This window comes from Labrus bergylta, chromosome 23 (genome assembly GCF_963930695.1).
Source record: "Labrus bergylta chromosome 23, fLabBer1.1, whole genome shotgun sequence".
Classification (NCBI taxonomy): Eukaryota; Metazoa; Chordata; class Actinopteri; order Labriformes; family Labridae; genus Labrus; species Labrus bergylta.
Genome location: NC_089217.1, coordinates 15,550,269 through 15,611,216, shown reverse-complemented (window position 1 = coordinate 15,611,216; position 60,948 = coordinate 15,550,269). Strand labels below are relative to the sequence as shown.

The 60,948-nt window shown below is 40.1% G+C and overlaps 4 protein-coding genes across 4 annotated transcripts in view; 1 reads left to right on the top strand and 3 right to left on the bottom strand.

Annotated features, from left to right (window-relative positions):
* Positions 1 to 1,063: 1,063 nt before the first annotated feature.
* Positions 1,064 to 3,413, top strand: coa6 (cytochrome c oxidase assembly factor 6). The gene is made up of 3 exons (XM_020652512.3): positions 1,064 to 1,224; positions 1,837 to 1,992; positions 2,225 to 3,413. Exons 2-3 carry the CDS (start codon positions 1,849 to 1,851, stop codon positions 2,321 to 2,323), a joined length of 243 nt encoding a protein of 80 aa, XP_020508168.1. The 5' UTR covers positions 1,064 to 1,224; positions 1,837 to 1,848; the 3' UTR covers positions 2,324 to 3,413.
* Positions 3,414 to 3,464: 51 nt separating this feature from the next.
* On the bottom strand, positions 3,465 to 33,154 carry slc13a4 (solute carrier family 13 member 4). Its single transcript, XM_020652511.2, has 16 exons — positions 32,687 to 33,154; positions 22,190 to 22,318; positions 18,716 to 18,852; positions 18,394 to 18,569; positions 18,088 to 18,151; positions 17,606 to 17,645; positions 17,409 to 17,495; positions 17,009 to 17,193; positions 12,055 to 12,174; positions 11,762 to 11,863; positions 10,499 to 10,600; positions 10,207 to 10,313; positions 8,826 to 8,938; positions 8,180 to 8,341; positions 6,023 to 6,160; positions 3,465 to 5,800 (listed from the first exon to the last, which is right to left on the bottom strand). The coding sequence occupies exons 1-16, from the start codon at positions 32,807 to 32,809 to the stop codon at positions 5,663 to 5,665; spliced, it is 1,923 nt and encodes a 640-aa protein (XP_020508167.1). The 5' UTR covers positions 32,810 to 33,154; the 3' UTR covers positions 3,465 to 5,662.
* A 1,116-nt stretch (positions 33,155 to 34,270) lies between these two features.
* On the bottom strand, positions 34,271 to 47,968 carry LOC109997868 (voltage-dependent T-type calcium channel subunit alpha-1I-like). The gene is made up of 30 exons (XM_020652506.3): positions 47,900 to 47,968; positions 47,576 to 47,700; positions 47,148 to 47,236; positions 46,811 to 46,970; positions 46,141 to 46,435; positions 45,910 to 46,002; positions 45,598 to 45,764; positions 44,888 to 44,927; positions 44,680 to 44,805; positions 44,346 to 44,494; positions 43,246 to 43,431; positions 42,981 to 43,098; positions 42,686 to 42,904; positions 42,520 to 42,609; positions 42,195 to 42,280; positions 41,776 to 41,899; positions 41,320 to 41,388; positions 40,133 to 40,317; positions 39,901 to 40,027; positions 39,653 to 39,778; positions 39,423 to 39,512; positions 38,627 to 38,798; positions 37,194 to 37,345; positions 36,923 to 37,032; positions 36,705 to 36,838; positions 36,454 to 36,512; positions 35,989 to 36,067; positions 35,603 to 35,724; positions 35,123 to 35,281; positions 34,271 to 34,879 (listed from the first exon to the last, which is right to left on the bottom strand). The coding sequence occupies exons 1-30, from the start codon at positions 47,966 to 47,968 to the stop codon at positions 34,703 to 34,705; spliced, it is 3,897 nt and encodes a 1,298-aa protein (XP_020508162.2). The 3' UTR covers positions 34,271 to 34,702.
* A 4,324-nt stretch (positions 47,969 to 52,292) lies between these two features.
* fbxo18 (F-box DNA helicase 1) overlaps positions 52,293 to 60,948 on the bottom strand; it is a 15,818-nt gene continuing 7,162 nt past the window's right edge. Inside the window, exons 10-21 of the mRNA XM_020652516.3 lie at positions 59,861 to 60,074; positions 59,661 to 59,748; positions 59,465 to 59,560; positions 59,220 to 59,356; positions 58,775 to 58,871; positions 58,482 to 58,648; positions 57,784 to 57,880; positions 57,505 to 57,699; positions 56,846 to 56,971; positions 56,497 to 56,603; positions 53,770 to 53,904; positions 52,293 to 52,819 (exon numbers count right to left, since the gene is read on the bottom strand). Of these exons, the coding sequence (XP_020508172.2) occupies positions 52,658 to 52,819; positions 53,770 to 53,904; positions 56,497 to 56,603; positions 56,846 to 56,971; positions 57,505 to 57,699; positions 57,784 to 57,880; positions 58,482 to 58,648; positions 58,775 to 58,871; positions 59,220 to 59,356; positions 59,465 to 59,560; positions 59,661 to 59,748; positions 59,861 to 60,074 (1,621 nt within the window). The 3' untranslated portion in view covers positions 52,293 to 52,657. The remainder of the gene's footprint in view (positions 52,820 to 53,769; positions 53,905 to 56,496; positions 56,604 to 56,845; positions 56,972 to 57,504; positions 57,700 to 57,783; positions 57,881 to 58,481; positions 58,649 to 58,774; positions 58,872 to 59,219; positions 59,357 to 59,464; positions 59,561 to 59,660; positions 59,749 to 59,860; positions 60,075 to 60,948) is intronic.

Sequence of the window (60,948 nt, the reverse complement as noted above, 5' to 3'; positions counted from 1 at the left end):
ATCACGCACACACACGCACAGGGGGTATAAAACACTTACTTTACTAAGAAGAGGGTGAGCACCTCACCCTGGCATCGGAGCACTTGTTTTTTTGTACTTTCATTCAGTACGCACAAGCGTACGAACTGAGCTGGATTGCTGCTGGGGACCATGGCAACCAGTGGGGCTATTCTCTGTCACTGAGACAGAGGGAGGGAGAAAAAGTGAGAGGGAGTTAATCAACAACACACATTTTCATTCTGCCTTTACACACTGCCGAGCTGTGCACACACATTAACTTCATTGTACGTCCATGTATCTCAGTGACAAACACTTGCTGTACAGTGGAGAGGAAGGGAGGAAGGAAGTTTTTTTTCCTTAATTTCAATTAATCATGAATGTACAATAAATGATACCGAGCTAACATTTAGCCTCTAGTAAAACCAGTTTAACTTGACTGAACAAATGATTCTCAAACAAATTAGCAAAAACAAAAAATTGTATCAGGCTATTTGTCAAAAACACAAGACATTATGTTTCATTGAGGATGGCAGTTAGGTTACTCATGCTATTGGCATGGCAACAAGCGTAACCCCCACTTTGTGAGTACCGGTATTATTATTATTAATTACAACTTAGACTTGTTTTTATAATCAAACGACACTCAGTAGTTTTATCCTTCTTAATTATTTCTTAAATCTGTGAAACAAAAAAAATACATGTAGTGGACTACATTTTAAACAGAATTATAAGCTATTTCCCACAGTAGTATAGCTGCCACATGTGAGGCAGCGTAATAATACGCTGCCTCACCTGTTGTCTCAGTCGAGTTACCATGGAAACATGATAATATAGTTTACCATGAGTCGAACTCGTTCCTTTAGACGAACACTTGTGTTTATAGGCGCCTTCTGGATAAATTGTGATTACTTTAACTGAACTTATTTCACTTTTTAATTCTCAGAACCACGTTAAACTTTCCAAACGTGTCACTTCACTCACATTGATGAGGAGACGGCGCCATCAGCCGGTACAAGTGGTCAATCACGTACGCCTGACGTGCTACGTCATCACGAAGCGACACCGGAAAGCGCTGCGTCCTTCAGTGAACTCAGGTGCTGTGGCGCCCAAACACGTTTTATAAGTCGTATATTTTGAATTGTGCGTTCTGTTGAGTGACAGAAAATACGTAGCAGTGGTGCACGGGAAGAATAATTCATTTGGGAGCTTTAGGAGCTTCATTCGGTGAGTTTCAGCTGAATGTTTTTAAAGAAACCTCGACGACTTCCAGCTTCACCGTGTGTGTTCAGTCATAGTTGGATAAGATAGTGTGATGTAATACAGTATAAAAGGTCTATTGAGACTGAAAGGAAGTACATTTACAGCCAACATACATAACAGCCACAAGGGTCAGACTAAGACACATGATATAATATGGATTAAGAGTGTATACATAATAACACAGCATCACAGTTACAACTGTGTTGTGACAGCTGTGAGAAATGTCTCATTAAAGGCTTATATTGTGTTTCTCTGTTTAGAAAAGGTGCTCACTATGAAGCTTTAAAGTTAAGATGAAAAAATAAATGAGTTTAAATTTAATTTTAGATCCACAGCTCAATTTTTGATTCAAAAAATATCACAAAAAAAGTGAGAACAACATTGTTTCACATAAATGAGACAGTATGGACACTGCATACCACAGCATGGGCTCTAGCTTCACCCTCTACTATGAGAAACCTTGTACCGGTGGCATCACTGCCTCAAACTGAAAAAGATACAGCTTTTTTAGTTCCCAGAGTTTTAGGCAGTTATGTAATTCTTGATATCTCAACCTTTTTTTAAAACATCTCCCAGGTGTCAGCAGGGATGTCGGCTCCAAACTCTGCAGAACGGAAGTCATGCTGGGACGCCAGGGATTTGCTGTGGAAGTGTATGGACGACAATAACGACAAAGCTGAATCCTGCCAGAGGTTCCAGAGCGAGTTTGAAGCAAAATGCCCCGCTCAGTGGGTAAGTGTCTTTTTTTTTTATCCTTTATGCTTTGATTCTATGTTATGAACAGTCTGTGATGTCAGAAAGCATGAACTGTGAGCCGGTTTGCAAAATCAAAAACATTTTTAAAGAGTTAATCGCCCCCGCTGTTAAATATTATATTTAAAATCGCAATAGGTTTCATATTTCACCTTTTATCTTAAATACAATACTGAAATACTGATATGGTATTTTCCATTTTCTTTGATAGGTAAAATATTTTTCCAAGAGGAGAGACTTCCTGAAGTACAAGGAGAAGATGCAGACGGAGGGATTCACACCTGCTGAAGGTCCCAGCCAGCCATCCTAACCAATGAACCATTGGACAGCAGACCATTCTAAATCTGCAGAGAAACTGACTTTGAGCCCTAATCAGACCAGGGCCAGAAGTGCACAACCTGGAGATGAGTTTTCTATCTTTATTGAGGATTTGAACTTCCCAATGTCATAATTTATTTTCACAGATAGAAAAGTTGCAAAAAGGAAAATATACATATTATCAGCTCAGAGTGGCAGTATGGGGAGTTGTTTGAATGAAGCATCAGCTCATTTCAGCTACAGGTGTCAGATGTTTGATGTGGATGTAAATCTCAGTTGAAGTTCACCTGGGTGTAAAATGTAATGTTGTCATTGTAGTTTGCAACTGTGTAGTTCAAAACACAGTTGGAATGCTTAAAGGTCACATTTTATCCTCCTCTTCAACTAGTTTAAATAAGTCTCAGATCATCATGTCTGTAAAGTTTCTTGATAACAATTTCTATTTGATCCTGTATTTGATCATGTCTATAAACCCCTCTATTTCAGCCCTGCTCAGAACAGGCTGTTTCTGTGTCTGTACCTTTAAATATGTAAATGAGCTGTGTCTGACCACGCCCCCTCTCTGGAAGGACTTGAGTGGCTTAGGCCTTCTCGCTCCATGTCCTATTGTTTATGGTGAGAAGGCAGACTCAGAGGGCAGAACAAACACCTAGCTGTGGGAGTGTCATCCACCTGGGGGAGGGGTTACTGCCCTTTGTGATGTCATGAAGGGAAAATCTCCAAACGGCCTGTTTGAGCACAAATTTTTTGAAAAGTGGAGCAGGCGAAAGATGGAGAGGATGGACTTTTCTCATAATTGGGGGGTTTGTGGACAGAATAGTGACACATATTAGTGTATTTTGCTTAATATGTGACCTTTATTCACTTTAGCTCTAAAAATATTAGCAAAAAAATGTAAAGTGGGCCTGTTTCTGTGTCAGCATTATTTAAGATAAACTTTTCTCTCCATCTCTGTTTTCAGCCTTTAATCCAGAGTGCACCTCTGATAAACGTTTGTGTTTAATGAATATTTCTTGCACTGATACCAGTCATGAGTAGTGATCATTTCAATCATTGTGTGACATAAAGACAAATGAATACAATCTGTTCTGATTCAGTGTGTCTTCTTAAAAAAAAAAAAAAAACACACAATGAGTGGTTTAAGTGGTTTTATTCTTGTGCATGTATAAGATTGTATCATTGTAACTCTAGGTTTTGAGTTGAATATGAATGAAACATCAAAGTACAACAGATAATTTAGAAATATTACAGCTCATCTGAAACCAGGCAAAAAGGCACGTTATCTTTATATTAAAAATCTGTATGTATTTACAAAGGAGTGTGTGGCCCTTGGGTCAAGGTCACTGCTGTAACTCCACCGAGATGTATGAAACCAAAGTCCTAAACTTAAAATGCAGTAATATATATATATAAAAAATGCACAAATTACATTAAAAATTTGTGTAAAAATATAAAGCATATATTTTAGATTTCTGCACAGTACACTGAAAGTTGTGTGCAAACCTTTTCACCACCAGACAACAGTTGACGTGATTTGTCAGTTGATTGAACACGCTATGACACCATACAACCCTCGCTCTGTCGCTCTTCTTTTAAGGCTTTGGATGCTGCGTATAACAGGAACTCCAGATTCCTGGTAGGGGACTCTGATGACCCCCAAAACTCTGCTCTCACATGTCAGGAGAAAAGTCTCACCTTCAAGATGAAGACAAATGAAGACCAAAGTCGGTCCTCCTGTTGCTTAACATGCTACTGTTACGAATGTAATAAAAAAAATCTACATGTTTATTGTAACCCACTGCAGTGTTTTCCACCTCTTGACAGAGATGGAAAGAATCTGTCATGGTTAAAGATCATTATAACAGCATCATACAGGACCTCTTCTAGAAAGGTTTTACTTCTTCATCATGAAATCCTGAAGTTTTCAGGTCGATTCAATACAACAAAAAAGAAACATCCGATCAACAATCTGAAGACAAATAAGTTATCAAAGTAAGCACAACTAGGGGAAGAGTGTTTTTGGAATCAAAAGCTCCGCATGTGTGTATATGTATGCACATAATACAGGCAAGAATGTGTCTACATTCAGAAAAAAAGTTTGCCCACATTACACATAGACGTGATTTGTCAACCAACGATGGACTCTCTCTACCTTAAACAGTACATTCTTTATATATGTAATAGCATCAAGTACAAGAACATGAGCTCATCAAAATGTGATTCTGCTGCTGTTCCATTTACAAAGGACAGTGTTGAATATAGTTCCCGCAGGGCTCTGAGCATGCAGCGGGGCAGGCTTAGAAACCTGCTTAAAGTGTCGCACGACAGGCAAAAACCATGTGGAAGGCACTCGTGGTATTTGCTGGAAATGTAGGATCAGATTTAGAGACTTTGGTACATTAATGCACAAATTTCCCCAATAAAGTTTATCTTTATCTTTATCTTTAAAGAGATTTGAAAGGCAATGCAAGTAGAAGCAAGGAGGCATGTATGAAAAGTGAACATGCTTTTCAATTATTTTGCATGCTTTGAAACATTTCATAAAGATATGAGGTGCTCCTGAAAGTGGTTCTACGTATACAGTACAATCACAGCAATATGTGAAGCCTCCTTCCACACATGCTCTAGCTTTAGTACGGCTAGAGAGAGCCAGCGTAAGAACATCAACACTCCCATTTTCAAAATTCTCCCAGAAAAACCTGTCACCAGCCCACTTGTGTTGCCATGTATGTAATGTGGGTGCAAAGCAGCTCTTTTTAAGTGCAGCAGAAGTTGAGCAAGCATGCAGAAAAAAAACAAAAAAACAGGCTTATGCACAATGACCGTTCAACTTTTTACTATGTACTGTAAATGTCAGCTAGTGTGGCTCAGAGGCCGAGCAGCAGCTTAACTTATCATTCCTTCTACAAAATCAATCAACGAAATATTAGATATCAATCACCAACAATTCATTTGTGTCTTTTAGCAAATTACCTTCAGGGATTTCTTTACAACAGAATCTCCATTTAACAGCGTCAATGGAGGTAAATAAAAAGGGCTTTCGCAGGAGGTCAGGGCTTTACACGGTTGGAGGTCACTCCTCATAACACCCCTCAGAAAATATAATTCAAACTATTATATCGAAGCAACATGTAATGGTTTTTGCTCTCCTTTTCATCTCATAGGTCCCCCCCAAGAGCAAGAAAAGGGCTCCTTAACTCCGAGCTGTCCTCTTGACAGGCCAAACGCCATCTTCTTGTGTTATTTCCTCACACAAACATTGCCCCGCCTCTTTCTCTCTTTCAGTCTTCCGAGTGGTTTACGGTTCAACACCTTTTCTTCCCAGCGGTGGTTATAAGATCCCGGTGATGTTCCTGCCAACTGCCCAGACCGGGAACTCGGTCAGGTTGAAGAGGGGAACCCCCCACGTGCTGATGGCTAACATCACCACTGCCACACCGATCAGATTCACTCCGAAACCTGCTTTCACCTGGAAATGGAAGGAAGGCAAAGGAAAACTGTTGGAATAACTGAGTTGGAGGATTTCTTGTCCCAAGTGTTTTTGGTTTGCAAAGGGTTAAGAGAGAAACTTTTTTTTTTATCCTTCTGATTATGTAAATCAACTTTGACACATTGTCCTCTGCAGCCTCTTGATGCTGCAGGTGCACAAGGAGCATGTGGCTTTGTGCATTTGTTTGCGTGCGTGTCGTACCATGTCACTTATCTGCACGTGGCCGTAACTGAAGACGATGGCGTTAGGGGGGTTCCCCACTGGAAGCATGACCCCGAATGACACGCACATGGTGGACGGGATCAAAGTGTGGAGGGGGTTGATTTGCAGAGTCTCCGACTGGATGGGTGAGAAGGAGTAAAGGACAGAAAGAAGCAGCAGAGTGAAAGGAGAAAACAATAAAGGTGGAGAGTGTGAGGATGAAGTTGGGGAAGAAAGAAAATAAATGCAAGACAAGGTACATTTTGAGGGGTTTAGGGAAGGGGAGAAGGAGGGATGAATGAAAAAGAGGAGAGGGGAGAAGCGTAAGGTCAAATGAGTTTTAAACACTGTGAGAGGCTTTCACACTAACACAAGAGAGCATGGTATCAATACTCTCTCCTTACACATAAGGGTGTCAACATTTCAGATAATCCTATTTTTTCAATACTAATATGAGATACAGACTTCATTGTTTTTAATTATCAGATTTGGAAAGAATTGAAGTCTTAAAAACAAAACTACAGAACTTAAGACGGATGATTTACCCAGAGCTGTGAAAGTGAGCTCAAGAAAAAGAACAGCGGAAGTCAATTGACTCGATTCAGATTCATAGGTCGGCAAATACCGATGTTTTTCAAGAACTATTGGCGTTTTTGTCTCTTGCAAATGGAGAGCAGAGGGGGTGACACTGTCTAAAATGCACAAAGACGTGATACATCACCATTGTGTTTGTGAAGTTTAGACAGTGTACAGGAGTTTGCTTTGGTAGTTTATAAACAACAAAATGACCCAATGTTGGGTGATTAGGACTTGTGTTCTTGATGCTGTGATTTTGAAACAGGTGTCAATATGTTTTATTTTCACTAGTAATGTATCAAAGATAAAGAAATGAATAACATTGTCGGGAAAACCTGACTAGAAACATGTACATTAAAGTAGCTTTCCTTATGAATATCAGGGCAAAGGAATATTTTTTTCCACAAGGGGGCAGCAGAGTCAACACAATGCTGTTTTATTTTAAAACAGCCACTTGTAAAGAAAGTATCCTTTGACAGGATAACTCTTCAAATGTAACAAACAGAGACACATTCAGAAAAATTGAAAAGGTTCTGTTGTTCTTTTTTAAGTAGTAGAATATGGTATGAAGATGAAACCTGCAGTTTGTTGTTCTAATAGATTTGTATAAAGACTTGAAATAGGGCGGTAGAGCTAGCCTGGCGTCGTGTAAAGGTACATTATGCTAAGCTAATCGGTGCTACTGGTAGCATTGATCTTTTCGGCAAACTCTCTCAAGTAAAATGTTTTTAGGTGTGCTTTTTTTAAATGTCAGACTAATCCTTAGACTAAAAGGGCTACATGATGGATTAAATATGCTTGGCGTTGCGCTTGCTCAGGAATAAAAATCATTTTTTGATGTAATTTATTCAGTTGGTGTGATGGCTCTTTCATCATGTTACAAATATTTGACGATCAGCTCTAAAAAATAAAATAAATGACCACTGTGATGGAATTTTTGTATCTCATTCGAGGTCTGTGTCTTGATAAAACATCTCACTCAGAGAAGTGTCGTCTGGTATGAGATGACACTGTCCTGGTGTAATCTTATGCTCGGTCAGGTTTAGGGTCAAAGGCCTTTCTGAGAGCAGAGTAACCTCTGATTCGTCCGTCTGTAATTCACTCACTACTCTTGACCAAGACAAAAATATATATTTCTCTGGGTCTACAATTTACAGGTTAGTGTATGAGTTAAATTAACATTTTTGTCTTATTGAATACAACGTTTCTCCCAACTTCAAAATTAAATCTTCTCATTTAGGTTTTTTTCTTTTTTTAGAACTTAAATTATGCAGCAAAAGCCTCATCAGGGACAGGGGTTGCAAATTAGCCCCGGCTAGAAACCTGCATGCATGGCATCTCTACTTTGTATTTTACATATGAAGCAAAGTTCATTACATGTGTCCCTGTTAAAATATGTTCTGGAATAACCCTGATGTGTTGCATGTGAGAGGTGTTGATTAAAGGATCGTCTGGAGTGATCTTTTCCAGCATTTTATTTTTTTACAAAAGTTGTAGCCTACACTCCCTCTCTCTCAGCTTTATCAGATATTTTCACATGATCCACTACTGTAAGTGTGTGAGGGAGAGTTTCTGTCGTACCAGCGCTGACAGGATGGGCAGGAAGACGGTGAGAGTTGCCGGGTTGGAGGCGAACTCGGTGACCGCTGACACCAACAGGCAGGCCAGCAGGGTGACGGCCCAGGGAGGAAGGCCACTCATGGGCTCCAGCTGTCTGCCGATCCACACCGACAGGCCTGACACCTGCGCGCACGCACACACACACACACACACACACACACACACACACACACATACACACGGATGTGAGCAGCTTCCTCAAAGGGGAAAGATAAGAGCTGAAGCTAGCTGTGGTCACAACTAAACTTTAATTTCTACATTGCTTAATATGTCATCCACAATAACCCCTGTTATAATGATTCACTCTTTTAAAGATGGCTGCGATAGAAAGAGAGCATGACAAACAGAAATTATACACTTTTTACCACTTAAACAATGACTGCGGCCTCTGGTCAACACTTAAACAAATCCATAAATTACATCATCTGGACATACAAAAATCAGATCATCCAAATCTCCGTTCAGAAGCTTCCCTGACTTTTATTAGATAACCTGACGTGAATCTAGAAGATGACGATGGCTCCACCACACCCTTAATTTACCCCTGAATTAAAACCCCTGGTGATGTACTGTGATGAAAAAACACACTTCCACACGTGTATATTACCTTGCACCCTGCAGCCAGTGCATAGCCGCCTCCCACCAGGATGACGATCTCCCACGGCATCAGTCTCTGGAAGTCCTTCCAGGTGATCATGGGAGCCAGGGGGTCATCATCACCTGAAGGTTTATTGACATAGAAAAGAGGTCAATACTCCTGGAGTGCTATCTGTAGCTGTAATCAAAGGAATCTAAGGAAGTTTCTTAAGAACACTAAGGTGATTATACTTTAAGGAAATTTGGATTTTGTTGTTGAAAGAGAAGCTTCATTTAAAGCCAAATCAAATTTTTCATACTTGAAATCTTTTTGTCTCTTATTATGCTGAAAAGGATGTTTTTAAATGCTTTTTTCTCAACTGGTTCTCAACTGGTCTAGCCCCAGAAGCCACCACTAACTCCTTCATGAAAAATCGCGACCAAACATTTAGATATTTCTCTACAAATCAGATGAATTTAATTTAAAAATTGTGCAGTTTTGGGACAAAAAAAATGTTCAAAAAGCACTTTATACACTTTTTAACACTTTTTTCCCTCAGGAACACATTTACAACCCACATGGTTGGGACCACTTTTGGGTCCAAACCCACCAGTTGAGAACCACTGCTTTAGACTTTCCAAGTTGAGTGAAATCTGTAACATCAACAATAACCTGTATAAGAACAAAATAATGCTCATCAAATGAATACGTTCCTTTTTCAGATGCAGTTAGTGCTGAAATATTTTTCTCTTAGCTGTTCTGTCTGTTTCTTAAACATCCTGACTTGTGAAGATAAATGGCTTGCAGTTGTTTACATGCTTCAACTACATCTGTGTCTTATAGGTTCTGGTGTTAAAGAGGTTAGTGGACTGACAAAGGTCAACAGTAACACACAATAAATATCAGACTTTTCCAGTCTTTTAAAAACAACAGGGAAAACACCAGTGAACTATTTTTTCTTCACACAGAGGTTTCTCGGACTTGATGAACCTGCAGCATTCAGGCAATAAATCAACCTGTAGAGGCTGTAAAGGCTCCGCCCCCTGCTTTAAGGCCTTTGTTTAAAACAGGTACACTGGAGGAGGCCGTGCATGGTTGTCCAATTTTGCCAGAAATTTGGGGATTTTAAGAATATTAAAAAAAAAGTTTTGGATAAATATAAACATATATTCAAATGTAAAAAAAAATGGTTTCAATATGTCTAAGCCTTCCAAGCTTACTCATTCATTTCCATTGTTTATAACTGTTAGCTTCATTCACTTCAGATGAAACAAAAGGCCACAACAACCTTTGTTTGAGGTTTGAAATGTGAAAGTTAGATACAGAATGAAATGCACCTCATTGTTGGACATGTTGAACCCCCTCTCCCTGGTGCCCTGAGGTGAAAAGGCTACAAGTATGTGGTTATCACCTGAGTATTTATAGCTGGAAGAGGATGAGAAGGGTCGCCTGGCAGGGATGAGGAAGAGCAGGAAGCCCAGAAGGACTGAGACTGTCGCATCAGTCCTGTAACCTTTCCTGAGAGGGAAAACACACACAGAAAGGAAAAACGCTTTAAGAATGGATGTACTCGTCATACTTGGTGACAGTGTGTGTTTATTTAACAGTACTAAACACCATAAGCCACTCACACCTGTCTGATCACTAATTAAGTGAGAATGACACCACCTGCGGTGCTGTGGCTCAACATGACGGCTACTCACTTCTCGAAGAGAGACGTCCAGCCGGGCACAAAACCAGGCTCTCTGGTGAACCACAGCAGAGTCATCAGGATGAAGAAAACACCTGTCACCACCTCTGGGTAACTAGGACACACACACACACACACACACACACATACACACACACAGAAATGAAATGAGCATGGTGAGTCACACTTGCACTCGTGATAAGATGATCATGTCAGGGTGTCATGTCTGGGTCTGTAAGTAAGATCCACTCACGTATATTCATGTCTCAGATTGTTTATTCAAACACCAAAGCCTTAAAATTCTTCTCTCACGTTGGAAAAGTGAATCTAATTACAGTGTGATCTTGATCACAATTTTTTAAAACATAATACTTTGTTGCAAGGAGCATTTCTTCCCTGGTGCATTAAAGATCTTCTAGGTTTGATTTCAGCTGCTGGAAAAAATTCTCAATGTAAGTGTTTCAACTTGGAAAGGTGCAGATTTCTTTCTATTGTCGTAGATTATAAACACACTATCAGAAGTTCCTGCACATGTAGTCAGGATAACTAAGATACAGGAAGATGTGACACAATATGATACTAAAACAACACAACAGGATACGACAGGATTCAATATGATACCACACAGTAAGGTGAGATACCGTACAGTGCTGCACAATCCCATGCAGCGTGATGCAATGTGATACTGTACCATACAATATGCTAGGTAGCAGTATGATACTGTACAGCACGGTATTGTATGATTTTATACAATGCAATACGATATGATACCACGATACCAGACGATACGGTATGATATGTTACCATGTAATACGATATCATCCGTTTCTATGGGAACGGCACCAAAACAACATATCACAATACAATTCAGAGTGGCACAATGTGATGGATTACAACGCAGTATGATACAGTACAGTATGGTCCAGCAGGGTGCAATGTGATATGATGCATACTAATTAAAAATAATTGATCGTTTACATTGCAAGATGATGCAATATAATTGAACACTACTTGATGTAATACAACGCAATATGATGTGATTAAATGAAATAGATACAATGCATAGCAATACGATGTGATACAAAATGTTATACTTCATGGTCTTGCATGCCACACAGATAAAGCTAACAAAATTAATTTCAAGTTTGTACACAAACCAGTCAATAATTATCCCCATCATCATATGTGGCACACACTGCACATATTCCAAACATTAGACAAAGAAACAACAAAGAGAACACACACACACACACACGGTAAAGCATAGAGTACACACCTGATGGGTCCTAGTTTCTCGTACTCCTCATGGATCCTCTTCTCTGACATCATCTCCCTCCTGGTCTTGCGTTTCTTGCTCAGCGAGCATGTTTCCCTGAAGCTGAACACAAACAACAACATTTACAATGCTGTGACTCACTGAGAATGTTCAACCTGCAATCAGGACATATAAGGCACACACTGAGGGATCATCATGACTCTTTGATGACAAGCTGCATTACTCCTTCCCTGCAGGTAAGGCATGAACGATACACATGATGGTACAGCGCAGGATGACACAAACACACTCACTTGCAGCCGAGGAAGAGGCAGTGCAGCCACAGCCAGGTGAGGACAAGCATGATGATGGCTATGGGGAAGCTGAAGATGAACCACGTGCCGAAGTTTATCACCTTTGCGTCTGGGTAACGTCTGGCGGGACAAAGACAGAACGAACAGAGAGTCACTTCAAGAGCTCTACCCGTGTCCAGGTGCTGGTCGTGGTTTTATCTTATTCAGTAATTACATTAAATGACTCTGCAGCAGGACAAGAGAGCTGATTGGAAATGTAGCTTCATTTTGATGCAGTAGCACTGACATTGCCAAAGAACCAGAAATCACTTTCAACAAGGTTTACCATTTCATCAAAATCATACTGATGTGATATTTTCATCTGTGCTACATTGCTGTATAAACATACAGCGCGTGTACTTGCAAATATAGGACCTCACCAGAGTTAAAAATAATTGTTTCTCCGCCCCATTAACCATCTAACTTGACCCTGCCCTGGCCTCATGTGTTCTGCTGTAACGGACAGCAGCTGTTGTCCCTTCAGCTTATCTGCACAGCTGACTCTCTGTCTGCACTGATAAAAGGTGAGTCTGTTGCAGCATTGAAAGGTGGAACTCCCCACGCTCTTTCATTCATATGTGAGAATCACTGCTGCATGCACAGTGCCAGTAAAACCAGCAGTATGACATCGTTTATTAGACCCAATAGCAGGTAAGCTAAATTCTCTTGTGGAGCCTCTCTGGAGTCGATGATGTCAACCGTAGTTTCAACTATTGTTTTGTTTTAAAAAGAAATCACAATATGAGCTTCAGTGTGACCGTAGTCCTTTGCTTTGCTTTCTGCATTTCTACTGCTGAGTTACAGTGCGGCATGAATTTGTAAAAAAAAAATATCCTAGCTAATGTTTAGGAGCCTCCCGTAGTGATTTCTCTTTTAAACACTTCAGTCCATCACGGATATTCTCCCAAGGGGCTGTTGACATCTGTACTTCTGGAAAACAGCTGCAGAGCATCTGTACAAAACATCACGTGATCAGCTAATGCATTTAAAGTATAATGAATGGAAATGAATTTTTAAAATAGTACGCCTTACTATCAGTTAAAACAGGCAGATGACTCCCTTAGTTTAGTACATGGCTATTAACACCCTGATTTTTGATTTTGAAATACTTTATTAATCCCTGAGGGGAGATTCTGGTTTTACACTTTATTTAGAGACATGCTTCTCACACACCCGGCCCGAATCACACACACACACACACACACACACACACACACACACACACACACATATACACGAACAGAACCTGTGGACATGCATTAGTGGAGAGATGTCAGAGTGAGGCTGCTACACAGGGAGCGCACCAGGGTGGTCGGAGGTTCAGTGCCTTGCTCAAGAGAACCTCGGCAGTACACAGGAAGTTCCCTGGAACCTCTCCAGCTACCAGAAGAACTTTTGTATTTTGGTCTGCACCGGGACTTGACCTGGCGACCCTACGATGATGCCCCCCTGATACAATATAGCTGGATTTTTTGATTTTGTTGTTGAATGCATTCTGGGTATTTATCCACCGAAAAGAGTGAGCATGCACTCTAGACATTTGTCTCTTAAAAGCTAAAAGAGTGTTTCATTTAGGATGAAAAAATGTGAATCAACCAAGCTTGAATCCATACATTAAACCTTTGGAAAAACATACATACATTAATAAAGGAAGTAAATTAAACTAAACTAAACGTTGGTGATAATCAGCTAAATTAGGGAATGTGGCGTCAGGGCAACTCGGATAGGAGTATAAATAAGTAAAGAAGTCCACAAGGAGGAGGAGCAGGACACCTTTGTTATAAAAAGTTTCAGTTAAAGTGAGCTTATGGAAAAGAGAACATGGTTCAACTTTAACTTCATGCAATGTGGAGCCCAGAGACGATCAGTGTCAAAACAAGAGAATATCCTCATCGTGTGCGAAGGTTTTTTCCATCATGGTTGAACATGCGACTGTGATTGAACGCTACCAGCACCACCTATGGTTTGTTTTAAATCCTGGAAAGCTTCCACAACTTTACAGCAGAGGTCACAAGGGTCGCCGCCGTCTGGACACAAACCCTCAGAGTCAGTGTCAGTGTGAGACGCGGTGTGAAATGTTTGCACAGATGAACATCGTGCGACGCTGTACAAAGGTTCAAGTCGTCCCACATCCTCAGTGCACTTTGAGCTCTAACCGCGCTCTCCTCAGTCTCCCCGCTGTGGTGTCATTCGAAGCTGCGTAGGTGATGAAGTGTGTTTGCTCAGTCGTGCTTCGATGAGCACTGTGCTGTATGGACAGTAATGAGGTTAAAGGTGAGAGAGGATGATCATGTGTGGGTTGAAGGCAAAACGTAGTCCTACCTCTAAAAGTTCTCTGTGATCCATAACTATTACGTTGTTTCAGATAGATGGGGAGAAAGTCAAAGATGAAAAAACAGAAATGTCCCTCTAGATTTAAGAAAAGGGGAAATTAAACTTTGGACTATCAACAAACTTAGTTCAAGCAGGAATACTGGTGACATTTTCATACACATTCATTCAATTCACATTATCCACTCCCTCTCTACCACTTCCACCCTCTCCCTTGCTCTGGTGATCAGCTGATTTTGGGCATTTACTCTCAAAGCAATAATCCAACCACACTCTGCCACAACCTCTCTCAACCAATCTCAGTCATATTTTAAAAATCCGTTCTCTCTCCTCCACAGTCAGTTTGTCATTTCAGTGCGTTCACCTCCATCCCAGCTCAGCAGAGTTCAGATCCAGCCTCAGAAACCCACTCCTCATCACATCCTGCATTCTTCTATCACCACCCCCAGTGACTCCATAGGGCGGTATCCTATCCTGCTGTCGGCCTCATTACCCCTCTGAGTACATCAAGATGGAGTCTAATCGTCAAAGAGTTTTTGCACATTTATCTTTTCCTTAACTGTTAAATAAATTACTTTAGTCTCTCCTGATTGAACTAGTATCATCCACAGAGTGCAAGACCGGAAGCACATCACCAATCATTAACTTTAGACACGTACAATCTTTCAAATCTATAATTCATATTGCAGATTTTACACATTACTCAATAACTACATTATACTAAAAATGTCCTTATAATATTGTACAGGTATGTATAGTGAATATTTTAAACAAAACTCATTCAGGAATCCACTGCTACATACGACTTAAATGCAACCAGAAACAAATAAAATAATAATAATTAAGTTTCACCTAAGTTGCAATGTCCTTGCCTTCTTCTACTAGCATGGACTGACTGACCTGGACACACACACACACACACACACACACACACACACACACACACACACACACACACACACACACACACACACACACACACACACACACACACACACACACACACACACACACACACACACACACACACACACACCATGTCTCAGACGTTGACCTCAAGCTACATGACAGACATTCAAGATTCAAACTTGAAGGTATAATTTGGGGGATTTTCATAATCACTGCTTGGGACTACAAGACGTACTGTGCACACAAACCCACACAGAATCAACACCTGACCTTTGTACAACCAGCTGCGACATGAAGGAGGCCATTCTGCACGGCTTAGTGCTGCGGCTGGAGGAAATCGGCTCTGTCAGGACTGTAGAGGCTGATTAGTTTGATCTCAGACCCCAGTGCCCCCCAGACACTGAGTTAACATTTCGGTTCGGCTGGACAAGCGCAGCCGCCAAGAAATCAATCAAGCTGTAAATGTGCAAGACGTTGAAATTGTGTCTAAAGGGCGTCCTGAGCTAATGCCCAATCAAAATATGTTTCTAATAATAATTGTTAAAGCTGCATACACATTTACTTTTCATAGTTAATTTTGAAAAAATACACAGAAACGCAGAGCCTGTTTTTCATTTTCATAGGCTTTTTCTCAAAAGATGGAGCGGAAATAAATTACATTATCCTCATAGGAAACTGGCCTTGATTTGCTCTAGTTCCAGTTGATGAAAATTCCTGACAGATGCCCAAATTGATGAATTAGAAGTCAGAAGGGAAAGGAGAAAGTGATGCTTTCAGACTGACAGACTGACAATATATATTTAACGATATCATCTGCAGACAGTGAAATGTGATAATGATATCCAGATCCAGATGTGTAGATGGGAGATATTTGAGGGGGCAGTTTCTGCAAAGAAGATCGTTTTTACGGGTCCCTTAGTAAAAAATAGCATATATAGAGTGCATAGTATGGAATAATAAAAATATCTTCACTTAATATAAACAATATAAAATATTTGTCGTAAAGCCATTTCAGTCAGGTGAAGAACTGAACATTAGCGTTCTTTAAGTCCCACATTTTTCCAAGCATTCAGTTTTTTTATTTTTTCATTTAACCTTTATTTAACCAGGTAATTAACCAATTGAGACCATGATCTCTTTCACCAGGGGTGACCTGGCCGAGAGGGCAGCAGCACACGTCATATTAGAAATAGTTTAAATTGACAACAACTTGATTGGGCATGTGATGAAATGGCATGAGTCGAGGCTTGGTTTTGAAATTGGTAAGAGGTTGGCATTATAGAACCTGCATCCCTGAAGTTGGCCAAAAACCTGTAAAATCAGAGATGAGCCTTGGATATGTCCCAGTTTTCAGGTTTTTTCTTTGCTTGTTTTTTGTCTAAGGAGAGCTTCAGCTTCAGACAGGATACTCAACATGCCTATACTCCTGCCTCTGCCCTGCTCCTTGATATCTTTAAGAGACAGATGTTGTTTTTTTTAATTGAAGCAAAAGTAAGATCCTTACAGACCAACATAAGCTGCCTGAAATGCAATAGTGCGTTGCTAGGACATCCTCTGAGGTAACTGGTATCAGTGAGCTAGCAGCATTACAGGATTACATTTCCGTTATTCCACAACAGACCAGAAACCATCGGAGGGATTTTGGACTCAGGTGAGTGTGTGCATGAGTACTCACGTGTTAAACTGCTCGGCAAAGATGAGGTTGGTTGACGTGCCGGTGATGGTGATGAGGCCACCGATCGTCGCTGCGTAGGTGATGCTGAGCGAGAGGCATTTACAGATCATGTGGTCCCTTTTGGTGGGATACTGGGAGTCCCTCCTGGCCTTCACTCGCTTAACGTTCGGGATTTCGATTGCAATCTGGAGGAGTGAAGGGAATATTAAGGAGAGTTGGATTAGCATGCAGTAATTGAACAAAAAAAATAATAATTTGACATGAGAAAAATTAACTAATTCTCCTCCCAGCATTTCTTGTCTCTCATCGGCTGTCCTATCCAATAGGGGCAAAAATGGCCCAAAAAATATCTTTAAAAAAACATCTAAGCCAATACCAACAGTTCCTCCTTGTACCTTACCTGAGGCAGGTGTCCATTTGTGTGTTTAACGATGTCCTGGTTGGAGTTTGACATTAAACCTAAACCGTTTGCCGCCCCAGTTTGTTCCTGAGAGGGGAAAAAAGCAAAAAGATTTCACTTGCAGTTTGTACATTCTTACTGTGCTGGCTCTAATGTGACTTCTGTCCACTTGGCCAAAAAGCCTCTTTAGCTCTTACCTCACTGAGCATGGAAAGCTCCTGTCTAGTGCAGTCGTTACTGGAGGGAGAAGAAACAAGACAACTTAGAAAATAAATTCACTTTTCATTTAATAGCATTCATTTAATTCATCTATTCTGCAGGATCCTGCTGAATCTGTAGGTAGCATAGAGCTGCTGTATATAGTAGTATTGCAGTAACTTCACTGTAATCCTTACAAAAACTTGTCTTCCCAATTTTTGCAAACTTCAATGATCGAGACGATTTGCAGAATTACTGCTTGATTCAATCCTTTCTGTTTTAATTTCATTTCCAGGTTCTATAAAGCAGAGTGTGCACATCTATGAAGTTCAATGCCATCTCCACTGACACAGATAAATAGATGAGGTTGGAATTAATGATGAAGACTGTAGAAATCAGTGGTCGTTGCAATTAGGAATAAAGAAAAAAAAGGATACGTAGGAAAAGCTTTGAAAGAGCTCAAACAAACACCCATACTTACATGTCATTGCGATAAAGCAGCTCTAACTGATTTTTGTCCAGGTTCCCTTCTTTTTCTGAAAGAGCTGCAGACAACAACAAAATGAGTAAATGGAGAAGAGCTGATGGAAGTTTTCGTCAGTTGAAAAACTAAATTATTCTGGTATAGTAGGAAGCAAAACAAGAAGTGCTTCATTACTTAGTGTTCACTTAACTATCTTTCTATACAGTTTTCAGGGAATGCTTGTGCAAACATTGTTATCAAAAACCTGTCTCATATCATGGTTCTGTTTTCATAGGAGCTCATAAAGTGACAGAACCAACGTACATGCATCATCCTCATGGGCCTCTGCGGTTTCGGAGTCCTCGTGGCTGTCGGCCAGGCCTGTGCAGATCAGCTGCTGCAGGACGGCCTCGGCTATGGGCATCACCATGGCTGTGGTGGACGTGTTGCTGAGCCACATGGACAAAAAGACTGTGCAGCACATGAAGCCCAGCACCAACCTGGACAAGTGAGAGGGACATCAGAGGAGATTTTGGACAGTCCTTACTCTCAGCTTTATCAAAAAGACTCAGAATGTTTTTCATGCTTTTGAACGTGGGTCTTTATATTGCATGTGACAAAATGTCAGTGTGTGTGTATTGCTCACATGCCAGGCTTGGCCCCCGCGATCATCACCATGCGCAGAGCGATGCGTTTATGCAGGTTCCACTTCTCTATGGAGGCGGCCAGGCAGATGACTCCCATCAGCAGCAGGGTGGTGTCTTTACAGTACTCTGCTGCCACCTGAACACACAATCAGCATGTCAAATAGAAATGTCGATCATTCAAAACAATCAGGGAGACGGACAGGAGTGACAAGGTCTTTCCATTTTTCCTCCTTCCACTGCTTCCCTACTCACCCTTGTTTTTGAATAAGAAAACACAGATTGTTCTTTTTAAGCAGCTTTATTTCCAGCACAGAGGGTTCACAGCCACACAGGGTGTCTCCTCACCTCTCACCTAAAACCTGCTCTACTTGCTCTTTTGGAACACTTTTTGAACACACGGCTCCTTCACGCTTTTTATATTCAGTCATGGAAATGTCCTCCTGCCTACACTTTAGAATGAAATGAATTTACTCACGGCTGTTAATTGCTTGATTCTCATTGGCCAATGCCACAGAACTGGTCTGCTATAATATCAAATTGTATCAGACTGTTGTTATGAAGAACAAACCATGACTATAAAGGGATGGATGTTGCTAGGTAATCACATCAATCAGTGGAAAGACAATTACAGTGGAGATGAGAGGTTCAAAAAGACAAAAACTGCAGGCTTTGACAGAGCAATCTAAAAAAACTGAACGTGGTATGGGATACAGAGGTGTTTAACGGCCGGTAAACAGAAAAGACAACGTCGACAGACTTTTGACTGATTCATGCAAACTTTTTCATCAGTGAACATTTTCAGTTTAATATGAGTAATGAAAGCATTGTTGTTGTTGTTCTTTTAGATTTATTTTGGTTTGGCCTTTTTTTTGTAGATATGACAGTGGATAGAAGAGACATTTGGGATAGAGGCGCAGAGGTCGGATCAGGGTCAACTGCTTGGAGTACCTCCGTACATGGGGGGCGCGCGCACTAACCACGAGGCTACGGGCTCCCCATTAAAGCTAGTTTAATTCTAAGACTACAGCTTTGGGCCCAGCTTCAACTGTAGATTCCAACATAATATAAGTTGAAGAAGAAGAAAAGGAAAAAAACATGAAACTGTCATGTATGAATCAAGTAATCAGCTGTCTAATAAACGGATGACTGAGGAAATCAAACTAGACCACATTTGGGATGCCAGTGGCGTAGTTGTTAGAGAGCCCGCCCCCCATGTATGAAGGCTGTGGTCCTCTAGGCAGTCGGCCCGGGTTTGGGTTCAACTTGCATGCCATTCCCCACTGCCTCATTCTCTGATTTCCAACTCTGTCCACTCTCCTGTCTCTACAATAAAGGTACAAAAAATTATAATATTAAAAAATAGGCTACATTTGCACTTCTGAATAGCTGGTGCAACCCAGTGCCAGAAACTGCAAAGAGAAATGTGGGAAACTTGAGACTCTTTTGGAAATGCCCATATTTAATCTTAAACCTGATTAATTAAGGGCCAAAATTAGCTCTGAGGCAGCACTGGTGAAGTGAAGGAACACGTGCTGTGATGTAAGGTTACTTTCCTCATTACCAGCATTAAAACAGCCACAAAGACAACAGCTAACCCATTGAAAAGTCATTCTTATCTAGTTAAGGTTACACTTGTTTTTTCACTTCCTCGTGGGTTCTTTGGGAGAGAGGTGTTGTTAGGGGAGACTGGGAGCACCATAATAGACTGAAAATGTTGCATAAAGCTCTGCTGGCATATTTACCACCACAAGAGGCTTACAGCAGTGTTCACAGGCAGCTTTGTCAATGTTTGTCAATGCGATTTAGTCACACGGGGCATAAAGCTCACTTTTTATGTAATGCTGGTAAGAAAGGTGAAGATGGCGGGGTGTGGGATGGGGAGTTGGGGGGTGGTGAAATTAATGGAGCAGAAAATCATGTTACAACTTACAAAACTTACAGAACCAAACAAAGACGGCCGTCATTATCGGTCAAACCAATCGAATCTCCACAGGGCGGAGCGGCTAACCTGATCACCAGCTACGGTGATGAGGGGAGTGTGTGATTGGTTGGGTGTGGGTCAGTCTGAATGCATGTACTTAGAGAGGAAAGAACACAGATGATGGTGATGAGCACCAGCTCAATGGGGTTGCCCACATGACGGCTGATCAAACCTTTATAGTTGAGTGACGACGCCTCTTGTTTACCCTGACACATAAGTAACACCACATCGTAAAACCCTGATGAAATATTAAATGCATCTTAAGAAACCCTCCCACTTGCTTTAATCACACATGAAAGAGCACAGAAAGGCCTTTAACCCATTTCCCCCCTGATCTGGACTTACTGTATATCCGCATATACAGCAATCTGATCAGCTGACGCTACAGTAAGACGCCAAATATCCCCGCATTTACAGTAGTCCCTCTAGTTAAGCTCTACAGCTTTACCTAATTGATCAGGGTTTTTCTCAGTCTTCCCAACCGAGAGTGAGAAAAAGTTTGACACACTGTCAAAGCGCCCTTGTTTCCAATTTACAGACACATCCGTCAGAAACCAAAAATCTAGATTGATTAATACATTTTTAATTCTTGTGACCGATAGTTTGCAGATAATTGGTATCCTCAATTGTCTTTGTACTCTAACATGTGAATAACAGTGGAATAGTGGTTTCCATATTCAAACTATGCCAAGCTATGCTAGTGCTATTTGATGGTTTGAAGCTATTCAAACCATCAAATGAAACTAAAGCAGTTTCACATTATTCACAATGTTTCATTATGTGCACGGAGACTGCACCAATAGAAAGTCGTTTGCGCGCTAGCAGCAGGAAATAAATATCGTCACCAATTAGCTAAAATAGAGTTTGTGAAAGAACATATATATATATATATAAAAACATATCTTTAAGGAAGATAGAAGTTAGCAGCTAACAAATTACAGTTAAAACAACAGTCAATGTTTGGCCATTTGTCAGCTCATAGGAAACACAACCTACTGCTAGTGTTGCTAAGTGTGAGTTGAAATGTGTAAATAGTACTGGCACATCAATGAAATGTGTATCAAAAGGATTTAGTAGTTCATTTGTCTATAAAGAATTTAAATATAACTGAAACAAATAGCTGATTTGAACTTGTGGGCACAAAAGAAACTAAGACAAATTATCGCTCATAGCATGCTAACACCTCTAGCATTTACTGTATAGACCAGACCAATGCCATCATCAAAAGGCCAAAAAATGACAAAGGAATAGACAAAGACTAATTAACTCTTTTCCCAGAAGACTGTGCAAACTTTAGTTAGCAGTAGCGTATTTATTTAAAGCTTCCTGCCCTTAACATCTGTCTGAGATTCATGTAAAAGTCTTCATTAGTGATTCATTAAATCAGCCCTCTGACCTCCTCAACTCAAAGAGAACTGGGCAGCTAATTTCAGCTGCTCAGAAGTTTTTGCAAGGCCTAAGAGAGACAGACAGCAAACAACACATAACTCACCTCACTGGACTTGAGTACTCCAAAGAGTGGATAGAGGAAAGCCGGCACCAGAGCAGCAGCACCCAAGGGAACAGCTTCAGACACCCAATAGACTGCCGTCACCATCAGCACGTAAGCGCAGCATGCCTCCTGTAAGCAGGAAACACAATTGTCACCGACCAGATAAGACACAACTTTAAAAACCTGTCTTATAAACAATGGAAAACATGTTTAGGTAGCCTACGTTTTTCAAATCTGAAAACATTGAGAACTAAAATACGAGTCGTTTTTTTTACCGTTATGCTATGGCAGACAATTTGCTAGCTTGATATGTCCGTTTGCAGGTTGTTAAAAGCTCATATGACTGCCAACCATAACTTCTAAAGCTTGCTAATTGACATTATGTTTAGTGTTTTAGCTTTGGTTTAAACATTGGGCAGTAAACTGGTTTTGTTAACTCTGGTAGCTAATAACAGTTTAAAAAGCTACTACGCTACGTTAACTGTCTCCTCGCTAAAGCTGAATGCTATCTGAATACTTTTAGGGCGTTATAAATCTACTCGTCTTACTTATTCAAGATTTTTAAGTGATATCAGGGACATTATAGTCTTGTGTCAGTATTTACACACCTAGATAGTAGATGCACTTCAACATAATCTGGGCCACGTTTTGGACTTGAAGCTCAGAAGACGTACTCGCAGACCTGAATTGGGTTACAGTTTGATTTGTTTGGGCCGGACACGGTCCAAATGTCAAGAACTGGGCCTGGCTTGGATTATGGCCATGGTTGTGGGGGTCAGACTTGGCATGACCGTCAGGATCCAGGCCCAACTTTGATCTTTTCTGAGCCCATGTGGAGCCGGGCTGATTTAAGGGTAAGAACTACAAGTAAAGCACTTTTAGCCGTGTATAAGCCACATGCTAATTCAAGATAGCCTACAATGCTAACCATAACAGCTTCAATTCATTAGTAGATTATCAATCTAAGATTTTTGTCATATTTATGTGTTGCAGGGTGTCAAATGGTGTTATCTTGTCAGAAGGTGGTTTATAATGAGTCTATAAATGGGCTGCACACACATTTTCTACCTTTTTTCTAAACTTTTTGTGGCATTTGAGCAAGTGTACGAGCATATCTTCTTCCTCCTTTATTTCCCACACACACTAAAACACACAACACAAACATTGATGTTGCATTAATCTGGTTATGGTTATATAATATCGACATACCAGCGACTCGCACTGCTCTGTTGCAACCCCAGAAGGCTTAGTGACAACAGGCTCTCCAATCTTAAAAACTAAAGAGGAATCTTGTGACATTTTTAAGACCTTATTAAAATTAAGACGTTCATGAACCATAGGCCCATTTTAAACCCCAAATGCATAGATATGTCTTTACAGTTGATGTTCTATTTGCAGAAAACACCATATCCAAGATTACCTACCAAGCCTTTTAGAAATGCTTTCACTCCTAATAATCCTAACCATGTTTAATGTAATATGCAGAAAGTGTTTCTTTAACTAAATAGTTCTACACATACGCAGTTTTCTGCTCCTGCCGCATGCTGTGTGAGCTTGTAGTTCTTTTACATAAGAGGAACATTCAGCGTAACATCTTGCCAGTAACGGGTCAGTTAATCTCAAATTAATAAACCCAGACCGGGAGAATTAGCAGCAGGGCTCCAGGATGAAGCATGTCCAGACCTGTTCAGACGTCACAGACGCTCAAACCATGGAGTTCAGAGAAATATTTTAAATATGATAAATCAGCTGTTTGAACAACTGAATACAAATGGGGCCCTTTTTAAGCTTTCCTCTGTCTACTGTTAAAGCAACATTACACTTTCATGTGAAGTGATGGTGAATGAAGTGGTACATATTATTATACAAATGTTCATTTTAAAGTGACATTTTTATCAGTAAAACCTGGTGACATTTTCATAAAAAAGCATATTTGTCCATAGGAAACAGAAGCCTTGTTCTGAGTGCAACGGCGATGGAATGAGGCTCCACTGTAACTATGTCGTTTTATATTCATATTGACTTTTTAAGGCATAAAATTTCACGTCCCAGTCTGTGAAATCACATTGCATTTTGGCGTTGTGAAAGCACGACAGGTGGAGAAACAGTGGATGCTCCACATACACACACACAGCGCTGCTCTCCCTCACTGGCTGTAACTATTACCAACTCTGATTGCAGTTTGTTAGCCCCTATTATGCCTCTGTGAAATTCATATTGAAGGAGAGAGGTCACATAGGGGGGTAAATCGCTGTGATGGGGGTTAGTGATGAAGTATATGTAAACTATCGATACAGTTCGTCTGACTGATGATCGTCAGATAAAGCAGATCCATTGCTATGCTAACACATCTGTGTAAACGATTACAGCATTGCATTGAGCTTAATGCTTGAATCAGCATTTTAGGAAGTGAAATTTGTCAAGTAAAATAGTCAGAAAAATATAATATTTATAATTCTGAAGTTGGACAATATTATTTTGTGTCAGTCAGCAAGACCACATGACATGTGGTAGCATTAATTACTTGCATGGCAGTCTTCTAGGCTGGGGAAAGGGATAGTTTTAAATGTTGTGTAAAACCATCACTCACCAAAACAACACCATTAGGTTTAAAATAAAGATTAGGTTTGGTTACAAAATGTGACACTAAAGAAGCTTTTACGGAAGAAAGTTAAGTGATGTAACATATGTGACAGAAAATGAGTCAGCTGAAGTGATTCCAACTTGGTGTTCTGTTTAAAAAATGTCTTGAACTCTGGTTACCTTCACACTGTGCAGACCTTTTTCACTGAGCTATCAGAGAGTCCACAAATGTATTTATCATCATCGCCTGGGAATTATACAGATAGGTTATAGGTTTTTATTTTATTTTATTTAACCAGGAAAAACTTCAGATTGAATATCTCTCTTTTAAGGGTGTCTTGGTCAAGACAGACAGCAGCACAATTAACAGTTGTTGACTCACACAGAGCAGCTATACATATACAAATAAAAACATTGTATGTACTGTATGCTTTCATGTCAATTCATGATAATGAATTAGACAAGATCTTACCGTCCCTAAAGCATTGCTGCTTGAAAAAAACCTTAATGAATTGCTTACTTTCAAATCTTCTTTGGCTATAGGGCACTGAATAAATGCTTGTCACAACCCTAAGAATTGTCAAAAGAACAAAGCGATATGGTTTTATCCCACACAGGAAAGTCACAGGATTCATGCTAAGTAATGTAGTGCCAGATGCCTCTATGAGTTCCCTGAAAAAACTCTGGAGGTCTTACAGTGGATTTAACTTGGCAGGGAGAAAAGAGGCATTTCTAGGCAGTAGGCACCGTTGTTGGATTAGGCTGAGCTGAACAGAACAAAGTGTTTGGGTCCATAATGAATTAGGCTCTTGCCAAAGAAAATGTTACAACTCTTTAAATCCCTGCAGGACACACACACACACACACAAACATCAGGAGGGAAAAAACGAAATGTCAACAAAAGACGAGCTCATCAAAGGCGCAATCTTGTCAGGACAAAAGTTGTGTTTTGCACATAAGCACCATTTGATTAGCCATTGTTCTAATCAGTCTGTTGGTTTCAACCATTATACAGGAAACAGGAGGCAATCTTGCATCCTGATAATGAGATTAAGACATTTACTTTTAATCGGTTATTATCAACAAATATCTACAAGCAAAAACAAAGTTTTAATGACATTACATGTTCTGAATTGGATTGGAGGATACTCAGAGTCAGCCCTGAATGTGTTGTTTTCCATTTGAGATGTGCATGTTGTATTCAGGTTTTAAGAGCAGTCTTTGGACATGTTTGTAGCTCATTGGGAACGTGCACCTCAAACTGAGTTTTCACAGCATTTTACCGGTTTGAAGGTAGCTCTCTCTATCACAGTTGCAAGGTAAATGGTGGCCCACCAATCTGGTTAAAAAAAGGAAGTCACTTACATCAAAAAATGGATTTGGATATCTGGATATGCAGTTGGACAAATTATGGAATTCCTTCTACCCCCCCCCCCCCCCACCCAAGGGGGGGGGGGGGGGGGGGGTGTGACTATCAATCAAATCTTAGTTTTAATTTGATCAAAATGGATGAGACATAAAAATAATTCCCTGTGTACCAATAAAGATATGAGCATTTATTTCTGCTGTAAAAAAAATGGGCAAATTGTAACATTGGTGTTAATGGGACCTCTTGGACTTTTGCAGCCAGCCTCAAGTGGACATTCCAGGAACTGCTGTTCTTTTGCACTTCTGCATTGGCTTCATTTTCCAACATCTGAGGTTTCAGCTTGATTGGAAAGGCCATTAACAAGAGGAAATCAGATGTTGTGTAAAGGAACTGGGAACAGATAGTCCAAATTAAAAGAGACAAACACTGTTGGAAAATAAACAGAGATGGTCTGATTCAGCAGTTACAGATAATAGATTATCCGTCTCAGTTTATCTGAGAATCGTTGCTGAACAAAGACTCAAGCGTCAATCGTTCATCTGTGCACCTTTGTCTTTGTTTTGCAAGTTTAAGTCAAAGTGCCAGGTAAGCAGGAAGTCAACAACCACCAATCAGCTGATGACCAGACTTTAAACTGTGATGTGTCAACGAGAAGAATTCAATACCTGCTCATGTTCCAGTGGAGGAAAAGCACTGTTTGCTTCCAGGCAGCTCTGATCTGAGGGTTTCCATGTCAGATAAAAACAGGTTAACAAGTTGTGTAACCAGTTATGACTCTTTAGGAGCGATCGCCAATCAATTTTAGTGCACTGCATTTCTCAAGAAAGAAAAGGTGAAACTGAAACAGGGGAAAAGTCAAAGTCGTTTTGACTGCACCTGCACAATACCTTCAGATAAAGTGTTTTTCAAAGGGAGTAAGTGGAAGTCAAAGAGTTAACAGTGGCCCCGACAAGCGTGAACATTTCAGGCTTCTTTTTTTAGGAAAAAAAAACTAGGCAAAAGTTCACTCGATTTTCTGAGGCAGTAAAAGAATGTGATGCTGGATTGCCCGAGGTGACCTGGACAGTGTTTGTGCAGTGTGACTGTTAGACCTTCATCATCAACACCACAGAGGTTTAGAGGTTCAAGCCTGAGTAGAGCTCTGTGAAAAGATCATGTCTTTCTTATAACACTGAAGAGATGAGACAAAAATATTGTGCAGGATATCCAATAAACTACTAAACTGCAGACATTTGTAATTCTCTAAACGCTGTAGTAAGACCCTGAATGCAGAATGGGAGCAAAGTAAGAACCACAGAGAAATCGGAATGGACATAAGGTGTGAAAACGGGTGTAAATATAATGTACACTGTACATTATTTTCAAATAAATGCACCCCCTGATTTAAAAGCTGCATTTGCACTTTATATTAAAAAACAAAACAGTTATATTAAAAACTAGAGGGTTTTTCCACAGTTTCAGTTTCTGATTGTTTGCTGTAAAAAGAAATAATAGGAAGGTTGACAATAAAGAAAGTCCCAGAAAAGAGATGAAATTTTAAGCCACAAATTGAAGAAAAAAAACACTATTTAGCGCTGTTATGAAAACATTGTAATGAATTCTTATTTTACCGTAATGTGAAAAATGACAGTTGTCCACATTAATGCTCTGACGAATTTATCTGGAGACTATAAAACTATACTATACTATAAACTGTAATTATTTTAAACGCTATATTAATGATGACTTTCCTGCTTTATATGCAAATTTATTCAGAGCCTCGATCACCTCAATTCATTAAATGATAACAAACCCTGATACAGACTCGCCTCAGAGAAAGGCGAAACACACAATCGGTCATCACGGACCGAAGTGAAGGCTTGACATAAAACTGTTTTATTATGATGCCTGGTGTTCTTCTACAGTTCTGTCGACTATCAGTGAAATATGAGAGCCGCACTGCAGACCCGAGACTCTTTATAAAGTGAAAACAGACAAAAGTTCAGCGTCAGTCACACACAGATTTATGTCATTCATCGCATGTGGAGATGTACTGTATGCTTTATTCTGGGGCGAGCTTTCTTCAAAACTGTCAATTTAGATACATATGTGCCACCTGGAAAAATGTTGCTTTCTGTTTCACTAGGTAAGGGTTAGGGTTTAAAGGCTAAACAAGCTTATGTGCGCTTGTCAGAGAGTGTGGAAACATCTTAGTGCAAGATGAAAACGTAAATGTCTGACTGGTCTTGTGTTTGCATCCATAAGATTTGTGTAAGTCGCGTCTCCTTATTGTTTTTTACTGGTGTGCACAATGAGCTGGATGAGCTCAGGTTATTCTGACTTGGCTGCAGCAGAGGGTCCAGGGATCGGCCAGGATGACTTGAAATCTGATTGGCCTCCCCAGGTGGCATCAAAAAAAAAAAATACTGAATCAACTATTTGGGCTGCTAGTAGCTGTTCTTCAGTGACCCCTTCAATGGACCTAGATGTGGTTTCAGGATTTTCTTGTCAACTTGAGGATCTAGTTTATCTTCATTATGTGAACACTTTATTCGGCTGAGGGGGTATTTCCTCAAACCCTGAGTGTTTTACAGCTGACAGGCCAATGTCTGAACAGAAGCCCTGTTCAACTCCCTGTTATCTGTGCAGCTTAGGAAATGTGGTTGCATTCAGAAAACACACATTGACTTAAGGCTCCTCATTCGGGGTGATAAGCTGAATTCAATGAACCAATCAGCACAGGGATGGACTTTTAAACAGTGAGATAACACAAACAAGCACACAGTCATTTCAGAGGACCTTACATTGAGTTGAATTCGTTTCCTGAGGCCTTATCCATAATCGAAACATGTCTCCCCTTCCACCTGAGGGGAGCACAAATGTGTACCATTTGATAGTTCTACCACAGGAAAAGTCTGCGTTCAACAAAGTCACTGTAATTAATCCATCCTTAATGGATAAGTGAGCAACATTTATTGCAACTCCATTCAATTGTTCTTGTGCAATTTCAATCCCAACCAAAGTGGTGGACTGCATGCCCTCATTGCCAAAAGTAGAGTTACACTGCAAGCTATAATATTGCTAAGAAATGGAAAGTAAAGTAGCATCTTGGAAACATGTCTTTGTGCCAGGCCTTTATGTTTGTGCAGAGGAAAACTTACATGTGCAATTGCATTCGTTCAAAACTCTAATTAAGACATGAAACGCTAGAAGTTAACTTATATCCAAGTGGAAGAGTCAATAACTTGTAACCATAGAATGTATAAAAAGATGGATGACATGACAGATACCCAGCTAGCCCCCCCCCCCCCCCCCCAGGTTAATAGATGGAACAAGGGTCAAACTGGAAAGTCAAAAAACTGGTAAAATACATTTTTGGTCAAACATGGTTTCTGTCTTTATAGTTAGCTCTTATCATGCTGACTTACGCCCGAGTGTTCAGTCTTCTGAGAGGTTCACTTTTGATCAGTGATTTGATTGACAGCTCTGTTGACAAAAGTGGCTCTTTCAAGACGAGAAACAAAGAGAGAAAATGTGACAAAGATGAACTAAACAGTTATTGAACTTCCCCTAACTGTGAGTGTGTGCTTCAAACAGTTTTTTCTTTGTGTTAAATGTGGTTTATGGAAGAGGCGGGATGTCAATCTCACGACTCCACCAGCTGGTCTCTGATGCCAAGACTCTGGCTACAAATGTGCAAAAAGTCAGCTCCTGTCATTGGGTGTTTTGGCATCACTTTTGTACAACAGGAAGATGTGGAGACATATCGTCCATCTTCATACTATCAATAGTTATAGCTTACAATTCCCACTACCTGTGTTTGTGAAAATATTTGATATTCAGGGCATCATGTTACATAGTAGAACAGACAACTTGTAATTTAAAGGGATGCAAAATGGCACAATCATTCATGACACATTAATGAGCACTCAGCATTTCTGTTATTGGCCCTTGAATTTTTTACAGGTCACTCTCCCGCTCTTTCTGACCCGGCATGACCGCATCCAACAGATGTTCTGTCTTTCTGCAGCTGGACACAGTACCACTCCAAACACACACACACACACACACACACACACACTTTGAACCCACCACATTCTAGACTCAGTCTGGGGTCCCTGGTGTCGTAAGGAAGCTGCATGTGTGCTAAAATCCAGCGTGCTGGCTGGTTGATTACATAACTTAATTGCCTGGATTGTTTCTTTCTTTTTCTCTGTTGTGAAGTTTTGGTACTTTTGTTCTTTCTTGGCCTCATCCTGCGCCGCCTACTCCAGCCAAACACCCGCCGGCCCTGACATAACAGCAAGGCTCCTGGGCCACGATGTGATTGGTGGCTGAGGGCTCACATAACAGACGATTTGAATATTAATGAAAAACACACACAGCTATGAGACAGAGGAGCTCATTCATAACACATAAACACAAACACCTGTCACAACCTGTACTGCTGTTGTCTGAGATGTGGTTGTAAAGCAAAGTGTTTGGAGGAAAAAAAAACATGGCTGAACGTTCATATTCATAATGTGTCGGTGAACATGTGACTGCACATGTATTTATTAGAATACCAAAACAACAGCTCACCTTTTACTATTTAATTCACTGAGCTTACATTCCCAATCCAAGTCCCTACACACTGTGGCCTTAAATGTTCTAGTTTGTGGCAAATAAACATTATATAAATAAAAATATATGATACATAAAATGTTGTTATTTTTAAGGAGTGTTGACTAACATGCCTTCATAGGCATAGGACAGCTTCACAGCTGGAGATCTTAAAAGATGAGTAAAAGGATATAGATGTTCATTTAATGTAGCAAACTAAAATGTCTAAATACCCCCAAAAAACGTGTGAACAGCCAAAAAATATAAATGAAGTTGAGCTACGTCACCTTTAATTACTACAAAAAACTCTGGATTTTACTCAACTTGTACTTCATTACAATTTTACTCAAATGATGACTTTTGATTGAGAATCAACTAGCTGCAGAATGTCAACGCATTAAGAGCACTTACTACTGCTCTGCAGGTGTTTTCTAACACACCAGTTTTTTAACCCTTTCTCAGGTTGAATCTGCCGCAAAAAACATTTCTAGTCTTCGTGCTTTTACATCATTAGTACTCCATTCACACGCTGGTGGTGTAGCAGTTGGAGTTGGTGGTTCAGTGTGTTGCCAGAGGACAAACACAAGGAAGTTTTTTTATTTTTTTGGAAGTGCATTGCCAAAGCTACCAGCAGGCTATTTAACACTGTGGCAGTGCTGGATCAGATTCTAGAAAGGCTTTGAGGACAGCTGCATTATGAACATCCTTCTGAGATTTTCAAAGATCTGAGAAGTTTTTGTTTTTCAGAAAATCAAACATTAAGTGCTGTGACTCTGAATTAATGGTATTATAAGACTGATACTGCTCATCCTCATACTTGAGCCTAATTCCAGTCAAGCTTTTCTCAAGATATGACACAGCAGCACACGCTTTCCACAGGATGTCACTTCTTGAGAGAGTTTATGCTCATTCCTGACATTAAACCAGACAAATCTCACAGGTGTGAGCCTCATGAAACATGATCCTGACTTAATTCTAAAACCCCAAACACAACCTCTGAAACAGAAAGTCTGAGACAAACAAACCTAAAACACTGCATTAAGACATTGAAACAGGAGTCAAATAGATGATTCATGTCAAAAGTAAAGGCAACAAGAATAAAACCTTTAAAAACTCTGAGCAACAACTTCTGAACAGATTTATTCAGAGTGTGATGTTGTTTCCCATGTTCTTTCACATTTGAGACTTGAAACAAGCCGAGCCGGCAATATGAGACAGATTTTGTTCTTTTCAGTGTCTCTTACAGAAAACTATCAAACTGAGTGTGAGTGTCATGTTGTTCACTCTTTCTGTCTCTTACTGATCTCCATCTCATCAACATGTCACGATATCTCCTCTCCACACACACATCTCAGCTGATGACCGGGACAAGCACTCATCAGAAAAGAGGACAGTGTGCCTTTTGATTGATTCCCTCTCTCTCTCTCACACACACACACACACACACACACACACACACACACACACACACACACACACACACACACACACACACACACACACACACACACACACACACACACTTTTTTTGCCTTTGCTGAAGGCAAAAAAGATAAGAGTTCTGCTGAAAACAATCATGAAGACTCTGTCACAGGTAAACACACACACACACACACACACACACACACACACACACACACACACACAACTTAGTGCTAATCAAGAAGCAACTTATTGTGGTTTTATCTTACAAATGATACTTAAATATCCTAAATCATGACATTGCATGTTCATTTAAATCTATGTTACACAATACGGAAATGTTGGTGACTTTAATGACTTGATTTTCTATACAAAGTCTGAAAATCCATCTTTAGGTTACTTTAACTTTATTATTTCATTTAAGGATCTTCCTTTGCTTCCTTTCCTGTGCTCTTTTTCCAAAATATGACTTTCTACCAAAGGTCAATTTTCTGTTCCATTTCTTTGTCTAAAAAAGAATGGTGTTATGTTCTTGTACTCACGCTGGTGGGGTGGATGAGCGGTAGGGGAAGCAGGGACAGAGGGATGAACACTACAAGGATCAGCTTCCTCGCCCTCCACAGCTTCCTGATCAGATCCATCCTGGCTGCGGCCTCTAGCCTCATGGGGGACCCGGAGCTCTGGATCGGATCGGCCACTACTCAGCAGAACCGGTTGTGAAAGTCATGAACCGGCTGACGGGGAAAGTCTCTGAGAGCCAGCGAGCGCGGAGGGCTGGAGGAAGGTCTCCTTGGAGCGCGTAAAGTTCTGTCTCGGCTGTGCGCTTTTACGCACAGAAGGTGGACGGTGACCGGATCTGAGTGCGTCTCTTAGAAAGGTGAGTCAACTCGGCTGAAGTTGCTTCTCCGAACCTGAGTTTAACTTCCCCCTCGTGTAACCTTCGTGCCATGCACTTCAGATGAAACCCCTCTGCTCCTGCTCTTTGTGTGTCTGATGCTGTTCGGAGCATCAGGTGCGGCTGCTGGCAAATTTATTAGCCTTGATAGGTATGCTAATGAACCACGACTTTTCCCCACCCTCTGTGGTTGTGATTCGGCCAATCAGGGGTGAGTAAAAGTTTACACAAGTACAAGAGTGTGCGCCTGCTCATGCAAAGGCTTTGTGCAGGGGAAAAAAATCAATACAACTTTACTCAAGAATGTATAAGCCAAGAAGGAAATACTGGTGTGATGAAGTTATAGATTTGAATAGAAAGGGGAATTTATCTGGATGTAATTTGTAAGAGTATGAATGTATGGATATGAAAAATAAGATAACGTTTATTAGTTGAGAAGTAAGAATGACATGATATAACAGATAAAAAGATAATCTGGGGGGAAAAAACAATGTTGATAAGTTCAGTTTGAGGGAATGATATTCAATTCATAACATTATGAGTTAACAGTTTGGATTAGTTCTCCTCCATTTTCACAATAAAGTATTCAGTCACATAGTTCTGGGAGGGAATCCTGTGCAAATCACCAAGCGTACAAACTGAATCATAAAAACCTTCAGTGTATGATTACATCTCTGGGACCAGGTTGGAAAAATGTAAGGCTGCAGTCAGATACTGCCCTCTAGAGGATTCACTTAGTCACTGCAAGCAGGTGCTTTCCTCTGAAAGGAGCCTCGTGAGGGAAAACCATAACGGTCACACAGTCAACATGTATGTGTATGTAATCTGCCTTTAATTATAATAGGATAATAACACATTTAAACAACTTTGCAGGAAACAAAACAAATATTTTCATGCTGCTGCCCTGCTCATTTCAATTACAAAAAAAATGAGGCATATTACATTTCTTTTTTACTTCTCTAGCAGGTTTTTTGGATTTATTTTCAGCCGAATGTGGCGTGAACAGGAGGCCAATGCAGGAAGGCCAGGATTGGTTTTAAGTGGTCCTGAAAACAGTGTTGAGCAGCAGCAGCACTTGCAGCACTAATTGCAGTGTAAAGGTGAGATATACCTGCACAGAGGGCGATGCAGAAGTCCAAAGTGGGACACAAAAAATAATGTAAACCCGTGAGGAAAGACTTTTAAATATACAAAAAAAAGAAGAAATGAGATTAAGGAAGCAGAGGCAGTTTTTATTTACAGATTATAGTGCACATGTGCCTGCAGGTAGAGCAGCATATAAAAAGTTGATTAATAAACAATTAAAATAATTAATTAATAAAAGTAAAAAAAATCAAATTAAAAACTTAAAATAGACATTGAGAGAGCACGGCAGAAAACACAAGTCATACTTGGACAGAAATTCAACAAATTGAGAGAATCAAAGGAAAATGATTTTAAGGTCTGAACACTGGACCAGCCTCCTGAACAAGACTGGTTTTGAAACTTGAGACACTGAAAGACAGCGGGTCAATAGGGACAAAATAAAAAGAAAGCACTGAAAAGCACAAACTGGGCTTCACAAGTTTTAGGTCCAGGTTGTTGCTGAGCTGCAACTGAGCTGCAGATTGCCACTGCCTCTTTGAGTGTCAGTCTCTTTCACTGTACTGTGTAATGCTCTTCTTCAAACTAACGAGACTTTATATTCACGTAGCTCCTCTAACTGTTCATCTCTTGCCGGACTCGTCTGCGATGGCGCGGCTGGACCTGTTGTACCCCTCTCCCCTGTAGAAGTCAACTCCAGCTCGGTGTCCTGGTTATTTTCCTCCTCCAGGGGGAGACAGAAGTTAATAGGATTTCTCTGAAAGGCCAAAATATTATTCTGTTACACTTCTATGCCATTCTAAAATTTCAAATTTAAATGAGGGGCCAAGGACCGCTGACATTGGCGCTACTGCAGGCCCACTCTGATGTTTAAGCTCTTTACTCTGTTTTTAAGGCAGGGATAAACAATTCCTCCACCGTGATCAAAGTAAGGGGATTGAGAGTGTCCTTACTTCTTATCAAAGAATGGCTTTAAGTTTGTGTTTATCTTGGTGTGTACCTGGTTGCTTTCCTCCAGTGCCATCATAATGGACGCCACCACCAGGTTAACCAGCACGAACTGGGCCATGATGACGAAGCTGATGAAGTATACCGGGGCGACCCACGACAGGTAGCTTGGACAGGCATTGACATCGACAGGACATTCCCTCAACGTGTCCTGAAAAAAAAAAAAAACACAGAGCAAGAGTCAGGGGTCAGGCACAGGGACTACATGGATTTGTTCATAACAGAGGCTGTTTATCCTCTACTGGATGGGTCACTTAAAGAAACAAAAAAACATTTGGGGGAGCCACTTCTTAAGGCACCACTACACTACTTTCCCAGCGGGGGCCCCTCCATCCAGGTTTTATCAGCATCATGTCATAAATAATCTGACACCATATGATAGAGGGCAGACAATGTCTCAACATGTCTCTCTGTCTCAACCTGCCTGGTCTTGACATATTTGGTTATGGGATGGATATAGCTGGGTGCCTACCTTGAGGAACCCGCTCCAATTGTCGCCTGTGCACACCTGGTAGAGTGTGAGGAGGGCTCTGCCGAAATTCTTAAAGTTGGTGTGTTCGTTCAGACCCAGGCACGGAAAATCGTCGCTGCATTCTGTTGAGCACAAAAGGATTAAGACATTCTTCAGAGAGGTGTTTGAGTTAGCACATGATTCATATCCCAAAATGAAATGTTCAGACAGGAGGGGGCGGTTCATGGCAATGGTAGTAGTTCAAATGTTACAATTCACTTAGCAGAGAGTAAGTACTACACTAATCCATTAAAATCACTGTGATGATTCAGTGTTCTTTTAAAAGTGTTTAAGCAGAGTATTTCAATTCCCTTTGCAGTAAGCTGGTGTGTAAATGTGTGACTTACTCAGCTGTCCAAACAGCTCCACTCCTAGTGCAGCATAGATGAAAAAAAAAAAGCTGAAGAGCAGACAGATGTTTCCAACCTGGAAATTCAAATGCAGGTTAGATTTCCTGAATAAAAACACTACAATGTAGATCCTGTGAATCCTCAATCAGAGACCATGGACTTTATGTACCTCCACCATTAGGTTTTTTTTTATTTTAGACAGGCAGTAGTTAGAGATATTTTAGCTAAGGGTTTTTAATTTGTCACTGTTATTAGCATGCTCTTTGATCCTGTAGTATATCTGTCATTGGCTAGTTTTTGCACACTGACCTGACGACAGTTCATGTTTTTAAAAGAGAAATGATTAGAAAAAGCAGGCTGAGACTAAAAATACACCTTAAAAAATCTAACTGTGTGTGCGTGTGTGCGTGTGTGTGTGTGTGTGTGTGTGTGTGTGTGTGTGTGTGTGTGTGTGTGTGTTACCTGTGACAGAGTCTTCATGATTGTTTTCAGCAGAACTCTTATCTTTTTTGCCTTCAGCACTAAAGAGACACAGCAGTAGATACAGTATGAATAACATGCACACAGATATATATTCATGACAAGGAAGTGTGGACAACAGGAACGTGAGGAATACAAAAGAAAACCTTCCTGCATATTATCCAATATGCCCTTTTGTGAATTAAATATCACTCTGCTATCTATCTCATGGGAAGGCTTTAAAGTGAGTATACCTTGCGCCAGTCTGAGCACCCTGCAGATCCTCAAGATGTTGGGATTGATTGGAAAATTTGTTGACATTTTCATCTGGTTGAAAAGGATGCTTATGATGGAAATAAAGACTATCCCGACATCTATCAGATTCCATCTGAACAGAAACATGCAACAGGGTTACACTTTAGGAAGGAACAATATCCAACGTGCACATCATTTCAATAATTGAGCATCTTACTTGTCTTTCATGAACCTCAGAGCACCAAATGCAACGAGCTTCAGCAGGACCTCGGCGATAAAGATGGTGGTGAACACATAGAAGGAGTACTCTGAGAATGCACTTATGTACTGAAAACACAGACACAGGTTTGTTTATGAATTGTTCAATTCACACTTTTCTTGTTTTTAGATTGGAAAACTGTGTGTGTGTGTGTGTGTGTGTGTGTGTGTGTGTGTGTGTGTGTGTGTGTGTGTGTGTGTGTGTGTGTGTGTGTGTGAGATAAAATTACCCAAGGTTGATTATAGTGTTCGACACCCATCACCATGACACATAAGAATATGATGAAGGTCACAAACAGGTCCAGGATGCGGCTGGTACACAGAGTGTGGATGGACCGACGCAGTTTACAGTAGTTGCTGTAATATGGAACCTTCTCAGGTTCTGAAACATCAAACACACATACAAGCAGATGATGATGGGGGGGGGGGGGGGGGGTGTTAGCCAGGCGTCTTTTGATGTAAGTATCTTTTCACTCACATAACTAACCAAAGAGTGTATAAAACACAAACATCTTCTCAGTGATGTCACCTATTGGTTTTGGAAAAGGTGTTTTGAAGCCAAACGATGGCGGTCACAATATTGCTGTAAATGAATAATATGCTGCAATAAATGCTGTCCCAACCATACTTATGATCAATTGGAAAGAAAAAAAGGGAAAGATGTGGCGATGAGGCGATGAAACTGCTGCAATGCATCCACATAGTAAGCTCAGCAATGCCACTAATTGTGCAAATATCTGAATAACTCTGGCTTTGTAAAAATCCAAACAGACAAGTATTAGCACAATTTACCCCCTGAGCCAATAAAGAAATGAACTATAACAACCTATTTTGATTTTTGATCCAGGCTGTAAACATGTTAATTGCTGGTGTAAAGATTGGCATTTTAACATGGGGCCTAATGGGGATTCCTTGGCAATTGCAGCCAGCCTCAAGTGGGCACTCAAGAGGTTGCTGCTTGGCAGAAACACAAGTTTAGCCATTTTCCAACAATATGTGCAAGCCTGAATGTACAGTATGTTGTTACAAGTAACGTGTATCATCATTTGCAGCACAGGTTGCCAAACACAAAAATATACATGTATCACAAGGTTAAATAAACAAGACTGTTCTAGCAGTTCAAATGTAGAGCGTGTACCATTCAGCTGACTTCTTATCACAGCGACCCAGGTTCATATTCAGCAAGGGTGCTTTGTACTTCCTGTCATCTGCCTACAAAGTATAAATACTGGAAGTAACCACTATCATACAGCCAACTAGTTTGTCAGCTGCCTTTTTTTCGGATTTTGGTTGTCCATTTTTTCCACTCCAAAAGTGACCAGATTTGGGTACAAAGGTGGCACTAGAGGAGCTAATTTTGCCGGTTGCTTGTTCATTGTACCATTGTATTCCCCGTAGAATGAGATTCTACTTGAGGTGGTTGCTGACAGCCGTTTATGTAATATATATTTTTTCTTAATCCCTGAGGGAAATTCTGGTTTAAATTCTCTTATTGAGAAACACATAGGCCCGATTTACCCACATGACCCATGAAGATGAATTAGAGTGAGGCTGCTACACACTCATTGCAATTAACAATGTCGCTAATTACCCTCTTCAAGTAACATCCCCCCCCCCCCCCCCCCCCCCCCCACCCCAGAGAGCTACCACTAAGCTTTCTTACCCATGCATCGGTCTTCTACTGCTCCCTGTTTCAACAACTCATTTCTTTGCTTCTGCTGACAGTGGTGGAAAGTCTCGACCATCACACCGATAAACATGTCAAGGAGGAAGAAGCTCATGATCATGAAGGCGATGAAAAACAGAAGCATCCATTCGTTACTGTTCCTCACAGGCTGAAAGAAAAAGGGAAGCGACGTAAGACGCTAGTTCCTTTTGTGTGAGAAACAAAATAACAGATTTATTACACTGCTGTCTTCAGAGTGCAAATCGACGGGCTTTCCGTATCTTTCGCTGTACAATGAGAGAAATGCTTTCACTATCTCTGTGGATTTTGTTTTCATTCACCTCACACTTGATTTAAACGTCTTCTGGAAAAATGATCTTGGTCATTCCTAGCTTGATTGTCTGTGGGAATTTTACAGTTAAACCAACGCAGGCAGCTAATTTAAACAAAAGACCTACATGTGACTTGTGTGGGAGTGCAGCTGTCGAAAAGGCAGGTGATATATGAGGAGTTGTGTTTAAACAAAGATGGAGCTTTTAGAAGACATATCATGCAGTGGTTGTAAGTTTATAGCTCCTTTGCTCACAGATCACCTTAACATTTGCTCTAACCATCTTGAAATGCACTTAATAGTTTTAATCTTTGGCTCTATTTTACCAACAGTTCCAAGCAGGAAGTAGTTTAAATATGATCTGCACCTCAAACAAACAATGAAACTTCCCTCAGATGTTAAGAAATTAGCATCAAGTTAAAGCAGTCTGAAGTCAGACAAGCTGAAGGCAAAAAAAAATACCTGTTGGTTTACTCCCACAGCATCCAGTCCATCATACATGATGTTCACCCAGCCGTCCTTAGAGTACATGACAAACAAGGACATCAGAGCCTGAAGGGAAAAATGAAAACAATGTTAAGTCAGCAAAAGACATTTTCTTCTTCTCAACAAGATCTATTAAGATTCAATACCCCGAAATATAATTTGATATTTTCAAAGGACAGTGAAATGATGAATCTGTCGTTCTGTACCTGAGGCAAGTTGTCAAAGTTAAACCTCTTTCGTGTCCAGTAATAGCCGGCCTCCAGACATTCACTCTTAGTGGTGATGTTTCTTATGTCCTCACCCCAGCAGGAGAAGAACTTCCCTTTGAACAACTGAAGTGTTTTTTAGAGAGGAAGATAGAAAGTCTGAAGTGTTATTTGTTCACTGTACTGAACTCGAAAAACAGAAGTTCTGAAGTAACAACTGGCCACAGAGCCATGTGAGTTTGTGTTACCTGCACTCCGAGGATACCGAAGAAAAAGAAGGAGGCACAGCAAATGAGAACGATGTTCCCGATGGGTTTAACCGAGGCGATCAGAGCTTCCACAGCCAGCTTTAGTTTGGGAGCTCGCTTGATCACCCTGGAAAACACAAACACCAACTCAAATGTTTATCAGCACCAGCACGTGTACCTACAGACACACACTTAGGAAGAATATGAGAAGTAAAAATGGTAAAGAATGTACCTCAGTGGACGAAGTGTGCGGAGCAAGCGGAAAACCTTGAGGATGCTAAACATGTGGGTGTTCCCCGTGTTGGCCAGAGACACAAAGATGTCGACATAAGACAAAATCACCAACAAACCATCCATGATGTTCCACGTAGACCGACAGTAGCAGTCCTTCCCAAAGAACACACCCAGAGCCAGAACCTGGTGATACAGCAACAAAAATATCAAATCATATCAAACAAGGTTATTCTTCAAACACTCCAGATAGCAGCGGAAAAATCTGAGCAACACGAATTGATTTATATAGAAATTGCCTAAAACGATAAAGTTTCATAATTATATGTAAATGTTTATTTACCCCATCTGTCTGCATCAATCACATTGACTTTTATAGGTCACATATTATATTCCTTTTTAACCAGTTAAATTAAGTCTCAGAACTCCTCAAAACATGTCTGTGAAGTTGCTTGTTAAAAATTCACTCTGACCCTTTTTTTTTGCATGTCTATAAACCCCTCTATTTCAGAACAGGCTGTTTCTGTGTCTGTAGCTTTAAAGTTAAGTGAGCCGGGTTCGACCACGCCCCTTTCTGGCTTTCTCGCCCCATGCCCGATTGTTAACAGTGAGATGGTGGATTCAGAGGTCACCCTGGGGGAGGGGTCACTGCCCTTTGTGATTATACAAAGAGTAAATCTCCAAACAGCATGTCGGAGAACGTGTTTTCTGAAAGTATGGAGACAATGGACTTTTCTCACAATTTTGGGGGTTTGTCCACAGGCCAGGGACACATATTGGTGTTAAAAAATGGTAAAGGCAGTAGCTCAGTCTGTAGGGACTGTAGGGACTGGTTCAAGTCCTGGTGCGGACCAAATCTCGAAGTTGGTCTGGTAGCTGGAGAGGTGCTAGATCACTTCCTGAGCATTGTCGAGGTGCCCTTGAGCAAGGCACTGAAAGTATTTAAAAAAACTGCAAACAAACATCTGCACACTGAAAACTATGAGCTACCTGTATGGCCTGGATAGTGGATTTCAAAATAAGTCCCACCTCTGCCAAGGCAAATAGTTAATCATAGGTAAGGATTCCGGGGTGGCATATGGTGTGGCTATTTAGATTTCGGGGGGGGGGGATGATGTTCATACTAATTTCATTTCATATTAACCATATGCCTCTACAGTAAAAAAAGAAAAGAAAAAAGTTGCTAACCTTGAAAAGCATCTCAACCAGGAACACACCAGAGAAGACGTAGAGGGACACATTGAGGATCAATCGCTCCTAAAGGTCAGAGATGAAAAAAAACATTTTCAGCCTGCATACATTTTGTATTACTTAATCATACTCATTACATAGTACATAGTATGCATGTCATGAAATACACGTCATCTAGCGTTACACAGTGTACATGTGTGCATGACTTTAGACTTTAGACTTCATTGTAACCATGGGGAAATTCCTCTTTACATGTCAGTGGTGTGGTGTCGCTGTAATAGCCTCACAATTCATAACTATGAGGATGCCGTGTGGAAGAGGACATGTTAGATAAGCATTACCATGAAAGGGTGTGACATGAAAACTCTTCAGAGATTGACTGTATGCCTAAAGGTTTACTCTCCACTTGGGCACAGGTAATTGTAGGTTATATATCCAGTCGTTGTGTCTCACCGTGCTTTTAGGGTCTATTCCAGGCCTATCCATAGCAATGGTGACACAGCTTAGAAGAATGAAGATCAGGATCACGTGGTCAAACAAGCTGTGAGAGATAACACGCTGGAAAATCTTACGGAACCTAAAAAACAAACAAGTCATCGTCACTTGAACATTAGAGGACAATTTCCGAAACTACAAGAAGCCGTATTTCTATTTTCTTTTTCTTTTACTGGAGACCACTCTCATATGATCCAGTTTAAATGGCTCTAAACCAAAACTATGATTGCTTGAACTGTTATTTTGCTTTTTTTTTTTTTGCAACATGAACTCACGCTTCCATCTTTCTAACGTGTAAATCATGAAACATCCGCAGCCCTGAAACCAGAGTTTTTAGAGAATAGTGAAAATCGTTCTTCACGTGGGTTTAGACATGCCTGTTCTTTGAAGAAAACACATAGAATGACCAGTCCTCATGCTCTTTGCACCAACAGAGGACTTTCTGGATCAAGGTTGGATATCTCTGCGGGGATGGATAGTTACACAAAAGTTCCCTCATTTATTCCAAAGTATGAAAAAGACAGCAACACTGAACATCGTGAGTAAAGCAGCAACATATTTCTGAGAATAAGAGCAAAGTAAATAATGTGTATGACTGTCTGCTGCATTGTTCTGTGTATAGCTTTGTTAAGTCAAATCCAGGATGGACTCTCAGTTTAGCCCCAATCCTGACTTTAAAACGTAGCATTTTTTGGATCTTACATTGTCCTTTGTGAGAAAGTCTTCTCCAGGGGCAGGGGTAATCCCAGTGAGTTTACTGGGCCCAGAGCCAGAGCCGGAGCTTGTCGAGCCCTGGAGCAACAGTAAACAGAGTTTAATGTCAGACAGTGGCGTTGGCTGAGCAGATTCAGCACCTTGACAAACTTACACTTTCTTCATCGTAATCTGTCTGTGGGGAGTCATTCTCGGGGGATTCGCTGCTTGGATTGCACATTTCCTGGAAGCTCTGAACCACGATGCCCACAAGGACATTAAGCAGAACGTGCTTTCCCGTCATAATGAGTGCAACAAAGTAGAGTGTGGCCCATGTGGATGTAGTCGCCATGGCATTGTAGAGCACCAGATTCCAGTCCTCCTGAGTCAAAATCTGCATTGATAGAAGTGTTAGAGAAATACATTGAGGCACAATCGGCATGCTGAAAGAATACAATGAAGGAACCGACCTGAAACACGGTAACCATGGACCAGTAAAGGTCATCAAAGTTTTTCCTGTCGGTGATGATTTCTCCATGCTTTGTCATGAACTTAAATTTACCACCAAACAGGAGCATACCCAGTATACTGCAGAGAAACAAGGACTGTCAGAATCATTTAACCAGACACAGCTCATTATTGTTAATCGTTGATGTAGAACAGCATTTGGAGTTTACTGTCTTCAAACAGACTAACATGGAGGAGGGATTTGGGTTCGTTTTGGTGTGTACATGCCTAAACATGAAGATGAAAAACAGCAGAAGAATGCAGAGCCCTGCTGCCCTTTCAATCGTCTTCTTCAGCACTAGCAGCTGTCTCTTCAGGTAAGGCAGGAAGTGAAGGAGCCTGACAAACCGCAGCAGACGCAAAGACCGAAGAACTGATAGCTTGCCTTGAGCTTTACCAATGACCTCCCACAAACTGAAAAAAAGGGAAATACATTTGCCTGATAAGTCGTTTTGTCGTGCATTATACAACACCCCAAAAACATTTTTATTTTTTCTACATCAAACTGAAGAGGCTTAGGCTTCCCTTTATTAAGATGTATAACAAGCTGTGTGATAGGTTGAATCTGTAGCTCTTCTGTGCTAAAATGTCTCCCAGGGGAAGTAGTTAAAGTACTAATAACACACTGATAGTTCCCCACTACACGCCGGTGGCCCACACTCGTCCCATGTGCAGAGTCTACAGTCCTCAAAGCGGGCAGCCCGGGTTCAAATCTGACCTTTGGCTCCTTTTCTGCATGTCATTCCCCACTCTCTCTCTCCCTGATTTCTAACTAAAACAATCTAAAGTGTAATTCATTTTTATTGACGTCATTATTGACTAAAGTGGAATAAAATGTTTTGAGTTTTCGCTGAATAAAATGACAACACGATTTAGAACAGATTTTTGAGTAAGGGCCGAATTTCAGTCCAATCGCCCGGCGTCAGTCATACAGTGTACACTGAGTCACGCCCATCAATTATAACTCGATCAGCTGCTTCCGACTGATGGGAAGATTTTCTTGCATGTTTGATGTTTTGGTTGTACAATTGCACAAAATCACACAGTGAGAGCTGAACCACAAGCCTTTTCCCAAACATAGCTACTTTCATATCTGATTGTGCCTGCAGGAAAACTGACTCGCCCTGGCAACTACACCTTTTCTACTATCGCATAGTGCATGCCGAGCTTCAGATTTCTAAATCTAAAATAGCTGGATAACACAGGAGTAAAGAAAGTGTCAGTTTTTCACGAATCAAGTGTGAATGACATTGGTGTCTTTAATGGATAAAACCGCTCCCTCCCCGTGTTCCACATTATCACATTCAAAAGAATTGGATTCATGTTACCTGATGATGACAAGGGAAAAGTCAAAGACGTTGTTTCGATCCTTGAAGTACTCAAACTTGAGAGCCAGCAGCTTTATGATCATCTCCACAAGAAAAATGGTGGTGAAGATGATGTTACTGATGCCTAACATATGTGTTAACTTCTTAGGCTGTTGGAAAGTAAGGATAATATTAGTGCCTTCCTCGTCTTCCAAATATAAATGCAGTTTCTTTAATATGTGCTGTACATCTGAAATATGTATCCCTCGCTGCTATCATTCATCTTACCCATCTGACATTTATAGAAGCCCAGAATGGACAGATAGTAAGCACACTACAATAATGAACTCCTCACCTCCTCATGGTGCTCTATAGCCAAGGCGAGGATACTGAGCACCACAGCAAACATGATCAGTCGGTCGAACAGTATACTTGCAACAGTCCTCTTCAGGATTTTCAAGCAGGGTGTCCAGACCTCATCCTAAAAGTGAAGGCAGTCAGTGAAGTGACCCCTTATAAGTGATGCAAGAAGTGGTGTTACAGATGTTTCACTATGGTCTCACCAAGGTGTTTGTCTTTCTGTCGCTGCTATCGGGGCCCACCCTGTGGTTTTTATTGGTGAAAGGAAAAAGAATATAAATGAATATATAAAAATAAATAGTTTTCAGGTTAAAACATGCTGTTATGTATCTCTGTGTCCATGTTTGTTAGCTTTAGAATGACACTTACAGGAAGTGGCTACCAACATTTTTTGGTTTAATTATGAGGCATTTATATACATATTTTCAAATAAATAATTTCATCACAAAAACATCAACATGTTTCATATGCTTCCTAATGGCATAATTATAATTTGGGACCAGTCTCTCAGACCAAAACAAAACTCCCTCAGCGGGGAGTATTTTTGACCGAGCAAAGTCTTTTCTTTGGTTCAGAAATGTTGGTTCTCCTGCAATTGTACTCCCCAACAATCCACTCCACTCCGCCATTATGCCCCTCACACAGTCTCCCTGATTAGGAGAAGTTGTCTCTCTTCCCCATGTGGTGGCAGGGCTAACGGTTGGACAGGGAGGGGTTAGTGTAAAAATGTATGAAACATGTTTGATCCTCTGAGTGACACATAAAGGAGCTGAAGAAAGTGTCATCTCGTCAGTGTGAACAAACCCAGAGGAGGTTTGATTTAACTCTCTTTTTAGAAAGTCATTACTTAACAGTATATTCAGGTTGGATATATATGATATAAGTTGTTACTTATACCTATACAGTAACTGACCTGTTGATTTTGGAGAAGGTCCTCTCCACCAAACACTTCAACTCTTCAAATATCTGTGTTATGGTAACAGTGCCAGCGTGTGGCTCTTCGGTCTTCCTCTCCATGTTCTCAGAGAACTTGGTGGCGATGACGACTGCGCACACATTCATCATAATGAAAGAGCCCATCTGGTTGGGTAACAGAAGCATGTTTGCATGTAAGTGATTCTTCCCTCAATTTGCTGGGATTTGACTTTGACAGAGATTTGACAACAACATGGTTAAATGCTGAGGCCGTCAACTGAAGGGTCAAATATGACAAGCGACCACTTACAATGGTGACAAATATGAACAACAGACAATTCCAGAAGGAGTGGGCATCCATTACAAAAAACATGATCTCTGCCCATCCTTCCAGTGTAACAACCTGGAAACAAGGAGCGACAGAAGAATAACATTAAAACATAATTACATACCTTATATTCCTAACTCCCTATTTTCATCTTTATTGTCACAAACAGAACATCGACTTTATTGACTGACACACATATTAAGCCCTCCTTACCTGGAATATGGCTATCCAGGAGAAGCAAATGTTGTCAAAACTGATGGCTCCCATGTACGGGTTGTCCACCCCGGGCCGACAGACGTTGTAGTACTGGTTCCAGTTGACACAGTTGCCTGCATTTACTGCTGAACGATGGTGGGGAGCAGCCAAGGAGCAGGTCTCTCCATCCTCTTTGTAAGCTGGGATATCACTACAGCGCTGCATCCCGCCTTTGTTGTCAGGCGAACAGATGAAGGGGTACATTTCACCAAGCTTGGAGAGGTAGTATGGACTCAGGGATACATTGTACTCTCTAAATTGAAAAATAAAGATAATAGCTCAAAAACAGTTTACATAAAGCTGGTAAGTAATCACAGGTCACATCACAAGAGGCAACATCAATCATATCATTGAAGTAATAATTAGCCAGTTAATAATTTGATTGACAGAATGTGAACTGGTGACAATAATGATCAATGAATTGTTACATGTATAGTTCATGTACAAACACCAGACATTTTCTTGTTGAAGCTTCAATGTAAATATTTGCTGTATTTCTATTTCATATTATTGTTAATATTCTGGACTGTTATTAAATACATGGAGGCCTTTTTTTTTTTAGCCGATTCTGGCTCTGAAAGTATTCAAAATGTAAACACTTGAAGAAAACAAAGAAAGATATCCTTACGTAGGAATGTCCTCTCCCAGGAAGCAGCGGTTTCGCAACTGCCCGCCCCAAAGCTGGACTCCCACAACTGCAAAGATGTGGATGACCAGCATATTGAGGAAGAGAACATTTCCCAGCATTGGCAGGGTGTCCACGAGTACTGCCACCAAAATTTGCATACCTGCAAAAAAAGAGAAGGGAGAAAAGAAAAGAAGACAACAATGAATGTTTTGAGAAAAAAAAAAAACATGCTGATGATTGGATGTTTAGGATGAATACCATCAGGGCCCTGTGTGAATAATTTGAGGGCCATTGAGGAGTACTAAGTAGTTTTTCAGATGTTCAAATATTGACTTACTCTGTATCCTACCAAACAGTCGCATCGGCCTGAGAGCTTGAAAAAATTGCCATCGGTAGCCGTAGTGGGCCAGAACAAAATCCATCACTCTGAAGGGACAGTTACATATACAAAAATTAAATGTGCACACATTCTTATGATGATTATGAACACACGAGAGGCTGATGGCTCAAAAATATATTGTTTGGAATTCCTTCTATTACATATTACATATAACATATTACATGTATGTTCAGGCAAAAATCCAGATTGCTTTGTTTCTCCAATTTAAAGCTAGGAGCACTTCTGCATTTGTGTTTGAATTATTGTCGATAATGTATTTAACCCTGGAGTAACAAAGACATTTCACATGATATCTAGAGTTAACTACAGATGAATGAGAAAATAGAGATATTTGTGAGCAAGGGACAGAAGCGTTGGCTACTTACTCTCCACAATTGATGAAGCAATCAAACTTGTTCCAATTGCTGCACAGATAGCCAGGGATCCCCATGGCCACCATCTTGATGACCATTTCCAACAAGAACAGTGCAAATATAACCACCTCAAAAACCTGGTCATACACATAGAAAAAGAGAACACTTGTAGATACAGCAACAACAACCATGCTTGTGCTCACATACGTTCACAGGGTAAAGGTTTGCTTTTCTACAACTTCACTTTATTTCTAACTTTTACTGATAAATTAAAATAATAATTGAAAGGTCATCAAATACATTCTACTGCCGGTTCCCCCTAGAGGTCACACTTACCTTCAGGTAGATGCTGTGTTCTTCATGCGGTTTGTACATGCACAGAGTCACACAGGTGAGCAGGACCATCAGAATGGACATATAATCCATCCATGTGCAGGTACAGGTTAAGTCCAAAACAGACAGAGTAGATCACATTTATAACTTCATGTAACTTTTGGAAAACAGAGAATGAAAGATTTAATGCAGTACGCACCTAATGGGACTTATACAGCTTAAATTGTACGATGTTTGCATAGTCTCCAGGCTCCTCTTCAAACTCTATCAGACAATCACATGAACTCAGATGGATACATACAGCGTGATATCAAGTCAAACATATTATTCTGTATTATTCTTCCTGATATTCAGTGTCTCCGGTTGTTGGGCAAGTTTAGACCTTCAGTGGAAGGAAAGGATATGGGCTGTTGGTCATCGCCAGACACCAACTTCGAGGTTTGGTGCTTTGTTTCAAGCACAGGAAAACAACAGAAGCCATATGTGGGTAGGGCAAGTTCTCCTCCTGTTGCTGTATGCTGTGGGCCACTCCACGCTCCTTCACCTCCTTTCTTCTCATTGCATCAGTCATGATGAAACTTTAGCAGCTTGATCCTCTTTTTGTGTGTTTTAATCAATCACACTGATAGCATTGTGCTAGTTCTATCTGTGGACATGTTAGACATGAATGAAGGAAAAAGGTCAGATTGAGATATAGATAGGGTTAGTAATATAGTAAGTAACAATAGGATAACAAATATATATATTTCAAGTAGGCCTACATCCTTTAGCTTAAAGGTGTGCACTATTATTCTATCCTTCTGGTACATTATGTATGTTTCCATCAGCCTGTTTTATGCGCAATTTGTGTGCATACATTCTAAATAAAGATTTAATTGTATCATTGAATTAACTTTTTTTAAGGAATATGTATAATTCACGGGGCAGTTTGACTTCTGCTGGACGGCGTCGTTAAAGCTTACAGGTGTCTGACATTACGCAACATTTGAGCGCAGTAAAAATGTTTTATAAGTCTTCAGCGTCAAGAAATATGGACAGAAACCTATATTTCGTTGGATAAAAATGTATTTTGGATTTAGAAAATTATTATATCAGTCTTGTGTCCTTAATTTCTGACTTTTGGACTTTTCAGAGCTGAAATGTTCGCAGCAGCTGTGAAGGAGAGAAAAGCAGGACATGCACTGCTATCAGCTTTGACGTGACGTTTTGGGATGCAGAACTCAAATTTGTCAGTGGAAATAGTATTATTTATTTTATTTATTCAGATATCTCAGTTATAACAGGAGTAATTTATAGCTAAGCATTTCTGTTTATAAGCGTTATAAGCGACATTTTAACATAACAACCTAGGAGCTGCAGGAACAAATTTTAGATGTTGTGGTAAACTGACATCTGACCGGAAACGAACTAAATATTCACACAACAGGCCAAGTGATGAAAACACACATTAATGCACTCTGACGAATTTCTGAAAATAAACTTATTTTTTATGTTTCATTACCCCGAGTTGACTGAGAAAATTAAAATATATTTTTAAATTATTTTTTAAATGAATAGGTTAAAAATACATAGTTGCACCGAGACTACAGAAAATGTAATGCGGTTTGACAGCGTATCCATAGCAACAGACGCTGCTAGACGACGTGACAAGACTTAATGCTAACAAAACTATGAGCTCGCCTTTACGTTAGCATCACAATTAGCATGAACTGCCTTCTGGCTGAAACAAAAGAAAAACAATAAGACAAAAAATAAGCAAACAGTTTAGCTAAGTGCTGCTTGAAACACGACCTCACTAAAGCTTCTGAATGTGGGTTAATAGTTGTCCATTAACATCTGGTTCGTTTGTTTCTATTCAAATCAACTGTGCTTTATTGACATGAGTTTCATAGATATTGTCAAGAATATATACAAATATAATACAATATACAACCTAATTGGAAAGTGGACCATTGTCAAACATCCGTCCTTTTCGTATTAAATTCCCTTTAACATTTTTTTTTTCACTTCAGTGTTTTAGTAAATTATGTCACCAGAAGAGATGTTGCAAGATATCCATCCAAAGACTGACGTTTAACCGAACATATTTTATGATAATAAAAATTATATAAAAACTATAACAATATTGAAAATTTATGAAACAACATCAATGCTTAATAACGAAAGACAACTGGAGTAAAGCACTTACCGGCGAAAAAACACGTTGCAGGTATCTTGCCTTCAATTGGTTTTTGCCTGTTAGACTAAATGAACTTCCATAAAGACGCACACTGTATACATTCAATCATAGTTTGTTTAAGTTTAGAAATAAACAGTGATTTAGAAATAGGCCTTAAATGCTTGAAAATCAACAGCAGTCTCTGTACACATTCTGAAACTTATTTTGGAAAACATGGAAACCTGCCAAGTCAAATAATAATAATGTTATAATAGGCTATGAATAATGAATGTAAATATGCATAATATAGGCTTATTGTATTAAGTGCTATGTACACTGCTTTGGCAATCACACCACTGATTTGTTCGTGCCAATGAAGCAAAGTTGAAATTTAACTTCAATAAGATTTTTTTTTTTTAAACCATATCAATCACATTTTTACACTTTTGATATCTTGATCAGTTAATATTTGGGGCTGAAGAGAAGGGATATCTCATAGATATTTTTGCATTAACTGTGGGAAACTTTGCATAAGCTTTTTGCTTTATTTTAGAAAATATATGAACTCATGATGTCTGACTCTGAAACACTAACACTTGAATAGGTCAGACAGAAACCCCTTCATCTGAATTTAAACAATGTTCAACATTTTGACTATTGACAAACCCCTTTTCTTTGCCCTACAAATATTTTATTTTGGTACTGGTCATAGTTGATGTTTATGAGAACCTAGAAAAGGCTTAGTGGGGATACTGTGTTAACAATAGCTTTCATCACATTGATAACGTTACTCCTGTAACATCACTGATTAGCAGACTATGCAGTTATTTCTTGAAGCAACTGAATTTTAAGCAAGGACAATACTTTTTTAATAAAAACAAAAACAATCCAATGACCATGATCTACTCACCTTTTTGTGGTCCTTTCCCATTTTTTTTTATGGTCTCTTCTATAGTAAAATTATCCTATACAGCCTAACACCCCCTAACCATTTAAAAGGGGACAACCTCAATCCAAAACTAAAATATAGTTTAGACATTGGTGTAAAGTTGCATTAAATGTGTTACATTTTTACTTCTATGAAATGTCTCAGAAACTTGTCAGCTAATGTAGCATTTATAATGGTGTCGTATTATGAATAGAGGATCTTTCATTTGAACCAATCTTTGCAGTAAAGAGGATATTTCCAGTTTAAAATGTTTGAGATTCAAACATATAAAATAATAACAGAAGTCCTATTAATTGTTTTGTGTAGCTACAACTTTGGCAATAACACTACTGACTTGTTCATGCTAATAAAGCACATTTAAACTTAAAAGCCTAAGTTTTGTATGTTGTTAAGAAACAATAAGCGTTAAGTGCTTTCTTGTTTTTAATGTTGCATAGAATTCAGAATATTTGTAAATATCGTTGAGTAAATCATTAAAGTTTGACTTTTTATCTTACCATCTAATTTTATAGATATTACATAAAATTACAAAAAAAATGTATCAGATTTTTCTTCTAGTGAGGTGTTTTGAAACTAAATTAAAATATAATTTCCATTCCATTTTACTGAAAATCTTTTTCAGTGTTTGACCTCACTAGAGTGAAATGACCTCTCAGACACAACAGGATGGTATCGGCGTGTTTTAAGGCAGAATGGAACAATTATCTTGTGTTGTTTATTTTTATATCTCAACTGGTTTTGTTGTCGTTTCTTAGCCCTTCATAGTAAATTCATTATGCATTTGACTAGAACAGCTTCAATGGTAAATATGATAGTGATAAAACATAAAAACACTTTTAAAGCCAAGCTACAAATCCAAACACAGACTTCCTGTTTAATTCTCCTGTTTCTTTTTCACAGCTGGTCATGTACACATGAAGATTTGTCTCAGTCATGGTGAATGTAGTAAGAGATGTTGGTTGTCAGAATCAGTTTCAATACTTCATTGTTATTTCATCCAATGCATTCAGAGGATTATTAGTTTTATTTCATGAACGTAAAACGCTGCTCAACGTTGTTCCCAGGAGGCCGAGATTGATTGGTTGCAGCTGATGGGTACATCTCATTGCTGTCATTTACAGATTATCTGCCTCACACACTAAGTGGAGTATTGTAAATGAAGAGATAATTAAAAGTTGTATCTCATTGCCCGCATTTTAAAATGCTATACACACACCATCTTAACAAAAAACCTCAAAGTGTTAAAAACATTATTGACTTTTGAATTCATGAGGAGGGAAGACACTAAAGAAGATTTTTTCCTTTATTAATCAGACAAGCCAACAGTTCTGTTTTTGTTTTAATACACAGCAGTACCATACATTAAGAACACTCTGGTTAAACCTCAGGCCTCTGATTATGTTTAATGGGAGCCCATCTTCTCTATATTCAAGTGGATAATGCAACACCAATTTCTTTTTAGATTAAAAAGGAAAAAACCTGTAAAAATACATAAAAAAACTTTAAAACTGCTTACACATCTTTCACTGTCTCTAGGTGACCTAACACCTGACATTCCTGGCTGCTCATGTCCTTTTCAGCCTTTTCAATCTAAGCCAGAGGTCCCTTTTTTTCATACTGTAAGAAAGGCTGTTTCCCTTGGACACAAGTAGAGTTAGAAAAGTGCAAGGAGCATCAAGTCGTGGACCTGTGGGCCGAGTCTATGGGGGATCTCAGCCATTGAGAGCACGTCGTCGGTCATGAGAAAGGCAGTGGGTCCTATTCGTGTCCACACACACCTCTCACACAACGGGCCACCGGCGGACACACCATCAGTCTGGACAAGAGGAAAGAAGGAGAATTCAAATCTAAACGACCAATGTGTCTGAAGGGACAACTCCTGTGCTTCTATCATTTGAGCAGACAATAAATAACCAGGTAGGGTTTTTAGATTTACTTCAGTGCAACCATCAGGAAATGCTTACTAATTACAGCTTATACAATACGGGCTATAATGTTTTGTGTTATTCTAAAAATATCATGAATCTGTGAAAAACACAGGAGATGGCGCTTTTGACAGCAGGACCCTCTGATTTGGAACAACCTGCCTGAAAGGAAAAGGACTGATGTCTTTCTTTTTGCCTTTTATCTTTCTATAACCCTTATTGCTTTATGTCCTCCATTATTTTGTTGCTTTTATTTCTTCAATTTGTTTTATTTTTACTCTGATTGTTTCACCATTTTCTTCTCCGCTGCAAGTCTACATGTTTGTGTTCTTGGTCTATTTGGTCAAAATATAACATGAATCAAGCACCAGAGGAGGTTTGTGACCCTGTATAAACCAGCTCTCTCAGAACGCTCCGTTTTGGTGTGTGTGTCTCTTTAAATGTAATGACCCTCCCCCCCTGAGTTCTCCCGGTTGACATCACTCCTCTGTAGCAAGAATAAAAATGGCGGACCAGCACAAAAGTTTTAGGCTGGGGGTGGAGTCCATGGGTGGAGATATCAGGGGAGGGGAGGGGATTTTTTTTTTTTTTTACCAGAATCCCACTGTGACATCACAAGGAGAGCACATTTGAAACAGAGAATTTTCTCTGTGTTGTAAAAATTGATTTTTCATAATATGTCCCATTTAATATTGAATGTACTCAATCTCATTGTCTTGCTGTGAATAGCCATGAAGTTCAGTTCTAAATAAAATGACTGTGCTGTATAAAACAAGACAACAGAAATATAAGTGTTTTTGTAAACATTATAATGACACTGGTTTGTTTGATATGTTCTTACACATTTCATCTCTCGTTTGCTCATGATGAATGCAGAGCCCGGTGTGGTGCAGTTGGGACAGTCTTTGACGCAGCACGGGAGAGGCTCGCCAGCCTTCATCAGAGAGGCCGGCATGTCTGACTTCGGGAAGTATTCCTGGAAGTGACAGAAAGATAATGACGAGCTGAAGATGTGTAACAGGTATCCAAACACAGTAAAGGTAACCTGTTGAGTTTGACCACCTGGCGTGTTACTCTGGAATTCTTACAAGGATCGTTTTCTGTTTTTCCACTCGATCTCAAGCAGGTGCGCAAGCACAGGGAAAAATGCACTCAGCCTGGAAATTGAGTATCTGAATGATAAATACAGCACTGAAAAAAACATTATCAATAGCACCATTAGACAGTGTTTGAAGCTTGTGGTCAAGAGAGAAATGATGAAGTAAGGAGCTGGTTCTTAGAAGAAACAAACACAAATATTCAGCTTTAGTGATTAGTGACGCGTTTCACCTTAATTCACCACATCTGCTTGCTCAACTTTGAGGACACAGGTTTTGTCTAATGTACGTCAATGTACGTCAAGGAAGGGGATGTAAAGAGTTTAAAGAAAAGGAGGCGAGTATGGAATCTTGTTGGCTACCAGGTTCATGCTTTTAAAAGAGCACTTATTCTCATGCAGGCTTAGTGAAGCCTTGTGAAAGCTTAGAGACCGTAGAGCATTTTCTGTTTTTGGTTTACTGCTTCTGAGGAGGGAGTGCTTTCATTTCTTCCTAGAACAATGGTGCTCCGTTGAACTAAACATCTTCTCTCTCTTTAATGACATTCATGACATTCATGGCCGACCCCAATAAAACAAACTCTCCAAGAATTCCATTCATAGTTAGAAAACACACAGCACAGTAACAACTTTTAATCTTCGGCAGCTCCAGCAACTAGGGCTGGTTAAAAATATCAATTCATCAGTGCATTGCAATGATTATTTTCCCAATTCAATATCAATTCAGGGAAATCCTAAGATTGATTTGTTGTTGCTGTAATGACACCCCTCTCCACTGGGGGGCACTGTGGGTGCTGTGAATTCAGGTCAGGCACAATTGTGCACTTTAGATCGTACTGTACTTTCATGTTTTATTCTTTGTTTATTAAAGAATAATGGGATGATAAAATACATTTTGAGTCAGTTTGTTCTAAACCTTTACAAACAATGCATACATAATTATTTATCAAATAACAGAAGGTACTATGATGAGTTATCTGAGTATTCCTGTCATCTGTATGTATTATTAAATCTGTATCCAAGCAAATTGATCAGTATCGAATAGAATCGTGACCCGAAGAACTGAAATTGAATTGAATTGTGAGGTTGTGGATAATACCCAGCTCTAACAGCTACATGCGTATTCTGTAAACATACATACTATATATACAAAATGAAGAGTTTAAAGGGCTGGAAGTGAAACTGGGATGTGGAGAAAGAAGTCTGAATTATGTTTCCATAGAAGTATTGATAAGGGAAGTGTCACAACACTTACACAGGAAGCTGCCAGTACTGCTGAAGCCTGTCCTTATAGGATTTGTTGATGCCTCTTTTCCTTTGATTGCATCAACCATCCAAAGTTGTTTATCACACTAAGTAAAAATGGGGTCCCTGATTAGATTGTAAGGCTTCTGGCTTACTAGTATACAAATAAGAGTATGCAAGTCAAATGGAGAGATACAACTTCTTCTCCCTTTGGGGTGAGCTGACAGATCATTTACATGGATGATCTATCTCGACAACTGAATGGTTGCTGCTGTGTGTTGGGTAACAATATAATCAATCATCTCATGTATGCTGATGATTTGGCAGTTTTCACCCCGAGAACAAATGTTCTGACGATGGAGTAACATAGGACGTGCATTACAATGCTAAAAAGAGTACTGTGTTTATATGCAGTGCAAAAGGGGGACGAGGACATCAAGTTCAACCTGTCAGGGAAGGAGCTAAGTGTCTGCAGCAAAATCAAATATGTAGTGCACTTCATTATGGAACACATGTCTGATGATGAAGATGATGATGATGTTCAGTCAGGTCAGTACTGTATGTTAGCAAGAACATTCTCAGTGTGTTCAGACCATGTCAAGTTAAATCTCTTTACAGCATACTGCCCCCCTGTGGGCCAGGTATAAAACAGCAAGCTTACAAAAGCTTCATCTTATAATGACTCAATGAGGATACTATTAAAAAAAACTTGATGAACCTCTTATCCGAGGTGGGGTCGCGGTGGCAGCAGGCGCAGTACGTCAACCCAGACTTCCCTCTCCCCAGCAACGTATTCCAGTTCCCCCTGGGGCGTTCCCAGGCTAGACTGGATATATAATCCCCTCCAGCGTATTCTGGGTCTGCCCCGGGCTCTCCTCCCTGTTGGGTGTGCCCGGAAAAAAACCTCTAAAGAGAGGCGTCCTGGAGACTTCCTTAACAGGCATCACTCCTGAAAGTGATAACTTGTAATGCAGGAGTGAACACTTTCCATGCTGTACTGCCCATTGGAGGATTCTCAGACACTCCATAACTATACTGCTGACAAATCCCAGTCAGAGTTCTGTGCAATACCAGTCATCCCTGTGGAGACACTGGTGCAGCTGTCTCTTCTGATATTGGTGGTGTTTTGTCTGTTTGTCTTTCATGTGTTTTCTAATTTGAGTCTGTCAGTAAAGATGACGACGATGAGGTAAAGAGAGCGATGCTATTTGGGAGATTATGTCTTACCCCTGCCACAGTGAGGATGCGGCGGATGTTCTTTGTGATGATCAGTGAGGTTTTGGCACGAGTCACCGCCACATACAGCAGGTTCCACTCATCATCAGGACATTTATCTGAGCAGGGGAGAGAAATATTCAGAGGTTACTGATCATTTTAACAAAACTGTTTTCAGTTTTCTGAGTAAAACAATCTGACAGACAGACAGAATATCATTCTAAGGATGTAACTATAGAGCTATCAACTTTTAATGGCTCTGTGATTGATAACCTATGAAGGAGCTGGAAATGCTTTTCCCCTGTAAAGCACAGGAAATGAGTGTTTACCAAGAAGGCCACAATGTAACATAGAAACACACCAAAAGAGAAGTCAGCATTGAATTGCAGGTTGTGTCTGGAGGAGGGGACCTTGGAGAAGTCATCAGTGACCATCACAGTGTCGAACTCCAGACCTTTAGCCTTGTGGACCGTTCCCAATATGAAGTCTGGAACAAAACAATGAGTCAAATTATTCTACGATATAAAGAAGGCAGGTTTACAGAATAATCTGAGGTCTTTCAAGAAAAAGTGAAATCTGCGGACTACATTCTAAAACACAAATTATTATTGACCAAAAACAACTTCAACAATCAAGCAGACTCAAACTATTGTGAGTTGATCAATTAAAGCTCCTGTTAGAAGTCTTAAACTGGTTATGAAACAGACTGAAATTAATATTAACAGCTCTTTTTCACCTTAAACAAAATTGCACATAAGACCATCAGCAGGAACATTGATTATTTATATAGTTATTATTAACTCCTGAAACTTCTGCCATGGGGTAGGTGTCAGACAAAGTGATTAACAGCACACTGACCGAACAGACATTTAAAAAGTTTTTAAAAGAAAGCCGTGTGAGATCTGAAAACATGAGAATGATCTTCAAGCAAAGAGAGGAGAGATGCAGCTTTGTCCACACCACAATCAACATGAATCCAAAGTTTCTATAGGAGCTTTAAGTAATCCATATTTTTCTTACCTGCTTGGTTAAAGTCGTCTACATTGCACTGTTCCAGGCGTGCCACCAGTTCGGGGATACGACTTTTGTATTTTTCCACGATGCTCAGCTTGGCGTCCAGCTCTCGGTCCTCTGTCTGCAGCGCGTACTTCTTCAGCGCCCCGAAGCCGGCGTTGTTTTTCTTTGCAAAGGCACGAATGAGAGGATCCCTGATGACTGAGGAAAGAGAAAATTCAACATCTAAAAGCACAACTATTTCTAAAAAAAAAAACAATTTTAACAATCAATTAAGAATCCTACTTCTTGTTTTAGATCCTTGCATATACTTTGCCACTGCATCCCCTTCGTTCAGCTGCCAGATGTCCATGATCTTTGACAGGCCAATACTCTGAACACCCTAAGGAAAAACAATAACTGTAAGTCACCTGTGGAAAAGGAGGATTTTGAATGCTGTTCTTCTAAGTCTTGCTGGCTATACAGTCTCTAATGAGCCGCAGGTCGTATTGGAAATTGGGCTGTTCGCTTTGAGGACTGTAGCCTCCAGAAATGGGGCCAACAGCGCCCCACCACACTGACACACTATTCATTTTCAGTGAATAAATCACTTATTTAATTACAAATTCACAACAGTTTTGATGTGAAATGAGACAATTGATGTCTCTTATTTGTTCTTGAAATAAAAGCTGCTAGCTAAGCTTGGCATAAAGACTTGGAGTTAACAGCTCGCCTGCGTCTGTCCAACCGAAACAGAATCTGCCTTCCAAGCTTAGTTATTAAAATGGTTTATCTTCTTTGTTACCCTGGGTAACCATTTCCTCTCTTTCCTGTTGTTATGCCAAGCTAAGCTAGTGGCTGTGGATGTACATTCAACGACAAACTTTCAAATTGTGGCAATTTTTTTTATCTAAACTTTAGAGTAAAAACAAACAAAAAGCATATTTTCTTCATTCCTTCAAAAAGCTAGTTCTTTGTAGAGAGCCATACAAACATTCACTCACTCCTACAAAATGGAGCTGGCACGTCCTGTTGGCGTCTAAGAGCCGGACAGCTTCGTTGAACACAGTGATGTTGCATCTTGACAGGATGGCCGTCTTCCCGGGACATTGACTGACGCCCTGCATTATGGCTTCTGCAGCTTCTTCTGCCGTCTTGTCACACACACCACCTGCAAATGAACAACAACAATACTTTATTAAATCAACGACAACGATATTCAAATCATGTACATTATTTTAAAATAGTTCCTGTTTTTCTTAGTAGATAACATACTCAAACTGTTTGCAGTGTTTACCTTTTTGCCTTCCTCCCACTAGAATCTTCTGCACATTTTTGCAAACTCTGAGGATGGTGGCACCCACGTAGGCGATCTCGGCACCAAATCGGAAGCTCTGGACAAAGACATTAGTAGTTTGAAAGTAATATACATGTACATTTATACACATATATATTAAAAATACTGTGCATTAACGACCCCCTGTTATGACTGTGAGTCAATATATGTATCAGCTTTTGTGGTAACTAGAAGACAGGAGAGGTCAATCGCACTTGAGCATGGAACGGGACATCTTTGCTTTGAGTGAGTTGCCCTTACTGACCTCCCTCAATTTTCCCTTTTTTTAAATTGGAAGACCAAAAACAGCCGAATGGAGTGAGGATTGCGATTTTAATCCGATTCTAAAACCATTCCCAGGTTAGTAATGTTCGTTTGAATCTCTGCACTTCAGTATGAGCGATACCTGTGTCAGGTAGTAGATGTGTGTGTGGTCGACAACTTGCAGGGCATTGACGGCTCCTTTAAAGGTGTAGATCTGCTGATGAGGATCTCCAACCAGGATTTTCCCACAGCGCTGAGACAGAAGCACATCCATGATGGCTGGGAGGGATGGGAGAAAGAAAGAAGACACCATTACCCACACAATGTCAGGCACAATAAATGATGCTTCCTACGATCCTGCAGACCTGAAACAGTTATCATCATTACCAGGAGTGCAGTCCTGGGCCTCGTCGATAAAGATGACATCATATCTGTTAGACAGTTTTGGCTTGGGGTCTCTCAGCTGCCATAACTTCAGGTACCCTGAGAATGAAAAAGGTTCATTGACAACCTGTTACGCATTCAACTTAACATTTTATATTTCCTACTATGAATTAATACAACTCATTCCCAGTGGACTTACCATCGTGGGTCATGTAGTAGGCCTCTTTTTTTCTCTCTTTGCGATCCTTCATTTTGTTCCAGATCATCTTCGCATCTTCCACAAAAAACTATTTTTTTGGGAGAAACAATTCAAACATGATTTGATGGTTTATGCTCCAGAAGATTTTTTTTTTTTTTTTTTTTTTTAAAGAAAAGGAAGCCAGAGTGTCATTTTCATACCGGTCTCTCCATTGGGTTCACATCTGTCCTGTTGCCCATCTTGTTAATGAAGTACAAGGGGACATGACTGGAATCGATGGTCTTATCCGTTGAAGCCATGAAGGTGTTCAGAGTCGTCGCCACCACTTTGGCCTTGATGAAGCCACCACGGCCTTCGGGGAGCGCAAAGCTCAGAGCGAATGGCTTCAGGTTAAAGCTAAGCTTCTGGGTGTAGCTGGAAAGGGAAGATCACAGGAGGGCAATTAGTTTAGTTTATTTCTGTATTATTTGGCTTTTTTCTTGGGTTAGAAATAACCCTATTTCTATGTTCCAATTATTTTGTTGTTGTTTTGTCCAAAAACTTTATTTGCTTTGGCCAATCCTGAGGATCCAGTTTGTTTTTTTGTTTTGTTTGTATTACCTTAACATGTTCAATAAATTGACTAATAAATAATAAAAAGTTATTTTGCTTGAAATTTAAAAACATTTGTAAAGATGACTGCAGATACATAAAGGTAGAACATTTATGTTTTTGCAGAATCAAAGATGTTTCATATTGTTCTGTAGAAAATAAATGTTGGGTGGTCAAAGGAACGTCAAATTAGAGCTTAAGACAACTTAATGTAGACCCACTGTATGTGAGACAACATGGTATTGAGGCCAGATAAATAAGAAATAATCCATTTTCAGACATGCAAAAAAGATTCCAGTAAACTTCCCAAAAAGGGGACGGCCGTAGCGTAGTGGTTAATGTTCACGGCCCAATTACCGATTCTTTGACTGTCCACTGCCCTGTCTCTTAAATGGGGGCATTTTCCCTGCCAGCCTTATAGTAAAATTTCCATGTGAAGTCGGGGGTGAGCTGATGTGTGAATGCAGCGGGTAAAAGCCAGGACAATCCAATGGGAGCGAGCGAGCAGGAAAGGGTGATGACATTTATAGCATGCATCATGCCCCTTTTCTGATTGGCTGTATGTTCTTCTCCGCTCGTTCTTTGATACTTTGAATATGCCTGATTACACATAGCATTGCTTTAAAGGCAATAACATGTCATCATAGTGGTGGACTCTGGTTAGTTCGTGCCCCCAAGTACAGAGGCTATAGTCCTC

What these genes read in the sequence shown, in the direction of transcription:
- coa6 (XM_020652512.3), top strand. Translation starts at nt 1,849, where the DNA reads ATGTCGGCTCCAAACTCTGCAGAACGGAAGTCATGCTGGGACGCCAGG. An exon ending in CAAAATGCCCCGCTCAGTGG is followed by an intron (nt 1,993 to 2,224) that starts GTAAGTGTCTTT and finishes TTTCTTTGATAG; the next exon opens with GTAAAATATTTTTCCAAGAG.
- slc13a4 (XM_020652511.2), bottom strand. Translation starts at nt 32,809, where the DNA reads ATGAGGCTAGAGGCCGCAGCCAGGATGGATCTGATCAGGAAGCTGTGG. An exon ending in GGCCCATGAGGATGATGCAT is followed by an intron (nt 18,152 to 18,393) that starts GTACGTTGGTTC and finishes TGTTGTCTGCAG; the next exon opens with CTCTTTCAGAAAAAGAAGGG. An exon ending in CAAATGGACACCTGCCTCAG is followed by an intron (nt 17,194 to 17,408) that starts GTAAGGTACAAG and finishes TCACTCCTCCAG; the next exon opens with ATTGCAATCGAAATCCCGAA.
- LOC109997868 (XM_020652506.3), bottom strand. Translation starts at nt 47,968, where the DNA reads ATGGTCCTGCTCACCTGTGTGACTCTGTGCATGTACAAACCGCATGAA. An exon ending in TGGTTGAGATGCTTTTCAAG is followed by an intron (nt 40,318 to 41,319) that starts GTTAGCAACTTT and finishes CTGTATCACCAG; the next exon opens with GTTCTGGCTCTGGGTGTGTT. An exon ending in CTGAGGTTCATGAAAGACAA is followed by an intron (nt 36,839 to 36,922) that starts GTAAGATGCTCA and finishes GTTTCTGTTCAG; the next exon opens with ATGGAATCTGATAGATGTCG.